The sequence below is a fragment of the Apium graveolens genome, chromosome 2 (genome assembly GCF_009905375.1).
Source record: "Apium graveolens cultivar Ventura chromosome 2, ASM990537v1, whole genome shotgun sequence".
Taxonomy (NCBI): Eukaryota; Viridiplantae; Streptophyta; class Magnoliopsida; order Apiales; family Apiaceae; genus Apium; species Apium graveolens.
In genome coordinates this window covers 5,339,861-5,411,949 of record NC_133648.1, presented here as the reverse complement: position 1 = coordinate 5,411,949, position 72,089 = coordinate 5,339,861, and the positions used below count along the sequence as shown (strand labels likewise).

The 72,089-nt window shown below is 35.2% G+C and overlaps 3 protein-coding genes across 3 annotated transcripts; 2 read left to right on the top strand and 1 right to left on the bottom strand.

Moving 5' to 3' along the window:
• Positions 1-26,533: 26,533 nt before the first annotated feature.
• LOC141706780 (uncharacterized) lies at positions 26,534-31,642 on the top strand. Its single transcript, XM_074509608.1, has 2 exons — positions 26,534-27,831; positions 30,337-31,642. The coding sequence occupies exons 1-2, from the start codon at positions 26,713-26,715 to the stop codon at positions 31,414-31,416; spliced, it is 2,199 nt and encodes a 732-aa protein (XP_074365709.1). The 5' UTR covers positions 26,534-26,712; the 3' UTR covers positions 31,417-31,642.
• A 3,307-nt stretch (positions 31,643-34,949) lies between these two features.
• Positions 34,950-37,599, bottom strand: LOC141706779 (tubby-like F-box protein 5). Its single transcript, XM_074509606.1, has 5 exons — positions 37,130-37,599; positions 36,423-36,790; positions 36,218-36,305; positions 36,004-36,136; positions 34,950-35,902 (listed from the first exon to the last, which is right to left on the bottom strand). Exons 2-5 carry the CDS (start codon positions 36,762-36,764, stop codon positions 35,236-35,238), a joined length of 1,230 nt encoding a protein of 409 aa, XP_074365707.1. The 5' UTR covers positions 36,765-36,790; positions 37,130-37,599; the 3' UTR covers positions 34,950-35,235.
• A 14,293-nt stretch (positions 37,600-51,892) lies between these two features.
• On the top strand, positions 51,893-53,488 carry LOC141706778 (uncharacterized). The gene is made up of 4 exons (XM_074509605.1): positions 51,893-52,051; positions 52,137-52,237; positions 52,342-52,484; positions 53,109-53,488. The coding sequence occupies exons 1-4, from the start codon at positions 52,000-52,002 to the stop codon at positions 53,254-53,256; spliced, it is 444 nt and encodes a 147-aa protein (XP_074365706.1). The 5' UTR covers positions 51,893-51,999; the 3' UTR covers positions 53,257-53,488.
• Positions 53,489-72,089: the final 18,601 nt, after the last annotated feature.

Below are 72,089 nucleotides of genomic sequence, written 5' to 3'. Positions count from 1 at the left end.
TTTTCTTTTGATAAGTGAGGTTTATCAGCACTTAGTACATTCAGCAGTTTTACTAGTATCAGAACTTAACAGATGAGTAGCATTGTTCTAATTTGTGACTTAGTAATAAGATATACAAAGTAAACTTAACTAAGCTCAATTATCAGAATTTGCTTGTGTCATAGGGTTTCCATTGAAATAATTACTTCTTACATGGAATCATTTGTTTATTGAAGACTACTAGGTCAGTATCTAGCACAGTTATCCTCATAGGATTGAATAGGTACTTGAACATACATATCACTTATTAGAGTTTAGAAATATATATCAGACAACAGTCAGTACTTAAAGACATTTATCAATTAAGCACAGAATACACAATGAGATTAATTCTGTAAATACTGAGCATAAAGTCTGATAACACAGAACAAGACTAAGCAGATTTAGAGAAAGAACCTGAAACCATTCCAAGTTCATTTACCAATCTTGTAAAAGTAGCTTCACACAGTGGTTTTGTGAAGATATCTGCTAGTTGTTGATCTGTGGGAACAAAATGCAATTCCACTGTACCTTCATCCACATGTTCCCTGATGAAGTGGTACCTGATGCTGATGTGCTTTGTCATTGAGTGTTGAACTGGATTACCTGTCATAGCAATAGCACTTTGATTATCACAGTAAATAGGGATTTTGAAATATGTTAACCCATAATCCAGTAACTGATTCTTCATCCAAAGAATCTGTGCACAACAGCTTCCTGGAGCAATATACTCTGCTTCTGCAGTTGATGTGGAAATTGACTTTTGTTTCTTGTTGTACCAAGAAACCAATCTGCCTCCAAGAAATTGGCAGCTTCCACTTGTGTTTTTCCTGTCAATTTTGCAACCTGCAAAATCTGCATCTGAGTAACCTATTAGTTTAAAATCTGATTCTCTAGGATACCATAATCCCAGAGCAGCTGTTCCTTTAAGATACTTAAAGATTCTTTTTACAGCTGTTAAGTGAGGTTCTCTTGGATCTGCTTGAAATCTTGCACAAAGACAGGTAGCATACATGATATCAGGTCTACTAGCAGTTAGATAGAGTAGAGAGCCAATCATACCTCTGTAGTCAGTAATATCTACTGATTTATCGGTATCCTTATCCAGTTTTGTCGCAGTGGCCATTGGAGTGGATGCACTTGAACAATCTTGTATTCCAAATTTCTTCAGCAAGTTTCTGGTGTACTTGGTTTGACAAATAAAAGTGCCTTCCTCATTCTGCTTGACTTGAAGGCCCAGAAAATAGCTAAGTTCCCCCATCATACTCATCTGATATCTTGACTGCATTAGCTTGGCAAACTTTTTGCAAAGTTTGTCATTTGTAGATCCAAAAATGATATCATCAACATAAATCTGGACCAGAAGTAAGTCCTTTCCATGGTTGAGGTAGAACAGTGTTTTGTCTATTGTCCCTCTGTTGAATCCACTTTCCAGAAGAAACTGAACTAAAGTCTCATACCATGCTCTAGGAGCTTGCTTAAGTCCATAAAGTGCTTTATCAAGCCTGTAGACATAATCTGGATGTTTGGTATCTACAAAACCTGGAGGTTGTTCAACATATACCTCCTCCTCCAATTCTCCATTAAGAAAATGTTATTCCCAGTGGACTAACAATGAGATTTACAGAAGGGGGGTTGAATGTAAATCTCAAAACTTTTTTAAGTTTTGAGCAGTTTCTAAGGCTAAGTGTTTGAGTGATCAAATGTGTGTGAATTGCTTGAAGCTGATGCAGACAGATATATATTCAAACACAAATATAATGAACACAAAGAACTTAAAAAACTTTTCTGGTGGATTTGTTGTTCCACCAGAGATGTGTTATTTCAGAAAATCTGTGATTTTAAAGAATTAAATCACAACTGCTTCCTAGTACAAACTAGATGATTTTCTCTTTTGATATTTCTAAATAGCTCAAGGAAAATTCATATCTAATTACTAGCTGCTACTTGGTTTATATATCACCAAGTTTACAAGTGAAGACAAACTGTCAAATACAATTGAAAAGATTCTTCACATGTTTCTTCTTCATTTCTCTATCCAATGCAATCTAGGATAATCTGTAAATCTTTGAATACTTCCTTGTTTGCATCAGAATGGAAATGCTGCATTTTCTTGATTCCTCCTAGAGGCTTCCACATTCCAGTATGTCTCTGTCAATCCATGTGCCTCTGTCAGCTTGTGAATTGTCACTATCAACTGCTAATGAACTAAGCATCCGTTGAAGCTTTCATCCGTTGATGCCTTATCTGTTGAGGCTTTATCCGTTAAAGCTTTATCCGTTGATGCATTATCAGTTGAAGTCTTTATCCGTTGAAGCACTTATCCGTTGATGGATATTATCCGTTGAAGCATTTATCCGTTGATGGATATTATCCGTTGAAGCATTTATCCGTTGATGGATATTATCCGTTGAAGCATTAGTGACATCCGTTGAGGCTTTGTTTCTTATCCGTTGAAGGTCTTCAATATCCGTTGACACTTCTTCACTTATACAAAATTATAAGGCATGAAATATTTACAATTAGCCCTCCTATTTGTACATCCACTAGTAGTCAACATGACTGATTATTTCCTAACAACATCTAAGAATTACAGCTTGATACCAGAGAGTGAAATGTGCTATAATACTAAACTTATTGCTAAGTAAAGCTACTCCTTCAACGGATAGCCAAGATGGTCTTATCCGTTGAGGCTACAAACACTAGATTTCTACTTAAGTGTTTTACTTAACTTATCATCAAACTAATACACATATTCCTAACAATCTCCCCCTATTTATGTCTACTAGAACTGTAGGCATAAATTTGGGTTTAGCTTGATGATAACAAAACACTTAACAAATATATGAACTGTAACAAAGTAGAAATTCAAAAGTGCTACAAAAATGTATATGCTGAGATGGAATTGAAGAATTACATTGTTTCCAAGGGTGCTCCTTTAGCCTGAGCAAATTACTTTCTTTTCCTTTGATCCCTGGTTTTCTTTCCTAGCCTCCTGTCATTCTCCTCTATTTGAAGTTGAAGTTGTCTGTAGAATTCAGCTTCATCTTCTTTATTGATATCTAACTTAGATTGCATATCCTTGAGAGTTTCATTACTGGCAATCTTTAGCTGATCTTCAATTCTGAAAAATCTTTTGACTCCTTTGTTGTCTCTGAACTCCATCAACCAATGAGGTGATTTGTGAATTATAATTCCTCTTTCTTGAATGAGTAAAGTTCTAGGCAAGGCATTGGGCTCCCTCCAAGTTTTCCTTATGTTGGCAATCTTGTTGAGAATCTCAGTCTTGGCAGTCCTGGTAAAGCCAGAATCCTTTTGTATGGCTGAGTAGACTCTAATCAAGGTAGAGTAGCCTTCATTCAGAATTCTGTGAAGAGGCCATGTTCTTTCCCCAGCTCCTTTGTATTTGAACACTAGTCTTTCTGGTAGCTGTCTATAGGCAGCTATTCCCCTTACATCCTCCAACTCATCCAGATAGAGTTCAATGTCTGAAAATTCTTTTATGTCACAGATGTGAACATAATCATCTTTAGAGGTTTGAGGTTTAGGCTTAGGATTCTGTGTGAATTTGATTGAGGCTTTAGAGGGTGTTGATTTGACTCTTCTTTTCTGCTTCTTTGATGGTGGAGAAGAGGTTAGGAAGGTGGGCAATTTGACGGTGTCCCAATCAATTGGTTCCTCCTTGGGAATGATTGTTTCACCATGAATATTCATGAAGGGGTCAGGTACAATTGGTTCAGGAATAGAGGGTAGTGGTTTGGATATTGATTGGGTTTCTTCAGTCTTATCTACCTTCTTTCTCTTTGCATTGACCTTCTTTCTTTTCCCTTTCTGCCATTCTTCCTTACTTCTTTCCTCCATCTCAGTACCAACCATGTCCCCCATAGCTTCATCTTCACCTTTGTCTTCAATTTCTTTTTGTTCTTCAGCCTGACTTGACTTTAGCTGTTTTTCAAGCTTTGCTTGTGCTCTTTTGTCAGCCTTTAGCTGTTTGGCTTCTTCCTTCAACCTTTTGGTTTCTTCCCTCTTGGCTATTGAGAATTTGGGATGTCCTTGCATCACACATATGCTCTTTCCCTCTCTGAAGATAATAGCCATGTTTCTCCTTACAGCCTCATCCATGGTCTCTTTGAGATATGCAATACTTCTACCTAAAAGCTTGTCCTCATCAGCTTTTGGAAGAGGAAAATCCACCTCTTTTAGAGGATTCTTTGTAGAGTCCTTATTGGATCTGTTGTTGGGCTTGAGAACCATAGGTTGCAGATCTTTGGAAGAAGTTTCTCCATCCTTATGCCTCCCTACTGGCTTGAGTTCCATAATAATTGATTCCACTTTTGTGCTATGCTTCACAGATTGTGATTGAGAAGTTGTAGAACCAAATATTAGTTGCATCTTTTCATCAATCTTCTTCCTTTGCTCTTTGACTTGCAATTCAGCTGCTGCTATCTGGATTAGATCAATTCCATCTAGCTTTCCTTTGACTTGAATAGTTGGAGAAGTTGTGATGACAGGAACTAGCACTTGAGAAATCTGAACTGTTGTAGATGGCTCTCCTTCCCCTTCCCTTTTATTCTCCCCCTTTTTGTTATCATCAAGGGTAGGGGTCAAGCCTTGTGCTTGTGCCAGCTGCATGAGTAGATTTGTTTGAGTTTGTTGATTCTGAAGAATGGTGACCATAGAGTCTTCAATGATTTGAACCCTATCTTCCAATCTGGCCAGCCTCTTGTCAGCATCAGATGCTTTCCTCAGTCTCCCCAACAAATCTTGCATAGTACCATAGGGCATAAGTGAATCCAATTTCTCAGCATTGTAGGATTTCAGATCAGCAATGTCCCGCTTGAGCTCATCCACACTTAGATTTTGCTGGTAATGCTGCAACTGCAAGAGATGCAGAGATTCCAGATGAGCTTGAAGAATTGCCTTAGTACCAGCATCTTGAGTCTCCTGAAGGGCCTGCTTAATTTTCATGACTTGTCTGACCAAAGTGACACCAAACTCTCCTGGTGTTGATGGTTTTGCCCATGCCCATGCAGGAAGATCAGGAACAGAACTTGGGCCTGCTACTCCCCCTAAGTTCATGCTCTCATTCAAAGAATTAGAGTCATCATCATTAGAATTTACTCCAAATTCTTCAGATGGCTCACCAGCTTGAGAAGGCAGCCTGTTGACAGTAGCTTTGTCTCTGAGAAGAGATTCTGAAGTATGTACAATGTGTAGTGTTTGTTCTGCCTCCACATTGCCCTGTGCAGCCAATAATTGATAGGCTGAAACAGGGTGAGTAAAAGTGTCAGCATCCAAGGAAATGTTATCAATGACGGCTTGTAATGTTGCTGAAATTGTCTTTCCTTATCTGCATCATCCACTTTCATTAACTCACTAGCAATGGCTGGATCCACCCTTATAGCTTCTGTACCTGCCTTTCTCTCAATTTCTCTCTGTTCTTGCATCAGGGGCTCCCCCTGGCTCACACACACCCTCACACCCTCACCTTCACCTGCTAAGGTGGCACTCCTCTCACTCACTTTTGCCATGCTGGAAGAAATAGCATGCATTTGGTGACTCTCAACCTCTCCTTTTGCCTGGGAGCAACCCAGCCTCTCACTCAAAAGATCACTCCCTTCCCTCAAACCTAAAAGTGATTGTACAGTTGCCATGTCCTCTACAGTTGGAATTGTGTCTGTTAAGTGTGTAGAGACCATCAACGGATAGGGAGTATCCGTTGAAGTAGAAACTGATGGTATCAACAGATAACTGTTGTTAAGCGTATCCGTTGAAGAACAACCACTTGTCAACGGATGAGAGATATCCGTTGAGGAAGGAAAAGATGTAGATATAGAAAGTGACATAATTGTCGAATCTGTGTGGATTGATTTTAAGTGAGGTAACACAGATTCTTCAACTACATCTGAAAGAATTGGCTGATGATCCAACAAATCATCTAAAAGATGATGATCATCAGGTTTGGAGTGGGGCTCCTCCCTGAGTTTTAATGAGGGAGAATCAGGAATTGATGTGAATATCATATCCACATCCAGAGAGGGTGTTGGAGAGTTTGATGAATGGTGTGTTTCTATATTGAGAGAATGGGGTTGTGATTCCACATTTGCTGGAATCACATGAAGCTGAATTCGAGAAGGCACAGATACTGGTGGATGTATCTGTGTTGTGTATGTCCCTTGTGTGGAAACTAGGGTTTTGGCCTTCTTCTTCCTTGAAAAGACTTTAAATGGTGAATGTGTGGCTTCAGTATCCCTCCCTTTTTTGTTCTGTGTCCCTGGTTGGGGACTATTTTCAATAGTTACATCCTTTTGGGAGGATGCAACTAGGATGTGCTGGACTCCTTTTGAACCACCACAATCTTTTGAGAGACTGTGGCTTGGCTGGTTTGGGTACCACTTACCTCTCCCACCTTATCCTGGGGGGCTTTTTGATGTTCACCCCTCCCCTCACCACTCACACCCTGTTCACTCCCTTCAGGGTTTATGGTAGTTGTTACAACTGTTGTCTTTTGAGAAACAACAGAGGTAGGTTTCTTTGACTTGACTTTGGAAACTTTAGATTTGGTGGCTTTGGTAGGAGCCTGTTTTGACAAAGACACAGGTTCCATAGCCACACTAGAAGGCAAAGAAACATTGGGGTTGGAAATAGTAGGAGTTATAGAAGTATTTACCTCACTTACTTGTGGTGCATTCATGATTGGCAAGTATACCAATGGCACCTGGCTGTTGAGGTTCATTCTCAAAAGGTCTGCAAGGACCCTTTTTTCTTGTGCCCAGCATTTGAGTTTATTATTCTCATTGGATATAACCAAACCTTCAGCAACATGGTTAGCCAATAACATAAAGAATCTAGCATAGTAGATGTTATGTGGTCTATTAGCTTTGTTACCTAATCTGGAACCTAATTCTAGCATAACACAGTTGCTAAAATTAAAGTACCTATCAGAAACTAGCATATAGAGCATATTAACAAGAGATGAAGTGATAGCATCAAAATTGCTAATCTTCCCAGAGAAAACCTTAATAAAGGCATCTCCAAGAAAACTCCATTCTTTCCTAAGGCCTTTCCTTATAATACTACCCAAACTAGCAGAATCAAAAGCATAGTCTATGGAATCTAGTATAGCAGAGACATCTTTATCAGTGTGTGGTGTCATGGCATTATTCTCAGGCAACTTAAAGCAAGATTGTAAATCATCACAATTAATGCAATAGTCCTTACCTTTGAGAGAGAAGGCAATAGTCATATATGTGGAGTTGAACTCTGCAGTTGTCCAAATCTCCTCAATCACCTCACAGTAGATGGTTGGGGCTTCCAGCATTGCATAGCTTAGTTTGCAGTTTTTGATGAAGTCCATCATCTTGTGATAATCAGAATGGGCTTCATTCTTTTCAACCAAGGCTATGAAATTATTCTTTTCATAAACAAATCCTGTTTGAGACATAATTTTGACTACTGGTGCCATTGTTGTGAGTAGAGGTTGCAGAGAAAAACTTGAGAATTTAGAGAGAAGGAGAATAAGAATTGCAAGAAAGCGTAAAGTGAGAATAAGAGTTCAATTGGGCTTTTATACTTTCTTGAATTAAAGCGTAAATAAAATGATTAAATGATACTTTTAGGTAAGTTACAGCCGTTCAAGAACAAAGAAAACTGTAGAAATTCTGAAAACTACCTTAAATACAATTACATACAACACTGTATATCTGTATCAACGGTTGAGTAAAAGAATCAACGGCTGTGACTCACTTATAGTAACTGACGTGACACTTCAACGGATAAGGGAAATAGTTATCCGTTGATGAACAACGCCATTTTATCCGTTGAAGGATAAAATTACCAGAAATGTATTTGTCTTTCAACGGATAATGAATATCCGTTGATAGAACAAATTTGGCTTTCAACGGATAGAGAATATCCGTTGATAGGATAAGTCTGAATTAAAGCCAACTTTGTTCTTGCAGCAAATTTCATTTCAGGCTTCAAGACAGATTATATAGATGATATAGATTATGAATAATTAAGCATACCTAACTCACTTACTAATCTTGTGAATGTTGATTCATCAAGTGGCTTGGTAAATATGTCTGCAATCTGCTTTTCACTTGGAACAAAATGAAGTTCCACTGTACCTTTCATCACATGTTCCCTAATGAAGTGGTACTTGATATCAATGTGCTTGGTTCTTGAGTGCTGCACTGGATTTTCAGTAATGGCAATGGCACTTGTGTTGTCACAAAATATTGGAATTTTGTCAACAGTCAGACCATAGTCAAATAGTTGATTCCTCATCCATAGTATCTGTGCACAGCAACTACCAGCAGCAATGTACTCAGCTTCAGCTGTTGATGTGGAAACAGAATTCTGCTTCTTGCTGAACCATGATACAAGCTTGTTCCCTAGAAATTGACAAGTGTCTGTTGTGCTATTCCTATCTATTTTGCAACCTGCATAATCTGCATCTGAGTAGCCAATTAGATCAAAACCAGAATCTCTAGGGTACCAAATTCCTAGATTTGGAGTCCCCTTGAGATATCTGAAAATTCTTTTAATAGCCACTAAGTGAGATTCTTTAGGGTCAGCTTGAAATCTAGCACAGAGACAAGTAGAAAACATTATATCAGGTCTACTAGCAGTTAAATATAAAAGTGAGCCAACCATGCCTCTATAACTTGTAATATCCACAGACTTTTCAGCCTTGTTTAATTCAAGCTTAGTGGCAGTGGCCATGGGAGTTTTTGCAGGTGAACAATCCATTAAGTCAAACTTCTTTAAAAGATCATAAATATATTTAGTTTGACTAATGAAAATTCCACCACTAACTTGTTTAACTTGTAAACCAAGAAAGTAAGTTAGCTCTCCCATCATGCTCATTTCATATTTACTTTGCATTAATTTAGCAAACTTTTTACAAAGCTTATCATCTGTAGATCCAAATATAATATCATCTACATAAATTTGTACAAGTATCTTAGAGCCATTAACATTTCTAAAGAAGAGAGTTTTATCAACAGTACCTCTTGTGAAGTGATTATCTAGAAGGAACTTTGACAAAGTCTCATACCAGGCTCTAGGTGCTTGCTTTAGTCCATAGAGTGCTTTCAACAGATAATACACATGGTCTGGAAAATTTTGATCTTCAAAACCTGGAGGTTGGCTTACATAAACTTCTTCCTCCAATTCCCCATTTAGAAATGCACTCTTGACATCCATCTGATAGACTTTGAAATTGGCATTAGCTGCATAGGCTAGAAAGATTCTGATGGCTTCAAGTCTGGCAACTGGAGCAAATGTTTCATCAAAATCTATTCCCTCTTATTGAGAATAGCCTTTAGCAACCAATCTGGCTTTATTCCTTATGACAATGCCATTTTCATCCATCTTGTTTCTGAATACCCATTTTGTGTCAATAGAACTCTTGTTCTTTGGCTTGGGTACCAGCTTCCATACTTTGTTCCTCTCAAATTGGTTTAGCTCCTCTTGCATTGCTAAAATCCAATCTGGATCCAATAGAGCTTCTTCCACTCTCTTAGGTTCCTCATGTGATAGAAAGCTACTATACAGACATTCATCTTGAGTAGCCCTTCTAGTTTGTACTTTTGATGTAGCATCACCAATGATCAGTTCAAAAGGGTGATTCTTGGTCCATTTCCTTTGAGGTGGTAGATTATCCCTAGATGAGGTTGCCTCAGTATTGTCATGATGTGAGATAGAATGTTGATTTGTTGAAACTCCCCCTGAGTTGCTGATCCTTTGAAAGGAATTGGGAGCTCTATCAACTGATGGAGTGAATTGATTATCCGTTGACAGACTGTAATCAATGGATGCTTCATTATGAACTTCAACGGATGATGCACTTTGTCTTTCAACGGATGCTGCATTGCTTCTTTCAACGGAAACTGAATTATGACTTTCAACGGATGCAACATTCTGTGCATTATCCAAAGGCAGATTCCGAGTTCTTCTTGAGATGCCTTTTTCATCATTCTCATTTTCACTATCTTCACAGTATATCTCAATGTTGTCAAATTTGAGTCCTTCATGATGTCCCTCATCTGTTAGTCCATCAATCTTTTTATCATCAAACACAACATGTACAGATTCCATGACAATGTTGGTTCTTAGATTGTAGACCCTATATGATTTTCCAGCAGAATAACCAACAAATATTCCTTCATCAGCCTTTGCATCAAACTTCCCTTTGTGATCAGATTGATTCCTTAAGATGTAGCATTTGCAACCAAAGACATGTAGAAAGTTTAAAGTTGGTTTTCTTCTCTTGAATAATTGATAGGGAGTCATGCATTTTGCCTGATTGATTAGAGAAATATTCTGAGTGTAACATGCACAGTTAACAGCCTCAGCCCAAAAATAAGTTGGGAGTTTTGACTCTTCAAGCATTGTCCTTGCAGCTTCAATTAGTGATCTGTTCTTCCTTTCCACCACACCATTTTGTTGTGGAGTTCTTGGAGCTGAGAACTCATGCATGATCCCACTTTCTTCACAGAATAACTTCATGGTTGAATTCTTGAACTCAGTTCCATTGTCACTCCTAATATTCCTTACTTTGAAATCAGGATGATTGTTGACTTGCTTGATATGATTGATGATGATTTCACTAGCTTCATCCTTTGATCCAAGAAAATAAACCCATGAAAACTTTGAGAAATCATCTACAATCACTAGGCAGTATCTTTTCCTTGAAATTGATAATACATTGACTGGTCCAAAAAGATTCATGTGTAGAAGTTGTAGTGGTTCATCAATTGCAGATTCAAGCTTCTTACTGAATGATACTTTCTTTTGCTTTCCTTTCTGACAAGCATCACACAGCCCATCCCTTGTGAATTCCACTAGAGGCATTCCTCTAACTAAGTCATTTTTGACTAGATCATTCATTGTCTTGAAATTCAAATGGGACAGCTTCTTGTGCCATACCCAACTTTCAACTGGACTTGCTTTGCTGAGAAGACAAGTTATGGATTCTGCATCTGTAGAGTTGAAATCAGCTAAGTACACATTCCCTTTTCTAACTCCAGTTAGAACCACTTTATTGTCCTTTTTACTTGTGACAATACAGGCTTCAGAATTGAAGGAAACAGTATTCCCTCTGTCACATAGTTGACTGATGCTCAATAAATTGTGTTTGAGACCATCAACCAATGCAACTTCATCAATGATGACATTTTCTTTTGAAATCAAGCCATATCCCATAGTGAATCCTTTGCTGTCATCTCCAAAGGTTATGCTAGGGTCAGCTCTCTCCTTAAACTCTGTGAGCAGGGTGAAATCTCTTGTCATGTGTCTTGAATAACCACTGTCCAAGTACCATAGATTCCTTCTTTGTCCCTGCACACAACAAAATCAATCAAGTTTATTTTGGTACCCAAGTTTCCTTGGGTCCAGCCTTGTTAGTCTTTTTCCTAGACTTCATTCCTCCTGCATCTTTTGACTTAGGTAACTTTGGGTCACCCTTGGTCTCAGATGTGGTTGGTTGAAGTGTAGGGTTAGTCACAGAATCATTTAACACATTTGTTTGAATTTGATAAGGCATAGGTTGTGCAAACATGTTATTCCATATAGGCATATTTTATGGCATTTGAGGCATACTAAATGCAGTAAAATAAGGATTGTTAACATATGGCATGTTTGCAAAATGTGCATGGGGATTCTGGTGAGACATAACAGGCATAGCATGCAGAGGTGACATAGACATTTTAGGCATGGAGGGATTTGAAGGCATGGGAACATTTTTAACAGATTTGCAATTATCAGATAGGTGATTAACACTTTTACAATGCACACAGCTTTTTCTAGGAGCATACCTGTCAGGTGTGTAATTGTTATGTTTATTAATCCCTACCTTCCCATTTCTTTTAGATTTTCTTTTAATTTCCTTCTTATCCTCAACTAACTTAAGCCTATCTTTTAGCTGATCTAAAGTCATGTGTCCTATATTCACCTTACTGACATCTCTGGATGTGCTAGCTCCTTCTTTGACAAAGTTCTTGAGAGTTGAATCATTCTTTTTATTGAGACTTTTATTTTTAAAAGAACTCGCCTGTTTTAATTGATGAGCCTTCAACGGATGCTCCTTTTCTTCCTTCAACGGATAACTTTCATCATCCGTTGATTCCACATCCGTTGACAATCCATCAATTAATTATAACTCCTTTTTGTTTTTCTTCCAGGCATCCTCACAGAATGATTCAATTCCCTGAACCTTTGCAATCTGAACACTAACATCCCTAGATGTTTTCCAGGCCTTGATTACCTCTTGCTCACTTTCTAACTGTGTAGAAAGAATTTCAACTTTCTTAACAGCTTCTGCTAGTTCACTCTCAACAGTCAAGCATTTAAGTTTCATCTTTTCAAGCTCAATTACCTGATCCTCTAACACAGCATTCCTATCACTTAAAAACACATTATTCTCCTTGATCCTAGTGTTTTCTTTTGCTAGTGATTTAAGGGAAACACGCAAATGATATAATTCATTGGTCATATCATTTATGGCTTCATTGCATTCATGTTTAGAAAGCTGAGAGAGATCAGTAGTAATTACCTGGTTGCTTGATGAACTAGTTTCATTTTCATCAGAATTAGCCATCAGGGCTAGGTTGACATATTCCACATCATCATCTTCATTTACCCCATCTGTTGCCCAATCATCTTGAGTGAGAAAAGCTCTTTCCTTTTGTTTGAGCAAATCAAAATACTTCTTTTTGTAATCAACTTGCTCAAATTTCTTTTTCTCAGAATTTGGCTTCCTACACTCACTTGCAAAGTGTCCACTAATGCCACAGTTGTAACATTTGAACTTTGATTTGTCCACCATGTTTTTGTTTGGCTTAGTGAACTTTGTGTTTTTCCTGAACTTCATTTTTACAAACCTCCTGGACAGAAAGGCCAAATGTTCTTCAATATCATCAGATTCATCCTGACTGGAATTGTCTTCATCCTCAGCAACTTGCTCTTTACCCTTGCTTGATTCTGATTTGCTTGTGCCAATTTTGAGACTTGGCATTGTCTTCTCCTCAATCCTGGCATCCATCTTCTCACTGTCAGCTACAAGAGCAACTGTTCCTCCTTTTCTCTTTCCCTTTTCCAACAGCTCATCCTGCTCCATTTCAAGTTCATAAGTCTTCAGAATTCCATATAATCTTTCAAGTGTGAAGTTCTTATAATCTTGAGAATTTCTCAAAGAGACAGTCATGGGCTTCCACTCCTTTGGCAGAGACCTAAAAAATTTTAAGTTAGAATCCTTGACTTGGTACACTCTACCATACAGCTTCAATCCATTCAACAGTTTCTGAAACCTGTTGAAGGTATCATTTAGTGATTCACCTTCTTCAAAGTGAAAATATTCATACTGTTGAATAAGAAGCTGCATTTTGTTTTCTCTGACCTGCTCAGTACCTTCACAGATGATTTGTACAATATCCCAAACTTCCTTTGCAGTTTGGCTATTGATGACATTGTCAAACATATCTTGATCTAAGCCATTAAATAAAATGTTCATGTCTCTCTTATCCTTGCGGATTTCTTCCATGTCTTCAATAGTCCATTCTGCTTTTGGCTTGGGAATGGACTGTCCAACAGCAACTGTTGCAGTAGCAGCTGTGGCTACTTTGTGAGGGATGTGAGGACCATTTTCAATACAGTTGATGTAGCTTTCATCTTGAGAAAGAAGATGTAAATGCATCTTCACTTTCCAGTGATGATAATTATCTTTTTCCAGGACTGGGATCTTTACACCAATATCCTTCCTATTCATGATGTTAGCAGGAGGATTCTTCTGTGCACTCATGATGTTAGCAGAATAGATCTTTAAACTCTTTGTATGTTAAGAGCTTGCTCTGATACCAATTTTTATTCCCAGTGGACTAACAATGAGATTTACAGAAGGGGGGTTGAATGTAAATCTCAAAACTTTTTTAAGTTTTGAGCAGTTTCTAAGGCTAAGTGTTTGAGTGATCAAATGTGTGTGAATTGCTTGAAGCTGATGCAGACAGATATATATTCAAACACAAATGTAATGAACACAAAGAACTTAAAAAACTTTTCTGGTGGATTTGTTGTTCCACCAAAGATGTGTTATTTCAGAAAATCTATGATTTTAAAGAATTAAATCACAGCTGTTTCCTAGTACAAACTAGATGATTTTCTCTTTTGATATTTCTAAATAGCTCAAGGAAAATTCATATCTAATTACTAGCTGCTACTTGGTTTATATATCACCAAGTTTACAAGTGAAGACAAACTGTCAAATATAATTGAAAAGATTCTTCACATGTTTCTTCTTCATTTCTCTATCCAATGCAATCTAGGATAATCTGTAAATCTTTGAATACTTCCTTGTTTGCATCAGAATGGAAATGCTGCATTTTCTTGATTCCTCCTAGAGGCTTCCACATTCCAGTATGTCTCTATCAATCCATGTGCCTCTGTCAGCTTGTGAATTGTCACTATCAACTGCTAATGAACTAAGCATTCGTTGAAGCTTTCATCCGTTGATGCCTTATCCGTTGAGGCTTTATCCGTTGAAGCTTTATCCGTTGATGCATTATCAGTTGAAGTCTTTATCCGTTGAAGCACTTATCCGTTGATGGATATTATCCGTTGAAGCATTTATCCATTGATGGATATTATCCGTTGAAGCATTTATCCGTTGATGGATATTATCCGTTGAAGCATTAGTGACATCCGTTGAGGCTTTGTTTCTTATCCGTTGAAGGTCTTCAATATTCGTTGACACTTCTTCACTTATATAAAATTACAAGGCATGAAATATTTACAATTAGCCCTCCTATTTGTACATCCACTAGTAGTCAACATGACTGATTATTTCCTAACAACATCTAAGAATTACAGCTTGATACCAGAGAGTGAAATGTGCTACAATACTAAACTTATTGCTAAGTAAAGCTACTCCTTCAACGGATAGCCAAGATGGTCTTATCCGTTGAGGCTACAAACACTAGATTTCTACTTAAGTGTTTTACTTAACTTATCATCAAACTAATACACATATTCCTAACAGAAAAGCACTTTTCACATCCATTTGAAAGACAGTAAACTTTTTGTGAGCAGCATAAGCCAAGAATATCCTTATGGCTTCTAACCTAGCAACTGGTGTAAATGTTTCATCATAATTAATTCCCTCATGTTGAGAATATCCTTTTGTAACCAGCCTTGCCTTATTCCTTGTAATTATGTCATCACTGTCAGTTTTGTTTCTGAATACCCACTTTGTACCAACAACAGATCTATTTTTTGGTCTTGGCACTAGGGTCCAGACTTTGTTTCTTTCAAATTCATTCAACTCTTCCTGCATTGCTTGCACCCAATCAGCATCTTGAAGAGCTTCTTCCACTTTCTTTGGCTCAGTCTGAGAGAGAAAAGAATTGTAAAGACATTCATTTGAAGTACCTGTTCTAGTTCTGACACCTGCATCAGGATTTCCAATTATCAAATCAGGTGTATGTGATTTTGTCCCCTTCCTTGCAGATGGAAGGTTTTCTCTAGAACTGGATGCTCCCCCATGATCCATGCTATTTTCATTTTCATTTTCTGATGCTCCCCCTGAAACTATGCTCTCTGAGTTGGATTCTTCAGTATTTAGATTTTTAGCACTATCAGAACTTGGCTTATCAGAACTTGACGAATCAGAACTTGAAGAGCCAGATGCATGTTCTGATGTTTCTTGAGATGTGGTAGGATCTTGAGTATTCTCCCCCTGCATAGGTGCATCTTCCTTTGACGTAGTCTCCACAGTTTCAATAACATCAGAGTTTAATCCATCAGAGTTTACAGTATCAGGACTTAGACTATCAGGATTTTCTGTATCAGAATTTGAGTCTTCATTTTCAAATCTCAGCTGATCATGGTCAATGAAATCTTCAAGACCAGTAATCTTTTTGTCATCAAAAGAGACATTGATAGATTCCATGACCACTTTTGTTCTCAAATTATAGACTCTAAAGGCTTTTATGGAAAGTGGATATCCAACAAAGATTCCTTCATTAGCTTTTAGATCAAACTTTGATAGCTGTTCAGGATGAGTCTTGAGAACAAAACACTTGCATCCAAATATATGAAAATATTTCAGATTTGGCTTCTTTTTCTTCACCATCTCATATGGTGTTTTTCCATGCTTGTTAATGAGTGTTGCATTTTGAGTAAAACAAGCAGTCTGCACAGATTCAGCCCAGAAATAGGTTGGAAGCTTTGCTTCTTCAAGCATTGTACGTGCAGCTTCAATGAGAGTTCTATTCTTCCTTTCAACAACTCCATTTTGCTGTGGAGTTCCAGGAGCAGAAAATTCCTGCTTTATTCCATGGCTTTTGCAGAACTCTTCCATTATCAAATTCTTGAACTCAGTGCCATTATCACTCCTTAAAACTTTCACAGAATCTTTGACCATTTTATCCAGATGTTTGATATGATCAATCAAGGTTGATGCAGTTTCACTTTTTGTATGCAAGAAATACACCCATGTGTATCTGGTGAACTCATCCACTATGACCAACGCATACTTCTTCTTTGCAATAGACATGCCATTTACTGGACCAAATAGATCAACATGTAGTAGATGATAAGGCTCAAGAATTGATGATTCAGTCTTGCTCTTGAATGAAGATTTTCTTTGTTTGGCTTTCTGACATGAATCACAAAGACCATCAGGAGCAAATACTGTGTTTGGCAATCCTCTCACAAGATCTTTCTTGACCAGTTCATTTATATTGTTGAAATTTAAATGAGAGAGTTTCTTATGCCAATTCCAGCTTTCTTCAATTGATGCTCTACTCATCAGACAGATTGCAGAACCATCAGTACTTGTTGAAAGCTTAGCTTCATAAATGTTACCACGCCTGTATCCTTTCAGAACAACTTTGCCTTTAGATTTACTCACAATTTCACAGTGTTCTTCAAAGAAATCAACATGATAACCTCTGTCACAGATTTGACTTATACTCAGTAGGTTGTGTTTAAGTCCTGAGACTAGAGCTACTTGTTTAATTATGACACTTCCAAGATTGATATGCCATATCCCAATATTTTTCCAATGTTGCCATCTCCATAAGAAACACTTGGGCCAGCTTTCTCCACAAAGTCTGATAGCAGGGCCTTATTTCCAGTCATATGTCCTGAACATCCACTGTCCAGAACTAGAATATTTTTCCTGTTGCCCTGCAATCACAAAGACCACTAATTAGTAATTTTAAGGACCCAGACTTGCTTGGATCCTTTGGCCTTATTAAGTTTATTAACATTTGCAGCGGATTTAGCATCAGAGTTTATGTTAACAATTTTCTTATCAGAACTTACATTATCAGACTTTGAATCAGAATTTACACTAGAAGGAACAATGGAAACTTTCTTCAAAGAAGGTTTTATTTGAAAATAATCATAGTACAAACTATGATATTCCTTACAAGTATAAATGGAATGCCATAAACTACCACAATGAAAATAAGGATTTTGTGGTTTGTATCTAACAAACTGACTCTTAACTCCTGATTTTGAAGGTAAGGAGTTAATATTCTTATTCTTCCTGCAAAAAGAAGCCAGATGGTTAGAACTTCCACAGTTATGACATGTTTTCCTAGGAGCATCAGGAACAGGTTTATAATCATTGCTTTTATTCACACCTTCCTTTCCATTCCTATTTTTCCTAGGTGATTTTACCTTATTTGCATTCTTAACATCTTTCAGCTTATGCTTAAGCTGCTTCTTTGTCATTAAGCCTATGTTCACTTCAGCTGTCTTTTCCTGTTTTAGTTTGTCAGAAGTTAATTTCTTTGTAACTTCTGATTTTTCATTTTCAAACTTTACAGTTACAAACTTAACAGGTTTTAACTTTGGCTTTTGCTTATCAACAGACTTAATTTCTTCAGTTCCTTTATCTTTCTTATCTTCTCCATAACCTAAGCCCTCTTTCCAGTTTCCACTACTTAGCAAATTTTGAGTTGTTTTGCCAGAGTTAGTCCAAGTCCTGATAATCTCTCTTTCCTTTTCTAACTCAGTTTTTAGAGATTCATTTAATTTTAGCACTTCATTCCTAACATAAAAAGCATCATCTCTATCCTTCTGAGTTTGATGGAACATGACTAACTCTTTTTCTAAGAAATCATTTCTTTTCTTAAATGCAAGATTTTCAGAAGTTAATCTTTCACATGTTAAAGTTTGATCTCTATAACTAACAAACATGGTTTTAAGATATCTTCTCAACTCATTAATATCATCAGTATGAAAAGCATAAGTAGTCTGAGGTACCTTTGTTTCAGCAGCTTCAGAACTGCTCTCAGCACTTTCTTTATCAGCATTTGCCATCAATGCATAGTTTTTCTCACTTTCAGAGTCTGAGGTGTCTGTCCATCTTTTCTGCTTTGTGACAAGAGCCTTGCCTTTGTCACCCTTTACCTTCTTGCAGTCAGGAGATATGTGGCCTTTCTCACCACAGTTATAGCATTTAACATTGGTGTAATCTCCTCTGTCAGACTTTCCTCCTCTGTCTTCAGATCTTCTGAAATTCTTCTTATCAGAACTTATGCCTTTCCTGGAAAACTTTTTTCCCTTCCTGAACTTCCTGTATGCAATCTTTGTGATTCCTTTCACCATAAGAGCACACAGCTTCATCATCTCCTCATCAGCATCAGTCTCAGGCAAGCTTTCAGAATCTGAGTCATCATCACTCTCAGAACTTGATGACTCAGTATCAGACTTTATGAAAAGAGTTTTTATCTTGTCTTTCTTTGAGGAAGCTGCTTTGGGGAATTCTTCTTCAGCCTTAAGAGCAACTGTCCTTGACTTTCCTCCTTTCCTCTTGCTTCTTTGTTCCATCTCCAGCTCATGAGCCTTGAGCATTCCATAGATTTCGTCAAGAGTTGTTTCATCAAGATTGTAGTTGTCTCTTATTGTCGTTACCTTCAAATCCCAGCATTCAGGAAGAGCTAACAGGAACTTAAGGTTTGAATCTTCAAGATAATACTCTTTATCAACCAATGACAAATCATTCAAAAGTTTGACAAATCTATCATATAAATCATTCAATGACTCATTAGTCTTTGAGTCAAAGTGTTCATACTCTTGAGTGAGTATTGTCTTCCTGTTCTTCTTAATTGTGTCAGTTCCCTGACACCTTGTTTCCAGAGCATCTCATATTTCCTTAGCAGTCTTGCAGTTGATTACCCTGTTTGACATTACATTATCAATGGCACTATGCAGTAAGTGTCGTACCTTAGCATCCTTAGCAATTGATGTTATGTCTTCAGCAGTATAATCACTCTTATCTTTTGGTACGGTCTTTGCTGCTTCACCTGCAACTGCAACAGCAAGCTTGGATGGTTTGTGAGGGCCTTCCTTGATTCTATCAAGGTATTTTGGATCTGTTGCTTCCAGGAACATGGTCATCCTTACCTTCCATATGGGATATTTAGATGGTCTCAGTATGGGAACTCTGATGGTCTCATACCGACTCTGAATTTGTGTCTTTGGTGATTCCTCAGTTTTGGTAGGCTTAGTTGGAGTTTCTGTGTCCGACATGATTGTGTTTGGATCTTTAACTGTATGTATGTTAACAGATAGGCTCTGATACCAATTGTTAGGTCACACACACACTGTAGAGGGGGTGAATACAGTGTATAGTACACTCAAATCGAACTTTAAGAACTTAAGTAACAGAAAACAAACTTTATTGAAACAATAAACTCTGTTACAGTATGGAACTGTTACCTCTCAGTGATGAACAAATATCACGAGAGCTGCTAGGGTTACAATGAATAATCTTGTCTAATAATGATAACACTTATAGTGTAAACCCTATGTCTATGTTTATATACTACACAGTTACAAGATAATCGCTAATTGATTTGGAATATAATTCTGCTTCCTAAAATATATCAATCAGATATCTTTTCTTCCAAGTATTCCATTCTTTACGGAATTCCTTCTTCATGCATATCTCTTCTTATGTTTATCTTGATCTTCTTTTCTTTAATCAGCTACTGTCCTTATCTGATTGTCCTTCAGCACCTAAGTTCTGATATCTATCTTCTGATGATTATCTCCTGATAACATAAGTACTGATATCCTTAAGTCCTGACTTCCAGTATAAGTACTGATCAACAGTTAAGTACTGATTTATCCTGTTCAAATAAGATCTGAAAGCTAAACATAAAACATATTAGCCATGACATTATCAAATATATCTAACATTATCCGTTGATGGTCTCTACACAAACAACTGAATTAACTCCAAGTGTAAAAGACATGGTTACTGTACAATCACTTCTAGGACTGAGGGAAGGGAGTGAAAACTTGAGTGAGAGGCTGGGTTGCTCCTAGGAAAAAAAAGAGCTTGAGAATATAAATATGCATGCTATTTCTTCTAGCATGGCAAAAGAAAGTGAGAAGAGTACCACCTTAGTAGGTGAAGGTGAGGGTGTGAGGAGTGTGAGCCGGGGGAGCCCCTGATGCAAGAAAAGAGAGAAATTGAGAGAAAAGCAGGTACAAGAGATATAAGGGTGGATCCAACCATTGCTAGTGAGTCAATGATTGTGGATGATGCTAACAAGGGAAGACAATTTCAGCAACATTACAGAGCTGAAATTGATAACATTTCCTTGAATGCTGACACTTTTACTCATCATGTGTCAGCCTATCAACTGTTGGCTACTCAGGGCAATGAGGAGGCAGCAAAGACTCTAAACCTAGTACATACTTCAGAATCTCTATAAAGGGATAAAGCTGCTGCCAATATGATGCCTTCTACAGCTGGAGAGCCATCTGAAGAATTTGGAGTAAATTCTAATGATGATGAATTTGGTTATTTTGATGGAAGCATGAGCTTAGGGGGAGATGAAGACCCAAGCTCTATTCCAGAGTTACCTGAATGGGCATTGACAAAGGATTCTACCCCAGGGCATTTCAATGTATCTTTAATCAAACAAGTCATGGTTATCCAAAAGGCAATTCAGGAAACTTCCAATGCTAGTACCAAGGCCATTCTCCAAGCACACTTAGATTCTTTACACCTCATGAAGCTACAACAATTAGGACAAAATCTAAGTATGGATGAACTCAAAAGGGATATAGCTGACTTAAAGTCCTATACTACTGAGAAATTGGATGCAGTTATGCCCTTTGGTACTATGCAATAACTGTTACTGAGACTGAGAAGAGAATCAAATGCTGAAAAGAAGATGGCCAAATTGGAGGAAAAGAGTTCAAATTATTGAGAACTCTATGGTGACCATTCTTCAAAATCAACAGTCGCAGACAAGTCTTCTAATGCAACTGGCTAAAGCACAGGGTTGACCCGTCTCCTTGATGATAAAAAAGGGGGAGAATAAAGGGGAAGGGGAGTCATCTATACAAATTCAAATATCCAAAGTGCTAGTTCCTGCCATCACTACTTCTCCAACACTTCAAATCAAAGGAAAGCTTGATGGAATTGATCTAATCCAGCTAGCAGCAGCTGAGATGAAGGTGAAAGAGCAAAGGAGGAAAATTGATGAAAGGATGTAACAAATGTTTGGTTCTACAACTGCAAAATCTCTATCTGTGAAATATAACACAAAAGCTGAGCCAATCATTATGGAGCACAAGCCAGCAAGGAGGAATAAGGTTGAAGAAACCTCTTCAAGGAACCTGAAGCCCATGGTACTCAGGCCAATCACTAGATTCAACAAGGCCTCTACAAAGAACCCTCTAACTCCTGCTCAGCTAAAAGAAGTGGATTTTCCTCTTCCAAAGCCTGATGAAGACAAAGTTTTGGGTGGTAATATCATAAAGCACAAAGAGACCAAGGATGTAGTGGAAAGAATGAATATGGCTATCATCCATAGAGAGGGAAATAGTATATGTGTTATTCAAGGACATCCCAAATTCTCAATAGCCAAGAGGGAAGAGACCATGAGGCTTAAGGAAGAAGCTAAAAAGCTGAAGGCTGACAAAAGAGCACAAGCAAAGCTTGAAAAATAGCTAAAGTCAAGTCAACTTGAAGATAAGAAGAAGATTGAAGACAAGAGTGAAGGAAACAAGACTGAAAACATAAATATGGATATGGGGAATGTGGTTGGTGAAAGTGTGGAAGAAAAAAGTGAGGAAAGAAAGAAATGGCAGAAGGGTAACAGAATGAAGGTTAAGGCAAAAAGGAAGAGTGAAGATGACACTGAAGTAATCCAATCAAAATCCAAACTACTACCTTCCATTCCTGAACCTTTTGTTGTTGATCCCAGTATCAATATCCATGGTGAACCAATCATCCCTAAAGAGGAACCTATTGATTGGAACACCATCAAATTGCCTACCTTCTTAACTACTTCTCCACCACCAAAGGAACTGAAAAGAAAATCCAAATTCACACCTCCCCCAACCTCAAGGAAATTCACTCAGAAACATAAACCTAAGCCTAAGCCACAAGCCTCAAAGGATGATTATGTTCACATTTGTGAAATAAAAGAATATACACATATTGAACTCTACCTGGATGAGCTGGAGGAAGTAAGGGGAATAAATGCCTATGGACAGCTACCAGATAGGCTAGTGTTCAAGTATAAAGGAAGTGTGGAAAGGACCTGGCCTCTTCAAAGAATTCTAAATGAGGGCTATTTTACCTTGATTAGAGTCTACTCAGCTATAAAAAGGGACACTGGTTTTACCAGGACTGCCAAGACTGAGATTCTCAACAAGATTGCCATCATAAGGAAGACTTGGTGGGAGTCAAATTCCTTGCCTAGAACATTACTCATCCCAGAGCATGGAACTACAATACATAAATCACCTCATTGGTTGATGGAGTTCAGAGACAATAAAGGAGTCATAAGATTTTTCAGACTTGAAGACCAGCTTAAGATTGCCAGTAATGAAACTCTCAAGGACATGCAATCTAAGTTGGATATCAGTGATGAAGATGAAGCTGAATTCTACAGACAACTCCAACTCCAAGTAGAGGAAAATGACAGGAGGCTAGGGAAGAAAACAAGGGAACAAAGGAAAAGAAAATGATTTGCTCAGGCTAAAGGAGCACCCTTGGAAACACTGTAAATCTTCAACTCTATCTCAGTACATACACTTTTGCAGCCTTTTGAATTTCTACTTAGTTTCAACTCATATATTTGTTAAGTGTTTTGTTATCATCAAGTTAACCTTGAATTTATGCCTACAATTCTAGTAGACATAAATAGGGGGAGATTGTTAGGAATATATGTGTATTAGTTTGATGATAAGTTAAACAAAACACTTAAGTAGAAAACTAGTGTTTGTAGCCTCAACGGATAAGACCACTTTGGCTATCCGTTAATGGAGTAGTTTTACTTAGAAATAAGTTTAGTATTGTAGCACATTTCAGTCTTTGTAAATGAGTTATAATTCTTAGAAGTTGTAGGAAATTATAAGTCATGTTGACTACTAGTGGATATGCAAATAGGAGGGCTAATTGTAAATATTTCATGCCTTGTAATTTTGTATAAATGAAGTAGTATCAACTGGTAAATTAAAGGCCTTCAACAGATGAGAAACAAAGCCTCAACGGATGTCTCTAAAGCTTCAACGGATAACCTCCATCAACGGATGAGTGCATCAACGGATAAAACTTTAACTGCTAAAGTATCAACGGATAAGAGCATCAACGGATAAAGCCACCAACGGATGAAAGATTCAATGGATGCTCAGTTCCATAGCAGTTGATAGTGACAATTCATAAGCTGACAGAGGCACATGGGTTGACAGAGATAATTGGAATGTGGTAGCCTCTTGGAGGAATAAAAAAAAAGTATCATTTCCATTTTGGTGCAAACAAGAAAGTATTCAAAGATTCACATATTATTTTAGATTGCATTGGATAGAGAAATGAAGAAGAAATATGTGAAGGACTATTTTATAATTGTATTTTATCTTTGTCTTCACTTGTAAAACTTGGTGATATATAAACCAAGTTGCAGCTAGTAATTAGGTGTGAATTTTCAAGAGCTATTTAGAAAAATTAAGATAGAAAATCATCTAGTTTGTACTAGGAAGCAGCTGTGAACAATTCTTTGTATCACGGATTTTCTGAAATACACATCTCTGGTGGAACAACAAATCCACTAGAAAAATTTTAAAAGCTTCTGTGTTCTTTACATTTGTGTTTTGAATATACACCTGTCTGCACTTGCTTAAAGCAATTCACACACATCTGTTCATTATACACCTAGCCTTTGAAACTGCTCAAAACTTTAAAAAGTTTTGAGATTTACATTCAACCCCCCTTCTATAAATCTCATTGTTAGTTCCTTGGGAATAACACTCTTCAAGTTGGGAATGACAGTTTCATAAGAATCTTTGATTCGTTCTTCTGCATCCTCCAACTTGAGGGGGCTATTGGAACATACCCTGCATATTGACATCCTGATTTAGATCCTGATGCTGAGGAATCCTGATTCATATCATGATCCTGATTCATATATTCAGATCCTGATGTTGAGGAATCCTGATTCATATTCTGATCCTGATTCATATATTCATATCCTGATGTTGAGCTCATCACATCACAAATTATTGACAACTGTATTCCGGATGGATAACTGCTTTTGTCGTATTCATTTAGAGATAAGTAGTGGTTCACAACAGAGTTAGTTAGTTAGAAGTTTAATTCTACTCTCTCTCTCTCCCCCCCTCCCTCTCTCCCCATCTCTAGTTTTATTTTTTCATCTACAAGATATGTAAAATATTGTAATGATGATGATTTGAGTAAAAAGATGATGATCAATGAAGTTCTTCACACTTTCTGTTATTACTTCTCTATTACTGCAATGTGCAACTAGTTTTAAGGTTAAATTCTGGTTTGATGTAAATAATACTTTTACCATTGAAAAGGTTTATACCAATATTATTCTTAGTACAATTAATATTAACATGCATAAATATTTGGACAAAAAAGGTGTTAGTTTTATCGAGTTTGAAACAACACAAATATAATTGCAATTTTTTAAAGTGAGTATATAGTAGTGATTTTGGGTCAAATTCAAAATGCAAAATATAATTAACTCGTATACGGCATTATGCGTAAAACTCGCGTTCTATCCAAATTCCAAAATTTGGGGAAAACTTCTGAATATTTCAAAATCAGATAAATTTTAAAAATATTTTTAAAGGATTAAGCCGGATCAAAATATCTATTAAGCACGTTTTTTTTAGATAATATCTATTTTTTTCTTTAAAAAAAGTTAGATCCAAAATTTGTATGAAGTATCTAAAGAGTTTAGGGTTAAATGCACTATATACCCTCTTATTTTGTTTCAAAAACAAATGTGTATCAAGAGTATTGGAAACTCAGTTTGCATCCCTCAACTTCAACCCACCAATTCAGAAAACACCATTTCGACGGTTATTATTTAAAAAGTAAGGGGTAGAATGGGAATTTCAGTAAAATATTAACTAAACTATTTTTTTTATTTTTCAGATTATATTAAAAACTGAATTTATTATTATAGCTATAAAATAATAACTTTAAATTTATTGAATAATATTATACAATTGAGTTTTGAATTTTAGTTATATTATTACTGCCAGAAATTATATAATTTTACCAAAATTAATTTCAAAATAATTATATATATTAATAATATATCTAATTTAATTTAATTATTTCATTTTAAATTATTTGACGTCATTATGATTTTAAAGTGCATTTAATGAAAATATTATGATTAATATTAATATTTAGTATACAAGAAATCATTTTTATAAATATTTTAACTTATTTTTGAAATTTTAACTAAAATTTATTTACATTTTAAAATAAAGTTCATGTTTACCCCTTATTATTTTAATTATAATCTGTAAAAGGGTGCATAATGAATTAGTAAATTAAAATTGAGAGGTACAAATTATATTTCCGAAAGTTCTGGTACAAAATTATTTTTTAAACTTTATCTGAGGGTGCAAAGTACATTTTACTCGAAAGTTTATCATTTAAACTTTTAAAGGCCGATAGAACCTCGATCCAACTCATTTGGTTTGGTCCAGTACTCCAGTTCCCCTAGTTGTCTGTACTCTTACCTATTTTGTAGTTCGCATAATTGGTTATTCTTTTAATCCTTAATTTATTTTTAATATATAGATTGTTCAATTTAAATATAAAATAATTAATTATTTGGCCAGAAAAATAAAATTGCAAACCATCAATCGTCGACTAAAAAGTTCAAATTTAAATTTAAAATTAATATATCGTTTATATAATTGACCAATTAAAAATATTGTTACATATTTTGAAAATTAGAAATATTTGGTTAGGTAGAAAGTACCGATTTATAATTTATCGGATGTCTTTTCGAAAATCAAATAATTTATCGGCGATTTTATCAGATTTCAATCAAATCAGACAAATACTTTTTATCAATTTTTGAGCGATTTTACAGTAATTTCTAAAAAATGAGCCGATTTTTATGAACCTGATTAAAAAAGACCATTTTTTTTTAATTTTATCAATAAATCAGTAAAAATAAATAAATAAAATGTGAAGTGTAAACCCTACTTCTCTTCTCCCAGCTCTCTCCACTTGCCACTCCCCTCTTCTGGGCTGTTAAACAAAAACCCTAATTTATTTTCTTGATTTTCAGGTAAAGATTCGATCTTTATTTTCTGGGTCTTTTAAAGTTTCGATTTTTATATCTTAATCTTGTTCTTTTCTTGTTTTCTTGATTTTATATTGTCATGAATATTTATAGATTGTGTTCTAGGCAAACTGTTAGCAATTTATCAAGATTGAGTAGTAGAATTGTATCTAACAGTGCCCATTTATATATTAATGCTTCCCCTTTAAGTACTTTGTTAGATTATGGTAATGGGGGGTTTTCTGTTTTCGAAAATCGAAAAGGGGTAAAAGGGGAAAAACCCTTTTGGGGTTTTAGTTCTAGGAGGTTTTATCAGTCTGTTCAAGAATTGGGTGTGGAGAGTGATGTTGAGGATGTCGATGATGATGGGAGTATGAATGAGTTTTTGTCGAGATTGGTTTGGATAATGAGGGGGAAGTTATCGGCGGTTTATACTAATTCGGATAAGCAGACGATTGATGCAATGTTGTTGATTATTGTTTCGAAGGTTGTGGCGGAGATTGATAAGAGTGGTCTTGAGAGTATGTTGAGTTCGTTGGTTAATGTGCGGGGGGATGATTTTAGTGAGGATTTGTGGAGGACGGTTTGGGAGGTTAGTACTACGGTTTTGGAAGATATGGAGAGGGCGAGGAAGAAGGAGAAGATGAAGACTTTTTTGCAAGATGATGAGGTTAGGGAGATGTATAAGTTTGCTGGCGAGATTGGTGTTCGAGGGGAAATGTTGAGAGAGTTGAGGTTTAAGTGGGCTCGGGAGAAGCTTGAGGAGAGTGAGTTTTATGAGAGTTTGAAATGTCTTCGAGAGGAGGAAGTGAAAGCCCAAGAAGCGGACGAATCTGGAATTGTGAGGGAAGGCGAGACTATTGAAAGTGGTCCTCTTCCGAGCGGTCCTTTTTCGTTAGGTGAGAATCAAAAGGTTTTTACTCTTCCCAAAAGACATGGGAAGATAAAATACAAGATTTATGGTCTTGATCTCTCTGATCCTAAATGGGCTGAAGTGGCAAACAAAATTCACCAGACTGGAGAAATCCTTTGGCCTCAGGATGCAAAGCCGATATCAGGGAAATGCAAACTTGTTACTGAGAAAATTCTTTCATTACAAGCTGATGATGACGTGTCTCCACTATTAGCTGAATGGGTGGAACTTCTCAGTCCCCGCAGGATTGACTGGATTGCTTTGCTTGATACGTTAAAAGAACAGAATGACCCCATATACTATAAGGTACTACATGAACTATTTCCTTTATTATTACAGTCTCATTTATGCAACTCAATATAATTTATTCTGCAGTGTTTATTTTTGCTCTCAAAGGTCTGGATTGTATTATCTCATCTCGAGAAGTTCATGGCATGGTACCAAATGATAACGTATTGTCATGTGCATAAATTTTCATTTGGTTAATAGTAACTGTTACAAGTTACAACTTTATTCTATTGAAAAGTTAAATCAATTAACTAGTGAATATCAGTTCAGAACTGTCTATACCTAAATGTATTACGGGTTTTTAATATGTGAATCTAGGTCAGCAGTTTTATATGTGTGTTAATATACTGTTCATATAAGTGTAACTTTGCAGGTTTAGAAAGTAGCTTTATGAATGTTTTATATCTTCTCTGTAAATAATTTTTTATGGAAAATATTACATTGTTTAAAGGAGTGGTATTATGCCTGTATGACTTTCAGATGCAATACAGAACAATGACTATTGAACTAAAAATAAGCATAAGATAAGTTTGGGTCATGACTTTGCAGGAAAGAATTAATTAACAATGATTCTTGAAAAATAAGAATAAGAAAAGATTGGGTGGATAAACCGCAAAAAAATCCACTACTCCAACCCCAAGGGATTTCCAACTACGGAAGGGAGAATAGCTATGGATCAAAACCCATGAAAGAGAATCAATTCAATATTTGCTAATATTTCAATAATTAAGTTGAAGACAATGGGTGGATTATGATACTTATCTAGGGAATATAAACTCCACTAACATAACCTAATTGACCAACTAAGGCCCGTAAAGCATTGGGCTTATATGAATAACCTACTACATATTCACCGAACTACTATCCCCACGGATAAACATATAAATACATATGCTAATTAAAATACGTAAAATATGATTAAACTATTTACTAATAAAATTGAAAGACTTTTTATTTGTACTTCCATTCCTCGTCACTTTCTAAACCTTTGCTTATGTCACAACTGATACATTTATAGATAATGTTTGATACTGGTAATGTTCAAACTCCGGTAAATTCGGATGACAATCCTTTGACAAGTTCGATTTTTACATTACAAACATAATAGATTTACTTTTTGGGACTTATGGGAGGTTTAGTGTCTGTTGATTACTTTCTGGAATCTTTCAGAACTTCCATTGTTTTTTTGTGGTGTCAAATGTTTGTGGTTTTGCACTATGAATCTATTCAGCTATATATCTGTTTGAATCTATTCAGCAATGTTCCTTGCATACAATTTTATGAACTTAAGTGTTGATACTATTTTTACTTATTTATTAGTTCTTCAGACATTATTTCCTTTCATCTGTGTTTACATTCTGAATGGGAACAAGTATCTATGACTTGATCTTTGGGCTTGAAAAAAATTGCTGGCATTACTTTGTCTAGTGAAACAAGTAAAACAAAAACAGGGGAAAAATTGCAGCATATTAAAATATAGGGAAATATTTGAGATCATGCATACATATGTAAAAGTCTATATACATGAATCAATGGTTTTTCATAAAATAACACTGAAATTTCAATTATCCTTTTCATCATAATCCTGTATTTTATAAGTTCACGTCCTAAATTTGACTTGACGTGCACTTTGGAATGCCGGGTTGTGGACGAGACTTGAATGTATGTTGATTGTTTACTAGGTGAATTTTAGATGGACTTTACACAACATTGTCTTCAATTTGGCTTATTTTAAGTACATGAGGATTACATTGAAATCATTAAAAAAAATTGATCATCAGGAATGTAATAAAAGTTTGGTAGTGAAATTTTTATTTGAAGACAGACAATAGTACACCCTAATTATGCTCTTTGCTCAGTTTAAAATTTTACATGATAGCTTCGAGGCAGCTAGGAAAGAATTAATGCAGTGAGGCGTGTCATTGTTTTGCAACACCAGGAAAGTTATCCTCCCATGTGTTTGTCTACAAACAAATAGTACACCCTGATTGCTCTTCTCTATATATGCAAAAATTAGGTTTTTAAGTTTGATATGCTCAAACACTTTAATATATGTAAATGTGCTTGCTGTCCTTCATTTTCGTGTTACTTTTATTCGTTTCGTTTTGTCATGATACACGATCTGCTTCGTTAATTCTTAAATATGTACTAAATGTAGATTTTGTTTTGCTTATGTTATTATATGTGTCCAGTGTCCACTAGTGTTGTGTAGTTTGGAAAAAATGATTTTTATAATATTGAAACAGCCTCCTAAAGATTAGGCAATGGCGAGATTGTATAAGGTGCTGTAGAAGTGCTCTAAAAGGCTAAAACTTGCTGGTGGATGTGTGAAGATGCTGTTATAGATGAACTTCTTTGAAGTCCTAAATATTTAGCATTTTTTTGCTTGTCCTTTTCTTATCTTGGGGTCATTTGCAGATAATGACAAGATTGTTAATTACAGCTTTCCGAAACTCTCGGGGCTGCTACTGTCACTTATAATTCCCATATGCTGTAAATTTTATTCGGTTATTTCTTTCCTAGGTGGCGGAGCTTCTACTCGAAGAAGAATCTTTCCAAACTAATATTCGTGATTACTCAAAGCTTATTGATGCTCATGCAAAAGAGAACAGATTAGATGATGCGGAGAGAATTCTGAAAAAAATGAATGAAGCTGGAATCATACCAGATATTTTGACATTAAATGTGCTGGTTCACATGTACAGCAAAGCAGGCAACCTTGATCGAACAAAAGAGGCATTTGATAGCTTAAGGAGCCAAGGTTTTGTCCCCGATGTGAAAGTCTACAATGCCTATATCATGGCCTGTGTAAATGCTGGGAAACCGAAATTGGCTGAGTCAATTGTGACTGAGATGGAGACTAGGGATATCAAACCCACGGAGGAAATATATATGGATTTACTTCGGTCATTTGTTCGGGCTTGTGACATTATCGGAACACAAAGAATTGCTACTACTATGCAGTTTGCAGGGTTCCATCCGACCAAGGAATTCTGTCGGTTGCTTGTTGAGGCATATGGGCAAACCGGAGATCCAGATCAAGCAAGGCACCAATTTGACCACATGCTTAGTATGGGTCACAAGGCGGATGACAGGTCTACTGCTAGCATGATTGCGGCTTACGAGACTAAAAATCTATTGGACAAGGCCTTGGATCTTTTGCTGCAGCTTGAGAAGGATGGCTTTGAGCCTGGTGTTGCTACCTACAGTGTCCTGGTGGACTGGTTTGGCCAATTACAGTTGGTTGAGGAAGCCGAAGATTTGTTGAGTAAGATTACTGAGCTGGGTGAGGCTCCTCCTTTAAAGCTTCATATAAGCCTTTGTGATATGTATTTGAAGGCTGGGATTGAGAAGAAAGCTCTTCAAGTGTTGGGAGTCATAGAGAGTAAGAAGGACCAACTGACTCATGAAGAGTTTGAGAGGGTTATCAGATCACTTATAAATGGCAGATTTGCCCAAGATGCTAAGAGAGTACAAGGATTGATGGAAACCAGAGGTTTTACTGCATCAGATCATCTTAAAGTGCACCTGATGGCAATTGAGACTTTAAAAAACACCAAGAGACCAACTTGGTCTAAACCAATGTCGCAGGTAAAGCGGTAAATGGACTTAGATTGAGCTCTTCAAATTATAATATGTGGAGTAAGTTACAGTGGTTCACGGTTATCTTGATGTTATGTAATGCACGTCTCCTGTTTTGTGAACAGCCAATGAAAAGTAGTTGTGAACTGTAGCTGTAACTAGTAAGTGATCTTTCCAGGATGAAAGTTTACCAGTGCATTGCAAAATAATGTAAAAGATGTTCAACTTATTATGCTTTTTGCAGGAAGCTGTGAGCAGTCTCATACTCTTTTGAAAATTAATGACGCTGATTCGAGATATGAACAAATTTTATATCTCGAGACCTCGAGCATTGTAATCCAGTGGATATCCCTCTTTAGGGTGTGCTTATGACACATAATGCTTGCAGATTGCATGTGTGTGTGTGTTCAAAATACGTATTCTGCATTTACAATGTATCATGTTCGATAAGAATTTAATCTGCTACGAGCCTATGAGCTCTTTTTGCTTGGCCAATCTGTACTTTTCTTAAGAATACTTCAAGTTGTGCTTGTGGTTTACCTCTTTGGTGAAAATTTTCTATCAGGCAGGGTAATGTATGAAGGAGTTAAGCCAAGGCAGAATAAACTGAAACGTGAAAAGGTAATGAAGTGATTCTGGACATCCAGGGTGCTAAACTACAACAGAATTTGTGCTTCTCAAAGACAAGATTTCACTCAAAGAAAATAAACATCAAGTGCAAAAGCTAGGTATCAAAACCAATCATATTTATTAGCCATTCGGTTTAAAATGGTGCACATCAACATCATCATATTCAGTCTAATTTGGTTTTGTATCAACACCATCAAAGTCTTTCTGTTATCACATAAATTAAGCAAATGGCGGAACAAAGGCCAATGTTTCGTTTTCGTCTACCTTGGATGATTTCATCTGCACCAGCACCTCCTCCTCCGGTTGCAGCTCAAAGACCTCAGCAAGCCCCCTTGACTCCGTCTCAACCTCAAACAAAAGTTGAGCCAAGTGTGAACCCCATGACGCCTGCTCGAAGGCCATTTAGGCTTACGAGCATAGCCCCAGCACAACCACCTCCTCCCATTCAACCTACTGTTGAAAGCCAAAGTGAGCCAATTACAATTACTTCTACCCCCAGAATTTTACCTCAGGCGTCGCAGATATGGTCTCCAAAGTTATCCGCGAAACAAGAACCTCGTCCCCAAGCTGAAGTACCACCAGAAACTAAGTCCCAGTCTGAAAATTCTTTTCGGTCAGCATCACCATCACCGTCACCATCCAGAACTCATTCCCCACCTACTCAGCTCCCATCACCATCTCCACCATCACCTCAACTCATGGCCGCTTCTCAGCCCCCATCACCTCAACTCAGTGCCACGTCTAATCCCCCATCTCCATGGAAAATACCTTCTCAAGAACGAGATACTTCTCAGCTCCCATCACCTAAATCTGGCCATCAGCCCTCATCACCAAGGCCTGCATCTTCTAAAGCAAGCGATGCCTCTCAAACCTCCTCACCGTCACACACATCTTCTAAAGTACGAGATGCCTCTCAACCCTCATCCCCAGATCGCACTCACTTTCAAAAATCACCACAAGTTGAAACATTCCAACAGCCTCAATCTCCACCTGAATTTCAGTCTTCTAACAAATCTCCAATCAAATCCTCTCCGTCCCTCACAGCTACAAATGCACAACAAAAAACAACTCAAAGCCCTCCCCGTGCTGAATCCCCTTTAAGTACATTTCAGCCTCAAACAAACATTGAGCCAAATGTCAACCCCACGACGCCTGTTCAAAGACCATTCAGGTTTTCGGGTATAGCCCCAGCGCAAACACCTCCTCCCATTCAACCTACTGTTCAAAACCAACGCCAAAGTGAGTCCATCACCGTTACTTCTGGCCTCACATTTCCACCCCAGGCGCCACCATTGTGGTCTCCAAAGAAATCTGCAGCAATTGATCCTCTTTCCCGACCTGAAGCGTCACTAGGAACCAAGTCCCAATCCCAAAAATCTTCTCAGCCAACATCACCTTCTGAAACTCGTTCCAAAGCGACATCTCAGCTCCCATCACCATCCTCAACCTTAGCTCAGTCTAGTGCCACTTCTCAGCTACCATTTCAACTCAGTGCCGCTCCTCAATCCCCATCACCATGGCGAATACGTTCTCAAGAACGAGACACTACTGAACTCCCATCATCTAAATCCAGCCCTCAGCCTTCATCTTCATGGCATGAATCCTCTAAAGCACGAGATGGCTCTCAGTCCTCATCACCAGATCATAACCAGGTTCAAAAATCATCGCAACTTAAAACAATCCAACAACCCCAATCTCCATCACAGTTAGACTTTCAGCCTCCGAAGAAAGACTCTCCAGTTACCTCCTCACCATCCCTCACAGCCACTAATGCACAACAAACAGAAAGAACAGTAACACGACTCCCTTCTCCATTAATAATGTCAACTCAAACAAAGAGCCCACAGCCTTCTGCTAGTTACGATAAGCCTCTATCACCAGTATCCGTAAAACCAAGTGTAGCTGTCTCTCAATCACAACCACTGGAGGATCAGTCCGAGCCAAAGTTTATACCCCGAGAAGAGCCCAACACCTCTTTTGTGGCACAAGAAGAGCCCAAGCAGAGGACAATGGCTGTGCATTTCACCGAGACATCAGAATTAGCATCACCTAACAAAGAGAAGCTAAAGATTGCATCTCAGGCAGAACATAACCAGCTGAAGAATCAACATCTGGTTTATGGAAACGAGACGAAAGTTCCAAAAGCCTCCAGCCTTGATCAAAAAAAATATGAAACCAAGTCTTCACAACACACAGACAACAAAAGTATTGTCAGTAAATCTCGTAAAAACCTCGTGATACAAAATGAAGATCGAGTCTCCTTCCAAGAAGAGCTCAGAAATAACATTTCTACGTTTGCTAGTAAGCTGGCCATTGCACATACAGAGAATTCCAAGAATGAAGAGCTAGCAAGTGTTATAGCTTTGGCAGGAAAAAACAAAGGAGCTGTCATGAAACTAGCTTCTGAATCAGCAAAAGGAGAAGGATCATTCAAAAAACACGAAGCCAACGAAACTGAACCTGTTGAAGGTCCTAAGGAGAACGAAACAAACGAAAGTGCCAAGCGCAGGAGTTCAAACAACAAAACTGACCAAGGAAACCACATGCAAAAAACATTTGTAAACAACAATGTTCAGGACATCAATAACTCCATTCTGATGAACAGCTCCATTACTGAAAGGAATCCTGGTGTTCACCTAGCTATCTACATATGATCCCCCCATCCGAGGAGATACCGAAGAGGCCCCTTCCTGAAACCAAGCGATTCTGATCCAGATCATCCTAAAAAATTCAGTATCATAGATATGGATGATAGCTACATTGATGGGAATACAAATAACAAGCCCTTTACGAGTAGCAGAGTTCAATGCGTTAACAAAGAGGAAGAATAAGGATGCTGCATCATCCCATAAAAATGCAATTTTATTTTATTTTGGAGTTGCAAATGCTACACATTTGCTAATTGGTAAATATGAATAACAATGTCATGTAATGTAAATTTATTTAAGTTTGATGTTTACAAAAAGTGCATATTACAACTAACAAGAAATCTACACTAATACAACTTTCAAAGATGAGAAATACAACTGGCATCACAACAATTCTGATTCTGTGATCATACACATTCTGGAAGTTAGATATGATCTCCGAAAATAACATCACATAGGCCAAGAGATGCTCTTCAAAGGTTCACAATGTTGAAAGGATAATGTCTGAAGAACTTCTTAGGATAATATCTACAATTAATTCCTAGAAACATAGATAAAATGGTTATTCGCAGGCAGGTTTCGTATCAAAACTGCTTAAGCATATAGCGAAGGCCTGGAAGGCAGACAGAGGGTAGCGATAATCCATAGTAAAAATGTCCTTCCCAATCTTTCCAAATTGTAGTATCACCTTCTCTTGTTCTGCAGGTGGAACATTCTGTGATATATCAACAGCTGCCACGAGCTGGAAGTTCTTGACTGAAGCAACAGTGACACGGCCTTTGAAATTCAGACACCAGCACTGTAATTGCTCATGCCATCTAGGAGACTTATTTTTCAAAATCAATGGAACTCTTGTACTCTGGGCCAATTCTGATTTTTTAGAGGGGTCTGCAGTGCTAGTCTCTTGGTAATTTTCTTGCGTGACTGTACAGGGATGACATTGTTCATCAATGCTATTTCCAAATGTCGATGGAGTAGGAGCAGTCCCGCCTTCCTGAATTGAAGCAAACGGTATGGCATGCATGGTACATTGCATTCTTCTTGGCCCTCTTGTGCGCAGAACATTAAGCTCGTATTTTATGGTGGCTGGTTTATAATTGCCAACAGCTACACTTGGAGAAACCTTCCTTTTGTATTCTTTCTGATATGAACGGAGATCAGGTTCAGCTGGATTTTCACTTGCCGGCTGACTGTTGTACACCCCAAATTTGGTTCCAAGAAAATTGGATCTGTTCCAAAAAATTCAATATAGGTTAATTACTGCTGTTATTTGATTGAACTTATAACTTCTTTCATGAATGAAGAGCTAAGATGAACAGAAGAAGCTAACCTCAACTTCCCAACATAGGCCTCACTGGCTTGAGAAAAATCATTAGCAAGCAAGGATATTACAAAATCGGTTTTTGTGGCCCTTCTGATCTTTTTGGCTGTCAACAACAGTTTACTAGCTTCCCCTGCCAGAGCTGTAGTTCAACACAGAAGTATTAGCATTTACAGAAGCTAAACTATGTAAAATCCGTGTTGCAGACACAACTGCTCGTTACCTGGACTAAGCCCGAGATATAACCGATATGTTGATGTGCCCCTTTCCCTCTTTATATAGCATTGAAGTGGCGAATCTCTTGGTCCAGGCTAATAACGAAAAAGAAAAACAAAATCAACCACCATAGAGAGTATAGATAAGCAAGAACAAAATACTAAAACTTCACATGTGAAGCAGGAATAAAGATGGCAAAAGGATGAAGGTACCTGCTTCAATGACACGGGGAATGTGAGCAAACCACATTGTTCTGGAGTTCTAATAATCTCTTTAGTCATATCCCTCCACGACTTACAAACTGCAGCACAACAGACCACATCTCTACGTGCAGGCCATTTCTCGTGAGCTTCAATTTTGCGTATTATGTCAAGAAGCAGCTCAGGAGGCAAATTTGCCCACCTGCTCTGCTGAACCGTTGTTGATGGAAATGAAAACCTTTCAGGGGCTACATAAGACCTCCCACGACCAGTCCCACACTTCCGGTCAGCTGTCCTATTCGATGTTATATCTAAACCCCTTCGAGATTTTCCCAGAAAGCATCTAAAAGGCATTTTCCAGAAATATTCCTTATCTCAACCTAAAACCAAAACTAGAATGTCTTAACACATAGTCCTCACAATTGCATGACTCTATCAAAGATCAAATTCACACATATGAATTACTAAGATGTAAGAACAAAAAACACAAACAGAATCTTGATTTATTTTTGTATTAATTCTCATAGTATAATCATTAAAAAACACACACAACCAGTTCAGAATTTCTAATTAAGAGGACTTTCTTGTTGAATACAAGACGGGGAGAACCAAGGAGGCTAACCTTCGAATTTCACAGACACAAAGAACGAAATTTTCATAAATCTCGATATCAATACTAAAGATTTCTGGTGTATAGTAATAGAAAAAGAAGCAAAAACCTGGTATTTGCAACTAAGAGAAACTTGATGAGATCCAGAACAGCAGACAAGAAGCAAAGCTTCAACGCATTTCGATGTCCTCGAGAAATCAAAGTTTAAGCTGCAACTACAATATCAGATTGGAAAATGCACCCCAACTCACTTGGACAAGTTCAAAGCATAGTATAAAAACTATGCAAATGTATGTTCATGTAATGAATAAATCTGTTCCACTGTCTTGGATAAAAACAAAACTAAAATGTCAAGTGTCTCTTCCCTCAACACTTAACAGCTTGTTTTCTTTTGACTAATGCTAAACACTAGGTGAACATGTTGTCTGTCTCAACTCTACCACCGTCAAGCACCACCGTGCCTTGGCCTCGACGGGAAATTTTTTTCGAGAAACTTTTCATGTGGAATTAAATTTAAGTATACGGTTTGTGAATTTTTTGGTAGTTTTAATGAGGTGAGTGGAGGGTGCAATGCAGTGTGAGAATGAGAGCTCAAACCTTTATGCATGATCTTGGTGACACGTGGAGGTGTATGAGTGGTTGGTGCAAAGGCCAAATGGCTAGTTAACTGCAGATTGGGGTAACGTTAGATCGACTCAAACCTTTTTTACTCAAGTATGGGTCCCCAGGCATGCAACCGAAAGGTAGACGCTGATCTTCTATGTTAATACCCGTCCCCCTTATTTCTTTACCGTTTTTTTTCACACGACAGCAATATAAAATATATTTTTGTAATTTATTTTTAAAATTTTGTTTTCAATAAAAATTTTAACTTTATATTTTTATTTAGAAAAAAATAAAAAAAATTATGCAACTACATTTAATAATAAAAACATTAAAGTGCGTGCCGAACTCCTGTTATAGATTGGTGAACTTTTATTTTCGATTTGAATACAAAATTTCATATATGAGTTGGGAGTTAAATGAAATAAATAATAATAATATTTTTAATTACAGATAATGACTGAGGGGCTTGGTAAAAAGATTATTTTCACTATTTTCATCATACAATTGGAATAAAATACATGTGTTAGATATTGTTTTAAAGCTCCATGCAATTATTTGATTGCAAACATTTTACGTTTTTTGTCATTAAAACATTGGTTTCATGTGGGCGAAAAGAACCGTTGGTGACTTGGAGGGTAGTAAAATAAAGTGTAAGGATTTTTTTTTTCTTATTTGTATTTTTTTGCATGTAAATTATGCTTCTTAACTATTTATAGCAATTAGTATATTCTATGGGTGTAAACGAGTCAAATTGTTCGTGAGTTATTCGAGCTCGACTCACAAAAAATTTGAATTCGGCGAGCTCGGCTCATAAAAAATTCGAATTTGACTCGGAAATAATTGAGCCAAGCTCGAACTTTTCATTTTTTTGACCGAGCCGAGCTCCAGTTTCAAATTACCCGGCTTATAAGGTTCGCGAGCCTTATCGAGCCTCTATTATTTTTAAATTTTTTATTATAAATATATTTTTATATAAATATTCATATTTTTTTAATATTTTTTATTTATTATCGATCATATTTCAAGTTTTTATTAATATTTAGTGAAATTAATTCGAGTTGTCAAGCCGAACTTAAGCCTACCGAACTTTTTACAAACCGAGTTTCGAACTTGAAATTAAAGGCTTAGTCAAGTTTGAACTCGAATATCAGTCAAAAAAATAAAGTTTGAGCTCGAATACGAACTATTTTAATCAAGTTCGAGTCAAACCTGACAGTTCAACTCGTCTCGGCTCGATTACACCCGACTATATTCCAAATGCGTGAGCTAGAAGCCTGTTTTGTTATATAATGCAAAATAATGAAACAAGATGCATGCTTTTTGGGGTTATAATTACCGTCCTAGAATGCGCTTTCATATTATCCTCCATTCCGAGCATCTTGTCTTTTTTTTATTATTCCTTCCCTGAGTTCCCTCCTCTTTTTAAAATTAAATTTCTAAAACTGTTTTTTTAATCGGAGGCACACCCTAAACTCTTAGTTTGAGTATTTCTTTTTTAGTTATAGACCCCTTTATGTATAAATTTTTTCAGCAATAAAAATAAGACAACTCATCAAAAGTGCATAAAATTTAATGTTATAGTAACCATGAACACATAAAAAAAACTCCTTTTAAAAAGGGTCCGCATCCTGATAAACAATTGTGTAAATTTATATGTTATATAATAATTTTTGCAAATAGATTTCACACTTTATTTTTATTGTAAATTGAGGGAGTCACGATGCCGCTTTCTTAATTCCCCTTTCTAAATTTTTTACTTGTCACTTCTATAGATAATAGCTCAACATGTCTATAAAATTAGTGAGGCATTTTATTCTCGTGAAATGATAGATTCGCCTGTGTATTTATTATATATTTTTAAAAAATGTTGTCAGCGGGAATAGAACCTAAGTCAATACATTAGTTCTCTCCTTCAATACCACTAGGGGTGCAAATGGGTTGACGAAACCGATTAAATCGACCCAAACCGACCCTATTTTCTGCCGATTAAACCGATGACGAAACCGATTAAATCGACCCAAATCGACCCTATTTTCTACCGATTAAACCGAACCGTTACAATCCGATATTAAGTGGGGTTAAATATATATATATATATATATATACTCAATTAGATAATTTATTTTTCATACACCATTGGAGGTCCTTTGTACTTTTTTTGTATATAAAACATATTTTACTACGAATAAGCCTAATAGTGTAACGTAGAGTAATGATATGTATTCCGAAAGATATCTAAACAAATATTCTCGAATGACACAACATGATCTTATTTGCATTCGTATGTCCCAACAAGTAGTCTCATATCATAAATATATTTTCTATCGATTATTTATTTTAAATGACTTTTAACAAACCGTTCAACTCAACCCAAACCGAACCAAACCGATGAATAAAGGGTAGGGTTGGTGTGACGGCCTCAACCCCGGAGTCAGGATTTGACGTCACTAAACACAACAAATCACAATATAAAATACAAGATTATTATTAATATTATGCTAACACGACCCCAAACCAAGATCCGATACAGGTTCAAGTATGATTCAAGTTACCCATTATTACAAACCATTCATTCAAAAGTCTGACACACTAAACTTATTCAGCAACTCATCAGACCACACATGGTCTGATACAAACTACCTCAGAGGAACCAGGTCCTAAAGGGGCTGAGACTCTGTTCTACCAAGGTCGGACAGGTCTTCTAAGCATCTGTGATATATATATAACAGGTCGCAAGAGTGAGCATATAATCGCTCAGCAGCACCAACATATGAATATCAAGACAAAAACAGTAAAGTAAACAGTTATAGGAACATAACTATAAATTAAAAAGAAATCTGTAATCTGTAAGTCATTTCGAACAACAGTAAATACAAAAAAACTAGATATCACTGACTAACATGCTCGTTATAAAACAAACGTAGTTGTGTGCTGTGTAAGTACCAGAGTCCAATTTTAGCATACTATTCACATTTGTTATTCAAATGTATCAATCATTTATTCCCTTACGGGAATCACAAAGCCAAATCATATACGTAACGGATATGTGAAGACAGTTGATCAGGCTATCAACACCAGATGGCTCCAACTGACATCCCATACACCTGTTCCGGAACTCAGAGACTAGCTAGGTCTCTGATCTGCTGGACTAATCTGTTATGTAATGCACGCAACCGAATTAGCCTCTTACGCAACCTCACTAGGCCACTCTGACCCCTGTGTATCCCATATATGATCGTTTTATCCAGTTTTCAAAACACTTATACCTATCTCATTTTAAAACCATTCATTTAACAACACACGTAAAACTGGTTCACAAATCATTTTCATTCGAGATAGGTACCTTTCGAAGTTACTTTTTCCCGAAATAGGTTTGAAAACAATTATTTATAACTACAGGGGATACGTAACTTAAAACGTTTTTGTTCCTTTACGAGAATAAAACAACAGTCTATCCATACGTACTGAACCATAAAAGAATGGTCAGGGGTACTTGTCTTGCAACGCTTTCGGAAACCCTAAGTAGCTTCTAAGCTGACTTCGGTCCTTGCGAGACTCGATTGGGATATACAGAAGCAGAATAACCTAATTAATTATACCGACATGTTTGATATCCTCGACCTAACAACCCAGATAACCCGACTCGTATACCTTATATACACATAATCACGTATTCAACATTCATATAAGGGTAACACGTTTTATATCGTAAAGTACGTTTCTCGCATTTAAAAATAATTTTTTTAGAAAAAAATTTGACAGCGACTCCTCTATTTATAAGCCTACCCGTCGAAACATAATCGACGTCCAAATCTCAACAAAAGACAATTCACAATTCGTATTTCGATACGACTCGTAACACAAACATTTATTTAGTTTCGAAAATAGTTTATACGAATCGTCTTATTTATTTATTTTATATATTTAGGACTCAGATGAAAATAATCACCGCCGACTCGCCGAGGCTCAGCGTCGATGGCGGCAAAATTTATTGGTGCCCGATAATTCTTCGGACTTCCAAATAAACTTCGCCGATTAATATTATTTCCCGCACGAATTATAGTTTAATATCATAAATTTTTAATCAATAAATCCCTGCAGAAAAAGGAAATCAAAGTTAAATCCAACTGCAAAAACTCAGTCCAACAGGAGCCCAAAACAAAGTCCAAAAAGAAGCTCAACACGACCCAACTGAAACACACAACCACCGCACAAACGGTCACGCGCCGCACACACAACACACACACTAACACTCGCGCGCGCGCACACACACACTATACACACAATAGAGAAGAGAGACTAAGAAATTGGTTAGAAATTGTGATTATCCATTCTGCTGTTGACACGTATCGAATTAAATGGATACGTGTCAATTTCTTTTATAAGATTTTGATACGTATCCCCGACACATCCGGGAACCAAAATTGCCTCGAATTTCGAAATTAACGAACTGAGTCACGTTTAAAACAAATTTGAAAAATCACCAAAATATTCCTAAAATGTTATAAATATCCCGAAGTTAATAAAACGTAAATTTAATAATTTTAAAGCCATTTCCGAAACACAATTTATACTTGCATTAAACAATTAAACGAATCAACGCGCGGGTGAAACAAAATCCAAAAATTTTCAAAATAATTTTAAATTTCTCAGAATATCGTAAACTTAATAAAATATGTGTCTCGTATTTTTTGAAGAATTCTGGAAATAAATACTGATTTTATAAATAAATGAAACTAGACAATTATTTAAAGATAAATAATCAATAAAATATTGATTTCTAAATTTTATAAAATCCCAAAAATAATTATTGAAATTATGAAATCATAAAAACAATTTTAAAGACAATCCAATTATTTATGAAAATAAAACTGCAATAAAATCACTTTTAAAAGTGAAACAAACAGTATAACTCAATAATTAATTATACAATTCAACCCTATACACCAATAGATCACACCTATATAATAGAGAACAACACACAGCTGTCAAAACCAGTACACATATTTTTATTTAATTAATTATTCAACAATTACACTATTAAAATAATACAAAATATATGAGTCATAATATCCTTCCCCCCTTAAATAATTCTGTCCCCAGAATCTGACTCAACTAAACAATTGAGGATATTTATCAAGTATGTCTGACTCTAACTCTCATGTAGACTCTTCTACTCGAGGATTTCTCCAAAGTACTTTCACTACGGGGATTGACCGGAACGTTATTTTAATAAGAGAATTTTTAAAAAGTTTGTTTATTAGATCGACGAGGACATTATACCAATGAAATAAGATGTTTGTGTCCTCCTACATTCACATGAATTAATGTGTTGGAGACCTTTATAAGGCAAATCGCAGATTCAATAAATAATGGATATCAAAATTACTAACTTGGTTTATTTTTTGACCCGGTTTTAAAAAGTACTCAATATTTGGTCCAGATTATATCACACGATCGGGTAAAGTTACATGTGTTGTACCCAACAAACCTTTTTTTCCATATTCTATATTGGTAAAACAAAATATATATGGGTATTAAAATTTAAACTACGTGTATATGTATTTTTATAATGGTAAATTTTTAAATAGCAAATTTTAAATTATGACTTATATTTTATATACAATTACTCTATAAATATATATATATATATATGATTACTAAAATTTTGAGTACTGATATCTATGCAATTTTATCGAATTTATAAAAGTTTGGCATGAAAAGTCAGTATATATGATTATTGAATCTGTATATAAAAAAATGTTGAAATAATTAATGAACAAAATGGATAACGATTAAAATTACGCTACATTAGTCTCTATACCATAAAATATATGTGATATGATATCAACCCTACCACACGCAATGACATATTCTAAAGTACATATCTCGTGCATAAAATAGCAGATATGTATATATTTGCAAATTAAACACTGTCGCATATAATCTAATAACATTATACAGACATTTAACACGATAAATTTGAGATTGGAGTCATTGGACGGAGATATCTTCTACTTTATTTGAAACAAGTTTTCATCATCTTACGCTCATATATATTAGAATTACACAAATTATAAACAAAATCATATTTAATTCATATATCTAGTACAATCAAAATATTTATTATCACCAGAATCGTCAAAACCTGAAAAATAGAAGAAATAGAATAAATGTAACACAATATATAAATCATCATTTAAATGTCTAAGTCATTATCGAGCATAAATTACTTTCAGTGCTATTTTCTGTACACTTTAATTAAATTATTAGGAATTGTATATTTTATTTTTTAATCACAAAAAATTTAAATTTTAAAAATTATACATTCATTCTGATATATTGCTGGAAACGGCATGTGACTTGAGATATTATGCTAGTTGCAATAATCGCTTAACTGATGATAACTTTTTATACATAAATAAATCAACGTAAGTTCATGAACATGAAACATATACGAAGGCTGGCCCCCAGACCAGAACCAGAGAGCATAAATCTGGATTGTAATGACTGTAAAATATTTTTTATAATAATAAATTAGTCCAATAATTTGTTCAATTACAAATACGGTATAGTTGTTGGGCCGTTTTTGACATGTGCGAAGGCTGACATTAAGCCGGGCCTGTTTGCTATTCATGTCCCCGGACCATCTCACACTCGCACGTGTGCAACCTCGCTCTCCCCCTTTGATCTCTTTGTTTTGTAGGGAACAATTTCGGCCGGGTCAGTTTACGTGCACCTCGATTAATCTAAAAAAATATTAATATAATATTTCATCATTATAACTCCTACTTAAATTCATACTCCGTTCGTTCTATTTAATTTTTTACATGTTTTTAAATTTTTATATTGAATTTTAGATATTAAATTTTTATCCAAAAGAAAAAATTTCAAAATAATTAATGTTATACTCCCTCCGTCTCAATTTATATGTCTTGTTTGACTTTTGAAGATCAAATTGTCTCAAAATTGACCGTAAATAAAAACTCATTTTTCATTATTTTAAAAAACTGAATAATAGGTATTAAAGTATATTAATCATACATTCTAATGATTTAATTTTTATAAATATTTTCGATAATGTACTAAATAAATTTTTTGATCAAAGTTGGGTCAATTTGACCGTAAAAAATCAAACATGATAGATAAATTGGGATATGGAGAATTACTGAAAAAATGCTATTAATATTATCTTCGAATAAAATTAGTATTATCATGGAGCATAGTTAGTATATATCAAAATCAAGACACTAACCGATGACAGGATATAAATTATAAGTTGCATTCATATTAATAATTTCGAGCACTTTTGATAGTGATAGAAAGTTGTGTGCTCAAGGATTACCATTGAATGTGCTAGACAAGGAGATAATAGATGGGGACTTGCAAATTAGATAAGAAATTGATCAGCATCTTCCTCCTCTACTTCGATATATATAGGAGTTAGAGTATCTCGAACCACGTTAGCTAAAATGATTAACCAAATTATCATTATCTATAATTTTGTTGAACCTTCAAGCAAATGGTATTAGTTATAATGATTAGCTATATTCAAAAATATTATTTTTACCTATTTTTCAGATACTCAAATACATATTTTAAATGATAAAATAAATTTATTTAATACTTAATCTAATAAAAGTGTAAATAAAATATAAATGTAATGAAAAATATTGAATATAATTGCAATTTAATAAATATTAAAACTCAAAATATATAACACATTTAAATATAAAAAAATAATAATGAATAAAATCTATTATATATTATAAAATGTATAGTTCTATCATATTTTATCATATTGGATTTATTACTATTTTTATAAATATGCAATTGTATGTCAAAATAATTAATAAATCTGGTTAATAAGAAAATAATATTTTTATATTTAATATTATATAAGCTAAAAATATTAAATATAAAATACGAATATTTATCCATATATATTAAATGTAATATAAATATAAATATATATGTATGTATAGTTATATGTTTAAATATGTAAAGCCGACGTCGATGTGATCTGAATAATTTAACTAATGACTACAAGATCAATAAATATAGAGAATGTGATATATGATATCTATAATTATTGCTAACAGGTCTCATGGTTGGAGTGATATTATTTTTACCTAATAGGTATATTAGGGTGACACCTAGACATTTTAACTAATAGGTGAACACTTGCTCTTATAGAATGAAAAGATGGTTAGTTTAGTTACGACCAATGTCCATATTTTTATATTGTGAGAACTTGATAGACAAGATTAATATTCCCTCTGTTTTCTTTTATATGTCGTTTAACTTTCTTGCACATAATTCTAAGTACTTTGACCGCATAGATTAAATAATATTTTTTTTCTAAATTAAAGTTTTAGTTATATATTTTTATTCACAAAAAGAAAAAATTAAAAATTATTATTTTAACTATGCGGTCAAAGCACTTAGAAGTGTGTACACAAAAATCAAACTTCATGTAATAGGGGAAATGGATTTTTTCATCACCCAACTTATCGTGTTTTTAGGAAGTTACCATTTAACTATTTTTTTTTCTTTTACACACTAATGTTATGTTCGTATTTGTTTTTAGTCACTAACGTTAGATTCAGATTTGATTATTAGTATTATGTCAATTTTGGTAGCATTATTAAAATATAGTGGTAGTCTGTAATATTTTAATGATTTGTTATATGTCTATAACTTTATATCTAGTACTCCATATGTTCTCAAGACGTTTACCTTGGTGATGAGAGTTTGACAAACATTTTAAGGCTCCTAAAAGATGTAGTTTCATGAATTATTTTTAATTTTTTTTTTAAATAATAATTTAATGTTTAAATTTTTATATACAAAAAAAAAATCTTAAAAATAAGTTATAAAACTATGTTTGTAAGATAAATATCTTGTGAGAGTTGTTTGATTTAATACCAAATTCACATTATTACAAAATTATTATATTTTTGTGTTTATATATATATACTTGTTTCACAATTTTATTAGAATAGATGGGTTTATAGTTTTGATTTTGGTTCGGTAAAAGTTGCATGAAGGAGTTGTGATTGGTGATTTTCATTGGGTTTTTGAAAGTGTCGTTTGGTAAAATATTGATATGTAATTTTTTATTTTTTTATAAGTACTTTATGATCAGTTTGCTAATTTGATTATATTAAATTTTTTATTTTTTTATTTCCCAATAATTTTAGTACGGATTGCGATGGCTCTTCCTAATAATTTTGGTTTTGAGCTTAGTACCCCACCTAAAAAGTAACAGACGTATATGAACCGATTTTATGCGTCTGTTTACAATGTATATACATACGTTGTTACCAGATGTTTAAAATAACAATATGCGTCCTTCATATAACATACGTATATAATTCAGACATTATACGACTCCTCCATCTGTATCTAGCAAACTCAGACACATTTAAGTTTTTTTATAAGATACATATGACACTTTTTGTACTAATTATCACTATATTTTAATAATGCTATAGAAAATTAACAAAATACTAATAATCAAATCTAAACCTAACGTTAGTGACTAAAAAAAATCCGAACCTAACATTAGTGAGTAAAATAAAAAAAATTATAGTTGAGTGGTAAGTTTCTAAACACGCAATAAGTTGGGTGACGAAAAAATTCATTTTCGCCATATAATAAAAAATAGAGGGAGTAAACAACAAGATATTATGACAAATTAATTGTATTAAACAAAAACTCAAAAATTAGAATTTTTTTTCTTTCCGAGTGAGGCCTGGATTTCGGTAAGTGTATTAGAATCATCTCTCATTTCAGCTAACTGAAAGAGAACACCTTTTATTTTCGGAATTTAGTATTCCCTCCGTCCCTAAAAACGTTTTCGATTTGTGTTGGACACGTTTGTCAATGCACATTTTTGATTATTAATACTTTTAATTTCCGGTTTGTATTAACTGTAAAAAAATCAAAATAGCAAACACATTTTAGGACGGAGAGAGTACTTAATTGCAGTTACACTCACAGTCCTAATTTTCATTTGACTTTCTCTAACTATTTTTTTGAAAGTGCTCTCTAATTTATTTTTTAATTTTTTTTGTCATGAATGTCCCGTGACATGACTTGTATTACTTGATCTAATCTAAGAAGGAACAACCCTGCCTGCCGGATTATGATTAGGCTGGCTTATGGCTGCAGCTATCTGTATGCTGTTATTACATTTCATTTTGGGACATTGAAAGGGACCTTTCCCTTATCCTAAATCACATATGTTACGGCCTTAATGACCTTTTAACCCTTAAAATATATAGTATTATATCCATCAGCCTAAAATATTTGAACTCCTATACTGTTACCGGTATAAATCAAAGGAGAGAAAAACCATTTACCCTCCTCTGAATTGTACCGTTATGAGTTAAAAAATATATTTTTTATATCTTGAAGGTTAAAAGGTGCATTAATTACTTTGGCAAAAAAAAAGGTACATTTATTATACCTTTAGGTTTAAAAGATACACTACAATATAGTTGGGCTAATAGATATAATAAATATGTAAGAAATGTACCTTTTCATCCGTATACGAAATATACCTTTTGACCCATAACGGTACAACTCGAAAGGTAAATGTCTTTTTTGCCCATCTGATTTAAACGGGTAACGATAAAAAGGGTTAAATGATATGAAATTTCATATTTTAGGGGTTAAAAGATATGAGTTCAAATATTTGGGGCTGATGAATATAACGCTATATATCTTAAGAGTCAAAATGTTATTCAGCCCTATTGCATTTTTTATAACTGGCATTTCAAGAGGGCCTTTTTAGTACACTCAGCAGTGCTATGTTCTTAATTTCTCATTACAAATAAGATACTTCCACCTTCAAAAAAACAAACAAACACAATCTATACATAGTTAAGGCAACAAAAAATCTGATTAAAGTGGAGTTGGAACAGTTGAAAATGTTTTACTTTAATAATACCCGAGCTGCCTTATTTTGAAAACTATTATCAAGAATAATGATGTCCAAAGAAACAAAGTGGAAGAAATCAAAGTAATGAAGACAAGGTGGATAAATTTGGTGGAGATATTGGTTCTTCTATTTGTCATTTATCAAATACTATTTTATTGGCTCCTTTTGCCTTTAAAAAAATGCCAGGGCTCTAATTTGAGCAGAGCAAGCCGAGTTTCGAGCCGGACATAATTTGAGCTGAGCCGGCTCGTTTACTTAAACGAGACTAAACTTCTATCCGAACTCGACTCATTTAATTTCACGAGTCGAGTCGAACCGGCTCGTTTAGCTAAGTGAGCCGATTTTAACGAGGTGGATGAGCCGACTCGTTTAATTTTACACTTAATCGAATCTAAACCTCTACCCGAACTCGGCTCATTTAATTTCACGAGTCGAATCGAGCTGGCTCGAGTAATTAAACGAGCCGAAATCTCTGCGCGAACTCGGCTCGTTTAACTAAATGAACCGAGTCGAGCCTATTTAAACGAGTTCGAGCCGGGTAAGCTCGAGAGCCGCCGGACTCGGAATTACAGCCCTAGAAATGACACATACAGATGTGCTTGTACAAGTACTGGTCCTAACATGAAAAGAAGAAACAATCATCTAACAAATACAAGAGTTTGTATGGACCATATGTCCACCATATATGTATACATATATAGTTCATTTTTGTTCATTTGTTTTTCTCTAAAATGAACTTTAGTTATTGCGAAGGTTTACATGAACTAGAAATTGTTGAAGGTGTTACTTCTGGACTGATGTTTTGTGTGTACGACATGTTACATATTCGATTTTATTATTATTTTTATAATTTTTACATTCTTTATAGATCACTTAAATAAAAAAAATACGGAAGATTTGTGAATTCATTACTTTGTGTATATATGAATTCTTTATAAGTTAATACAAGTTAGAAAAGTATATACATTTAATCTAAACTTTAATACACATAAAATGATAGTAAGTTTTAATATTATTATAAAATAAAAAATTCAAACATTAAGATTGAGTTATTGATTATGGTGATGAAATAGTCTCACCTCAAAATTTATCAAAAAATAAACTAATACAAGTTTAATTAAAATTGAGTAACTGATTCCCAATAGGATATTTAAATGTTTTTTTGATTAAAATACTCTAACAAACGTTATTGTTATTTGTTAAACAATATGATTCTATCGTGACATTACTCTAACACTTTAAGATTTAGATAAACTAATTACTCAATATCGTATAAGAGATTTAAATGAGCTGGTTACTCAATGTGCTATCAGAGTTTAGGAGGGTGATAGACTAAAGTTCAACTTTTTGTCATCCCATTATCCTCCGAATTTATAGGATAGGGAGGGTGATGACTCAAGTTCGACTTTTTGTCATCCCATTATCCTCCCAATTTATAGAATAGATTTTTTATCGTTCGATTATCTGCCATCCTAATATCCTCCCAATTTATAGAATCGGTTTTTGTGAGAGAAAGAAGGTTCAAAGTGTCTTTGGGCTTGAATAGTTGAATAAAAGAAGATAATATGCACAGTCCAAACCCAATAAAAATCTATTTTTTTTGGGTTGAAATCTAAATGGACCAGGCCACTATTCTTCCCCCAGATGATTTTTGAAAACCATACAGCTTCACCCATTTTGTATACCAATACAACTTGTTTTGATATCCATAGTGTTTACATATTTGTATATCAGGATAAACATCCACAGTCAACTTGGCTACGATACACCAGCCGTAATATTATATTGTGGGCTGACACAATGTTTCACTGCGGTGGGTGAATGCACCTGCAATGAAACAATACGGCTGGTGTATATCCGCTGGGGATCAGTTCCTATCATGATAATTCATATATCTTTCTTCTGACTCGGTGGCTGACTCTGACCAAACCCAATCAAACACATCAATTATATCCTCATGTAGATCCTGTGGGCTGTCAATAGAATATAAATATCCTGCCCACAGAAAATTTTACAAAACGAGTTGCACAACATTAAACAAATTACTACCGGTCTGGTGGACTCCATAATACAGAGATAACAAATGTCATAACAAAATTTGTTCGCAAATAACGTGAAATTTATAATTTGAAAATAATTTTATTGATAAAATTTATGTTAATGAAAAAATATATTATTATTATTATTAATTATAATATAGCCAATGCATTCATGATATGAAATATTTGTGACCCGTTTTGTATATCAATTTAGATCTAACATTTTTCATAATAAATATCTGACAAAATAATAATAGGCGAAAAACTAAAATACCCATAATTTGGAGGACAAAATCCAAAATATCTACCGGCGGGATATTCCGTCCAAACGCCCTCTGAATACGCATTTGGAAGGTATGTGTTCAATTTTTTAAAAAACAAAGAATATGTTTTCAGAAAATGCGTATTTAATTTTGTTCTTTAATGAAAACGCATTTATTTTTGAAATACGTATTTCAATAAAAAGTAAAAAGGATTACGGATCTTGTAGATGCGTATTATTTATTATTATTTTAAAAAATACATGCGCATGTTATAAATACGTATTTAGTGGTTATTTCAGGCACTGTTCCGCATCTTTTGCTATTTTGGGCAGTTAAATTTCAAAAATGGGGTATTTCGGCCATTTTGTCAATAATTATTCTATCAAATAAATATTCTTTGTTTTATATGACATGAATAATAGTTTCAGAGGATCATAATCGTAATACTGTTTTTTTATTTTAATAATAATTAATAATTTTAATAATTATAAAGTCATCCAATCTAACAAGTCCGACGTAACGCTAAAATTAGATTCATTTTATAATTTATAATTCAGAATCAAATAATCTAAAATAAACTATTGGCGGATGCATGCAATAGTAGTCCCGGATCTTATTTTCATTCTATTATTAATGATTGTGTTGAGTTGTTTAAATATTTTGAAATTGTGCTAATACATTTTATACCTAGGTCTGTAAATAAAATTGTATCTCGTTCTATGTCAGGCTTACATGAGTGGGACAGTGTTACTCATTCTTATCATATATACTCTCACATGATTTGATTTAATGCAAGTACTATTATTTCAAAAAAAAAAAAAATCAAATAATTTTACATTTCTGTTTGCTCCCGAGATTTAGCTCTGCATTTATAAGTTTGACATCACCAATTCCAATCTTATCTTCCACAACAACTATCTACAACTATCTACACAAAAGTATACAAATATTTTCTACAGGATCAAACATCAGATAAGATCAACTTATTAGACCCCACCTGAACAAATTTTACTCTATAAAATATGAAATAAATTTATTTGTCAATCTCATAATACATTTTCACAGCAACACACACTTGTGACCTCAACAATCAAGATCAAAAACATTCACATCACTTAAGCTTATGGGTTCTCTTATGGCTGGTTGGGACTCTCATGTTCCAGATCCTAAGACAGGTACTTATTTTTTCTTCTTTATTTTTTTACTTATAATTTGCAGATATTAAGTTGAATGAATATAAATTTTCGAAACAAATTTCAGTGAAGCATCAAAGGAACCGTTCACTAACAAGAGAGGAAATTGATACTTACTGGAAGTCCAAGAAGCAAACAGAAGAGGAACTTACTCATGTTTTTTCTAAGGTGCATGTTTTTTTTGTGTTTACAAAGGTGACGAGATATCCTAGTGGTAAAAGTTTATCCTCTATCGTTCAGGGGTGAATATTTTTTTTTTCGATTTCTTATAGGGAGTTGAAACTGTAAAGAGTTCAGAGAGAATTTTTAAGAGATCAAGCTCTGTTCCACCCTACAACAAAGAAAGATTCTTGGACATGGAAGCTGATGAAGAAGATGAAGTTGACTTGCACAGCTTGATACTTAAAAATGGCTGGTAAGCATACATGGGCATATTCTGGGTCCTTTTGTCTGACACTTATAGATTACTTATAAATCAGAAATATATACATTTTTTAACTTGTACATGTTACACCCTAGTTACAAATTTCAATGTTGGAACTTAATTTATAGGAGCAATTTATAAGTATAGCCATTTAAGCTTAAGATAATCCTTAAACTTGTTAAAGAGTATAAGATCCCGATGAAACCCTCCTCTACCACCTTAAGGTTTTAGACGAACTAGTTATTTAACATGGTATATTTAACAGGGTGTAAGAGCTCGGTTTAGAAAGGGACTCGGGTTAATGAGGGGGAGTGTTAAAGAGACGGACTGATTACTTAACAAAACCCAGTTGACAATAATTTATGTTAATCAAAGAGTGATCTAGCAACATCACAATTCACACCATGTTTTTCGGCAGCCGGTGGCACCGGCTGCACGGTTAAAGCCTTAAAAGTCTTGCTCTGTTTAAGAAAGAAAAAGTAGCCTGGCTATGGGGCCATACTATGTTTATTCTAATACTAGGGTGTATAGAAATGTGATTATGTGAGTGATTAAGGTACCTGTTGGTTTTACGCGAAATTTGATCAAGGCTCCTGTGTGTTTTGGTGTTTGTAGGTGGACGAGTACCAGTTCGGCATTTCTGAATGAGCCACCGGTGATTTCAGAAGAAGGAAAAAATCAGCATAAGTACGCAGCGCAATTCCACGTGCCGGACATGGATGCCTCCAAGCCACATCATCCTCGTACTGGCATTAGCACCTGATCTTAATATCATTACAATGTAGCTGCACTCATTCATACTCCCTGTACAAAAATAAGTTGTGTATGTTTGAGTGCACTTATAGTAGACAAATATGACCAACTGCAGAGCTGTTATAATGACATGTATAACATGTTAGTTTGGGTTTGATGCAAAAATATATCAACAGCATAGTATTGTAAATCTTAAACCATCTTTATGCATTAAAATTTTGGCTATTCAGATTTCAAAATAATGAGAAGATATCATGTCCTGTCATTTTAAAGCACACATGTTCTGATACAAGCAATGTGCTTAAAAACAAGCAATGTGGTTACCTGGTTAGTAATCAGAAAGTTATTTGCGAACAAAAACCACCTTATGTAGTAATGACGGTGAGTGTGTGTCTCCTGCAATACTGGCTTTGATCTTGAGATTACTCTGAACCATCTCCTGCATTACTGGCTTTGATCTTGAGATTACTCTGAACCAGAGGGCGTGTCTCCTTCATTACTGGCTTTGATCTTGAGATTAATCAGAACCGTCTCCTGCATTACTGGCTTTGATCTTGAGATTACTCTGAACCAGAGCGTGTGTCTCCTGCATTACTGGCTTTGATCTTGAGAATACTCTGAACCAACTACACGGAGTCTAAATTGAAAAAAACATAATTATAGGGATGATTAACAAAAAACTTCCAAACAGAAGCAGCACAGCTGCAATCAGTGAAGAGCACAAACCTGGGATTCTTCGTGACTTTGCAATCCCCGCTCCATGTTTAAATTTCCGAGAGTCAGCAAGGATTCTATCTTAACCAAAATCCAAAAGAAAAGATCATTTCTGTATTATTGATCTTTACGTTTCCAAATTGTCCATTTACTGGATCTCCATTAAACTGCGATAGGCTCAAAAAGAAAATTTCCCACAGGAACCATGGCGAAATTTCCACAGGAACCATGATGCCAGGAGAACTTATCAGAAGTTCCATTAATAATTAAGCTAGCAAACTTCACAAGATTAACACGAGAAGAATACTGGTTACACGAGACCCATAACTATCATTTTCAAGATAAAGGTAGCAATTATTGATTAGGGCATTAATCAGAAAGTTATTTGTGATCATCAAACCCATACCTTAACCTATCAATGTATTAGCATATAACCTATCAATGAAGGAGATAGCTAATCTTATGGATCCTCAGACTATACAGAAAAATTATCAGTACACCAAAAGGCCTGGTGAAATATCACAATGAGCCACATGTTCATCAGGAATATTTAACAACGACGGCGGTTGAGAAAGTAGTGTCTCAATCAAACCTTAAAAAGTAAATACTAACTTCGCCCAATTTTTCCAACTAAAACAAACTTAGTTGAAGAGTTGAAGGTACTGATGCCAAATATTCACAACGACATAAAAATATAAAAAATTTAAATAATAGAGGCGATAGTTTAATTAAAGGAAATAGCAGAAATGAGCAGTAAACTCTTAATTTTTTTAAGTGAAATAAGATGTGCAACGAAATTAGCAGTAGCTAAGTGAGAATAACCGGATCCAGCAAGGTGGCCTCTACGAGAGAAGAGCAGCAGAGACTTGTTGAGCGAGCAAGTTGACAGGCACAACCTGCAAAAAATGGATTAAGTAATTAGTAGTATACAGGACGTATGAAATTGAAGATAAGGAATTGAAGAGATCAAATTAGTACATATCGGGGTGGGGAGAGGGTAAACAGACTCAACATTCACACACACAACATCTGTTACTTTATCCCGAAGACCCCGAGTTACAATAGCTTGAAAGTTAATGCCATGATCTTGATCACGCAAGCATGCTTTAAAACGGATCCAGAAACGAACACCAGCAAGAACACGGTTGTAGGCCTTTACCAAACCAACATATTCATATTTCGTACCCTGCCAACAAACAATACACTAGAATATATTGATCAAATCAATAATAACGTAGCGAAAATGACAAGAAGAACTAGAACATATATACCTCGATATGATTATATCGATCCAGGGCAAATTTGGCAAAATGTGAGAGCGGAGAGGTATATTCATAAAGAACATGTCGAATGGGATAACACCTCTTCCTTGTGAAGTAAGTTTTGATGGCAACTTGAGGTCTAGTAACGGTGGAGCCAACTTCCTGATAGACGTATTTAATCCCACGATCAACTTCAACACGATCAGTGATGAGGTCCTCATCCGACTCAACCTCCTCCTTTTCATTATCATCAGATTCATCCGTATTATCATCATCACACTACAACAAAATGGGCCAATTACAACGGCCAACTTGCGACGAAAAAACGAATTTACTACTCGACCAAAAACGACGATTTTTTCCCAGTTGTAGATGGCTCAATTACGACGATTTCAGTTCAAAAAAACCGTCGTAAATGGCCAGATTTGTTGTAGGGTCATCTGAATATTCGGATGCTGATTTATGTGACAGATGAGTACTCTTCCTCCACCTCCATCAACATTAAAACTCGCTTTTCATCTCTCTCCCTCAAAATCATATTTACTTAATTGCTAGGGTTTCTCTTTCATATATACTGCCGAAATAATTCACTTGTCTCACGACCATTATTAATTATGTTTATATTTGCAAGGCGAACAAAACTGGGATGTGTAGATTTTGAACATTAAAATTACTAGCCTTACGACCGTGCATGTCTTCATATATCTTCATTCATATTTTTATATTACTAGTTTAAATTCTTTGCAATGCACGGGTTCCCGTTTTTATTTAAAAAATTTATTTATCTTTTTACATTATAATTTTAAAATATTCATATAAATATACATAATAATTATAAAATTATAATAAAAATAATACGATAACATGTGGTCATAGTTTAGTAGTATAAGTAAACTATGTCCAGTAGTTTAAGAATTTAGTTGTTTAGCAGATATATAGCACTATTTATTTATTTTTTAATAATATGATAAGTTGTGGTCTAGTTTAGTAGTATAAGTACTCTAAGTCTAGTTGTTTAACAATTTAGTAGTTTAGAGGATATATAACACTAAGTAAAATTAGGGAATAACCGTTGAGTAGTAGTTTAGTAGTATTAGTAGCTAGTCTAAGTTTTGTACTTTAATAATTTAGTAGTTTAGCGGATATATAACACTACTTATTTACTTTTTTAATAAACAAAATTAGGGAATAACCGTTGAACCAAATTATACCCCATTCCGGTTATTATAATATATTATAGATTAAAAATTATAATAATTCTTTTGATCATTACCTTATTAGTATATTCATAAATAATTATAAAAATATTTTTTATTGGCGGGATTCAAACCTGAATATTGGGTAGTGTATAAATAATAATATAAATATTTGCTGTTGGTGGGGTTCGAACCTGGAAGTTTTAGTAGTGTATAAATAATAATATAAATATTTGTTGTTGCGGGGTTCGAACCTGGAGTGTATATTCTTTTATTATTTGAATCTAACGGTCCTAACCACTTGATTGAAAAGATCCGTCGGTGGGATAACCAAACCAACAAAAAAAGACATACCAAATTATATCTCATTGCGGTTATTATAATATAGTATAGATGTCGAACGTCGCTGGACTCGGATTCCTCGTTTAGCTTTGAATCGGCTTCGATAAACTTCAGATAAAGTTTATATATGTTCAAGTAATAAATTATTACTAATTATTTAAAATATTTTTAGTACATTTTATTGTCATTTATAATTTGACTAATTTTAATTTTTTTGTTCATATTTCAAAATTAAGCACTTAGCTTTCTTGTTAGAAAATTATTAAACAAGATTATCACGATTTATTTGTCTCCAATTTTTGGCATTTTCATAAATACCTAACTAATTTTAATTTTTTGTTCATATTTCAAAATAGAGCACTTAATTTTTTTGTTAGAAAATTATAAACAATATTATCACGATCTATTTGTCTTCAATTCTTTGCATTTTCATAAATATCATTAAATAACTTGTAATTTACAAAATCAAATTTAAATAAATTTTGATATTAACAATTAAAAAGTAATGTACGATTCTAAATATATGAATGTATCCATAATTTAAAAATAAAATTGGATATGTTTAAAACTCGACTTGAAAAATAAATTAATATCATTTAAGAACGAATGTAGAGTGTGAGTGTGTATATCATTATAAGATATAGTATTTGATTTTGATGTAACTTGTATAACTAATATTTAGTAAGTCTGGTAAGCAAATGGAAACAATTTTTGATTGACGCCAGCAAGAGGCCGCAAAGACGATCATGATCAAGTACATGAATAGTATGATGTATAAATGGAATATTCGATAGACGTGCCTGAATTTGTTGGTGATTGCGGTAAAAACACCGATGTTAGGTAATGAATCGCACCGGGGGGTGAATGTGTTTTTTCTGATTTTAGGCTTTTCTTGAAAGATAATGGTTGAACAAAGTAAATTAAATCTTGTATAGAAAAATGTTCATGCAGAAATTAAACTTGCACAAAATAAAGAACACAGATCTTCAAAACTCACTTAATTTTTGTATTAAAAATTTTGATGTTTTGATACAAAATTTCTAAGCTCTTCGAAGTTAAAGAGCTCAGCTTATTCTCGAGAGTGTTACAAGAATTTTGATCTAAATTATTACAACTAACTAGAGGACCAGTGTTAACTTTATAGCTCAGTTAACTGCTGGTTTACACAGTGGATAATAAACATACTATTAACTTTTCTAAACCGTCACTTGTCAAATTCTATTTATAGAAAAGTAAATCTTCCATTTCTGGCTTAGCATATCTTTAGCATCCCGTGTTTACTTTAATCTTCATCTGTCAGTTAATCTTTGCCATTGATCTTACACACACTTCAAACTGCTTTTTGTAGACTTGTCAATCCAGCTGTTGAATTGTTTGTTGATTGTTTATCTTGGATATTGAACTGATCTGCAATTCTGTACTTTGAGACTGTACCTCGAGATCTCCAGTTTGAATTATTAGAACACTTGATATCTCGATAAGTACATAGGCTTATCGAGATCTCTAGTACTCCGTAATGAGTTTAGCTTGTAGAGTTCTTCAGCTCATCGAGATCTCTAGTCTTCATAACTTCACTTGACTTGTAGATATCTCTGAGTTCTCGAATGGATATAGACTTGTCGATAACTCTGAGTTTTCTGGTGAAAGAATGACTTGTCGATATCTTCTTGAGTTCTCGAGTAGCTTTCCTGACTTCTCTACTCCCGATGAATATTGTTTATCCGTTGAGTAGATGTATAGCTCATCCATCGAGTAGATATATAGCTCATCCGTCGAGTAGATATTGCTCATCCGTCGAGTAGATGCTGTTCATCCATCGAGTAGATATATAGGTCATCCGTCGAGTAGATATAGCTCATCCGTCGAGTAGATGTTGTTCATCCATCGAGTAGATATATAGCACATCCGTCGAGTAGATATTGCTTATCCGTCGGTACTCTCTAGAGTTTGAATGACTTCTCGATAAGTCATTCTGGAGTTCTCGAATGACTTCTCTATAATATTAAATTTGCGACTTGTAGAGATCTTGACTTAGAACATTTTTCTCCAAAACAGATTTATTCAACTCCAAGCTTCTTCAAAATTCTTCTGAGGCATGATCTTCTTGATCTTCTTCCAGATAGAATCCTTAGGCTTGATACTGTTTTAGGAAAAAGACTCCAGTCTGCTCCTTTGCAATTTTACAGACTTTAAGTGTTACAAGTACAAAATATAAATTCAGATAACAATACAACTAACTTAGGGTTGGCCCCAAGCTTAACTGATTACTGAAAATAACTATTCATTAATCTTTTACTCAGATCATAGATGCTAATAACATTTTTTTGTCCAGTAATCTTTGACATCATCTATTATATATTACAATCTCCCCCAACTTGTTCATTATGAAATTATGCACAAGTTCTGATTGATGATGTCAAAACTTTATCTAAATGCATAAACCAATCTTCCCATCTGATCTTCTTTTATGAGTTGTATTTAATTTTACTCTTCATTCCCCCCCTATCAAGAAAAGAATATTATTATCTGACAACATCCAATAGCTGTTTTTCCATTTAGATATATTCTCCCCCTTTTTGACATTATCTTCAGGAAGAAAGATCCAGCTAGATGCACATTGTTCAAGCTTTTGTCAATGTCCATTTAGAACACTATCTGCAGCTTCAAGCTTTAGTGAAGTCTGTAGTGATGAGTTCATCAATTGTAGAATAGAATAGGAAATTCTTAAGCTCTTTGTTCTTTTGAATAAGTAGTCTCACTACTTCTCACTGCACTAGTCTCATGACTTTTAAGAGTCAGAGTAACCTCACAAGGATTGCTAAATCCAGGTACTCATCTACTTCTCCTATTGCCAGGAAGGATCCTGCCTCTCTTATTTTCTGTTATTCTCTCAATCTTTTCTCACATTCTCACATGAAAGGCTCAATTGTTGTTTGTTCTACAAAAATAAGAGGTGGCTGAGAAGAGTTTATCTGTAATCATATGAGTAGGGGAAATCCATATAGGTCTAATGATACTCATTTCACCAGAAGAGTGAGTTCATAAATATCTGTGACTAGGGTCACAGTTTGACTCACAGATTGCTCTGTGGTTTTGGCAGTGTGTTGTCCTCCACTTATAGTAGGAACCTCCAATTGAATTGGAGGGGATTTGACTGGGTTACTGCCATGTGCACTAGCTTCAAACCCTTGTATGTCTTGCAACATACTGGCACTTGAATGTGCTATGCTTGCCTTTCTAATGACATTGTCATAGGCAATTGTACTTGTAGCTTTGGCTGCTGAGGCAGCTTCTGCTAGAGTTGTGAGGGGAGTTGTTCCTCCATGAGGAACCTCCAATTGAATCGGAAAGGATTTAGATAGCTCCCCCTCAGGAGTACTACCCTCAAACCTATCAGTCCGTTAAGACTGTTTTGCACATGAAAGTGCATTAGTGATATTCATGAAAAACTGATAAGTTTCCATGTTTGTGATACCCTGTTTCTTTTCTCAAATCACAAAACAACTGAAGAACATTTTGGGGGTTCTGTCCTTTTGTAAAACAGGTTCCTTTTGAGAGTTACCTGAGTGCGATTGTGTTTGAGTTTGTGTTTATGTTGTTGTGCTTGGGTGAACTGCAGTTTGGTTTTGAAATGTTTTAGCTGCAGTTTTAGCATTAATACGGTAATACCTGTGGATAGATTATCTGAATTCCCTGTTGTTGTCTGAGTAGATTGTGCTGGACATGTAATGCATTGAACAAAAGTATATTTTTGGAGTTTCGTTAGACAAATACATTGTAAGATATTTTAGTTTCAAGCATTATTGCAGAGAAGATAATATTCAATACAGATATAAGCACATAGGAATCATTACACAAACAAGAGAATGCTTAGAGAAGAATTTGGATTTTCATTAATAATGGAAACATAGTACATTAAGACATAGATTCAACAAGTAAATCCTAATCCTAACTACTCTAGTTTGGGCTTCTACTTCTCTGCCTCCAACCTCCTTGCCCTGCGCTGGTAAACTCTGGACATGGAGTGTGCAAGAGAAATGATTCTCTCCTGCAACTCCAAAGCAGGAAGGCGTTGCTGCTCAGCTACTCTTGCACGTCTCTCCTGCTCGAGAGAGACTTCCATCTCAAAGAAAAGGATGCTAAGTTGATCATCCCATGAGAGTTCATCAAAGATCTCTCTTGGAATATCAAAGGGGCTATAAATAACCCCTCTGAGACGGACACGGAGTCCGAAGGGATCAAAGTTCATCTAAATGATGAACAGGCTGATAAGCTCCATTTGAGTGAGAGAGAGAAAGATGAACATGAGGTGAGTTTGAAATCAGATGTTTGTTGAGAATAGGAGAGTGATGAATGATAAAGAGTGAAGCATTTTAATTTATAGAGGGAGTAAAGATAGAAACCAATAGACCCTTGAGTTGCCCGGATAATAAGAGTAATAATCACATAAGCATACTTGACAGTTAGAAATGACTAGTTACTATTCCCCATGCAAGTACTCAAGAATATTAGTTCACTATTTAGAATAACTGTTCCCCATGCAAGTAAACAAGTACTCCCTACATAAAAGTAACTACTCCTATCAGCATATAGTCAAATAATTTAACCACTATCAGCATACTCCAAACATCACAAATAATGTACTAGTCTACTAACATTAGACTAACCTATTTCCACATAAACAAGCAATCACATAAGCATGTAAATGTGTTAATAAGTCAGAAATTAGAGACAAAGTATGTCAAAAGTATTTTTCTGAACAAAATTTATGAATTAAATTTGTTCAGTTTTTCATACTTTTTACTTCTTTTGATCTGTTATTTATTAACTTCATATACTGAGGATATGAATTAATAAATACTCAGTTTACTTAGAATTTTGAGAAATTCCAAGTTAAAATAATCGAGAAATCTGGGTATTTATAGTGAAAGTAGATGACTTGTCGAGAACTCAAAAATAGACATTTGGAGTTGTCTATCAAGAAGTCATTTTGAAAAATGAAGTACATGTCGAGAAGTCATTTTAAATCACTCTTATAGAGAACTCAAACTTGATTTATCGAAATGTCAAATAAATACCCAGTTTGTCGCCAAAAATGAATTGAACTAATTCTAACTTTTACTTGAATAAATTCAAAATAAAATTAGAATGCATTTTCCAAAAGTATTTTATCAAAATAATTTATCAATTTAAATTATCTCAGTTCTGAGTTATTGATAATTTAAAGTTTGTACTTATAGAGAACTCCGTGAATGAATACTACTAGAGAACTCTACAAGGACTTCTCGATATGTCATTTTGAACCTATCGAGAAGTCACTCGAGAAGTCAGTAAGTTGACTTATCGAAGACTCACTCGAGAAGTCCTAAAATGACTTGTCGAGAAGTCAATTTATACTTATCGAGAACTCAGTTCTCTAGATACTTTTGGTTATTGTAATTCTGCCTTGAGTTATTTTTACATATTAAGGATGTAAATTAACAACTAAGTAGTTTACTCAGAATTTAAAAAATTCCAAGTTAATTGAATTTGAAAAACAAATATGCAGAGATTTCTGAAATATTTATAATTCACATTTCAGCTAATTTCCAATTTAATCAAATTAAGTTTGATTTACTGGATATTAATCTGCTGTAAAATATTAGCTGAGTTCTTGCCTTAGGATAAAGAATTGAGCATTCCAATTTCACTTACAAGTCTAGTGAAGGTTGCTTCATCCAAAGGTTTGGTAAAAATGTCAGCTAGTTATTTTTCTGTTGGTACAAAAATGAGCTCAATGGTACCATTAGTAGCATGTTCTCTAATAAAATGGTACCTCACATCAATGTGCTTTGTCCTAGAATGATTAACTGGATTAGCTACTATAGATATAACACTAGTATTGTCACACATGATAGGAATTTTGTGTAACAATAGGCCATAATCCATTAGCTGATTTCTAATCCAAAGCACTTGAACACAACAACTTCCTACAACTATGTATTCAGCTTCAGCTGTAGAAGTTGATACATATTGTTGTTTCTTGTTGTACCAAGATACAAGTCTTTGTCCAAGAAATTGACAGCTTCCACTGGTACTCTTTCTGTCAACCCTGCATCCAACAAAATCTGCATCTGTGTATCCAACAGCTTCAAAACCAGTTCCCTTAGGATATCATAATCCCAAGTTTGGAGTTCCCTTCAAATATCTGAAAATCCTCTTTAAAGCCATCAAATGTGATTCTTTTGGATTGGATTGAAATCTTGCACATAAACATGTTGCAAACATGATGTCTGGTCTGCTTGCTATTAAGTAAATCAATGATCCAATCATCCCTCTATAGCTTGAGATATCTACACTCTTGCCCTTTTTATCTTCATCCAACTTTGATGTAGTAGACACAGGTGTAGATGCAGGTGACTAATCAATCATTCCAGATCTTTTCAAAAGATCCTTGACATATTTAATTTGGCTGATAAAGATACCATCACTTCTTTGGTTGACTTGAAGTCCAAGAAAGTAACTTAGTTCCCCCATCATACTCATTTCATATTCACTTTGCATAAGCTTGGAGAATCTTTGGCACAACTTTTCATTAGTAGAACCAAAGATGATATCATCTACATAGATCTGAACTAGGATCATATCTTCACCGTGTTTCTTGTAGAAGAGAGTCTTGTCTATGGTTCCTCTAGTAAAACCATGCTTCAATAGGAAATCTGATAGTGTGTCATACCAAGCTTTAGGTGCCTGTTTTAGTCCATATAGAGCCTTGAGTAACTTATACACAAAGTTAGGAAATTTTGGATCCTCAAAGCCAGGAGGCTGTTGCACATAAACTTCTTCTTCTAGCTCACCATTCAGAAAGGCACTTTTGACATCCATTTGATACACTTTAAAATTTGAATGTGCAACAAATGCTAGAAAAATTCTTATAGCTTCAAGTCTTGCAACAGGAGCAAAAGTTTCATCATAATCAATCCCTTCTTCTTGTGAGTAACCTTTTGCAACCAACCTTGCTTTGTTTCTGATAACTATACCATTTTCATCCATTTTGTTCCTGAACACCCATTTTGTTCCAATAATGCTTCTGTTCTTTGGTGCAGGAACTAACTTCCAGACTTTGCTTCTTTCAAACTGATTCAGCTCTTCCTGCATGGCAGATATCAAGTCAGGATCCAGCAGAGCTTCATCAATTTTCTTAGGCTCTAGTTGAGACAGAAAACATGCATGTAGGCACTCATTAGCAGTTGCACTTCTAGTCCTCACACCAGCAGTAGGATCACCAATAATTGCTTCTCTGGTGTGACTTCTATCCCACTTCCTAGTGTGGGTTTATTGACTTATGCCTTCATCATTTTCTCCATTATTGGTATGACTGGTAGATCCTTCTTCTCTTTCTCCCCCTGAGTTTGTGCTATCAAGTTCAGGTGTTTGAGATGGGCTTCCATTACCATGATTTAATTTCCTGTTCAGTAGACTCTTCATTCATCATTTGTTGTGCATTAACTTCATCTTCTCCATCAGAATCACTATCAATATTGAGGTTTTCAAATGCAAGGGCTTCAGCTTCATTATCATCAAGGCATTCCAAGCCTGGACACTTATCATCATCAAAGGTCACATATGTGCTTTCCATAATCTTCTTTTGATCAATCACATAGACTTTGTAGGCTGTTCTTTCCAGTGAATATCCCATAAAAATTGCTTCAAAGACCTTTGAGTCAAATTTTCCCACATATTCAGAATTGTCTTTCAAAATATAACACTTGCTTCCAAACACATGAAGATGCTTTACAATAGGCTTTCTCTTGGACATGATTGAGTAGGGTGACTTGCCATGTGCCTTGTTAATGAGATATCTATTCTGAGTATAACATGCAGTGTTGACAGCCTCTTCCCAGAAACTTGTTGGCAACTTGACATCTTGCAGCATTGTTCTAGCAGCTTCAACCAATGTTCAGTTCTTTCTTTCAATTACTCCATTTTGTTGAGGTGTCCTGGCAGCTGAGAATTCTTGAACGATGTCTTTGCCTTTGCAGAATTCACTTAATGTAGTATTTATGAATTCTGTTCTATTGTCACTTCTCAGTCTTTTCACACAATTGTAATCTTCAGCCTGCTTTTCTATCTTCTTGATGTGCTCAATTATGATATGTGAAGTTTCATATTTAGAGTACATGAACTCTACCCAAGTGTATCTTGAGAAATCATCCACCATCACAAGTGCATATCTGTTCCTTGAAATTGATAAGACATTTACTGGCCCAAACAAGTCCATGTGAATAAGTTGCAAGGGTGCACTAATATAATTTACAGTTTTTGACTTGTGACTAGATCTTTTCATCTTTCCTTTATGACAAGCTTCACAGACTTCAACTTGAGCAAACTCCAGTTTGGGCAAGTCTCTCACTAACTCCTTTTTGACTAAGTTGTTAATTGCCTTGAAATTCAAGTAAGACATCTTCTTATGCCATAGCTTTCTTTGTTCTTCTGATGCCTTGGTGTAGAAGCAGCAAATACCATCCTTATTTATTGAGTCCAAGTCTGCAACAAACAAGCTTCCTTTCCTTGCTCCTTTCAGAGCAATTTCATCAGTTTTCTTGCTGATAAAGGTGCATTCTTCTTTGTTGAATAAAAATTCAAAGCCTTTGTCTGTAAATTGGTTAACACTGAGAAGATTCACCTCAAGACCAGCTACTAGTGCGACATCATCAATGACAACATTTTCAGAAACAATCTTGCCATATCCCATTGTGAATCCTTTGCTGTTGTCTCCAAAGGTCACCAATGTGCCAGCTTGCTCCTCAAACTGTGATAATAGGGCCTTATCACCTGTCATATGTCTGGAATATCCACTGTCAATGATCCATATGACTTTCTTCACTTTGCCTGCACACAATGAGATTCAGGTGTGTTTAGTAACCCAAGCAGTGTTGGGTACTTTCTTCTTGTTAACTGATTTAGCAGAAGTAGAGTGATTTATTTCAGATAAAATAGAGTTCAATGATTGTTGTGCATTTTCCCTTTCTAATGTAGACTCAATTTATGTTTCTTTTAGGTCTACTCTCAGTTTGTGACAACTCTTCATCACTTTCAAGTTACAAGGGATGCAATCAAACTTATCACAGAATGAGTAGGGATCATCTAAATCTGCTTCATTGTATTTGTAAGTTCCTTCAGTTGGCTTACTAACACCCTTTTTACAAAGATGAGTTAGATGATTTGTAGAATTACATATTCCACACTTCTTGTGACGCCCTCAATCTCGGGGTTAGGAAATGAGGACTCACACACCTCTATTCTAATAATAAAATATGCATAAACCCCGATTAACTACTAACAGGATCAACAGGATAACGTATGAGACAAGATTACAACTACCAATCATAAAATATAACTTACAAACCCAAAATATTACAAAATAATCAATATCGATTCCGGCTGGGAACTGATAGATAACCCATTATATCTTTATACACCTCTTTCTAGGCACGAGCTCACTCATAACCTGTACTACCTGCTCTGGCAACTGGAAGCCCTCAACACGGTAGGGACCACCAGGTACGCTCTTACGAGCAGTGCGCCTAAGCCTGGCCATCTTCTTGCTTAACTGTCATGGTTAGATTAAGACAAAACAAGTGAGTAGAAAACTCAGCAAGTAACTATATAGCAGTTCTACAATATCAATTCTCAATATACTTTGAACAAACTAGGGCATTCTATTTTGGCTAATCTAGGTGGCAGATTTCCATATATTTTTTTTTGTTTTCTTTGGGATAAGGAAAAGGTATCCGAAGAATAGTTGGGCTTTCAAGAAACAAAGCTCGAAACAGGACGAAAGCTGACATTTATCACAATTCATTATAGGATCAAAATAGATCTTTCGGTAGAGGAAAGCAACAGTATTTCAAGATTTAGAATCATTCATATGATCAACAATTTCAGGAATCAGGGTTCTGAGCTTTAAGCTCCACATTAACATAATCAACTCTTTTCAAAGCAGTATAAACCATTTTCATTTCCAAAAAATCAATTTACTGAATAAAAGTTTCAGTTCCCTTTTTAAATAATCATTTAGAACCCTTGATTGGATCACTTATCTTTCCATTTCATTATATACGGGTGATCAGCCCGTATCGACCTCCATTCCGGTCTTTAAGGTACCATTCGGCATAATTTCAGCCTTAAATTGGACTAGTCCCACTAGCCTCTTACCATGACTGGACTAGTCCCACTAGCCTCTTACGTCTCAATCCAATCCATCAGGAATTCATTCGGAAAACCTTGAGTTGGAAAAACAAATAGGTTTTCTAAAATCCATTTTATCATTACCAAGCATTTGAAATCATTCGGACTCTTTCAAATCGAAACTCATTCTTAATTCAGATTTTAATGAAACAAAGTTCAGGGAGTGAATCAAAGATACGCAAGGAACAATTCTCAAGAATTCTGTATCACGGATAATAAGGTACTAAATTTGAAGGATCAGTAATAACTTAGGGATCATTAGGGCGATCAAGAGAAACAGGGTATCATTAACAGAGTTATCCAAGATAATTAAAGGTTCAATATGATTCATGGCATTATAGGAAACTGGAACAGAAAGGCAGATTATTAAAGGGTGAAATTAATAGGATTATCAATAACAGGTTATCAAGAACAAGGGTACTTCAAATCAATATCAGGGTTTCATAAAGCAAGGGTTTTATACTTTAACAGTTCAATACTCTACATGGTATGAACAACATTTCCTTTATCATCATTTACACAAGTAATCAGAGTTACTTGCCTGAAATTGCTTTCCTGAGGGTTGAACTACTGCCACCTAGTATACTTTTCCCTTTCCTAGCCCGAATGCCCTCACGCTCCGAATCTACAATAAAAACCAAAAATCTTAATTAGATTCCCAACTCTCGTTCCCGGAACGATCTCTCTATATGATAACTCGATTATATCTTTGACTCGAGCATACGAATATAGCTTATACAAATAAGCACACAGCACATAGCACATAGCACAATCCTTTCTCGTAGTTTTTATATCCTTATATTCCTAGCAATCAAAGCGTACACGGTTGACCTAGGCTATTTCTCAAATCACACTAACACGACTCTTTTACGAGTACTAGACCCATTTACAACCAAACATTTACGTGCATACTATCACTTATATCAATCGACTTAATTCCCTTTTCTTTTATTCCTTAATTCGAACCAAAACAACAATCCAATCAAGCAAAATCAAAGATTTTCACATATAACACTCAATCATTCTTTCAATTACCAAAATCAAGTTTTGACCTTTATTTCTTATGGCCTATTCGGCCTTAACACTTATCACAATCAAGAATCAAACATGCAAAAATAGATTTTGACATGCAAGGTTATATACCACATTTCTTTCTTGTTTTAATCCCCTATTAAATCATTCCATTCATTAAGTCACCAAACCATGCACTACTTAGTGATTTCAACTTAATCAATCCATCAAATCAACATGCATACACTTAATCACCAAGTTATCCCCTTTTTATCTTGTTTTCATTCGGCAAGAACGTAATTTTCAACTCAAAGACTAATTACTAGCATGCACTCATTGATCTCCTTTAAAACTATCATGCAATTGCTTTTAAATCATACACACTTAGTGTTTACCAAGATTATCTCACCAAATTCAATTTCCTTTCTTATTAAATCAAAAATTCGAACCTAAACTTAACATGCAACAATAATTCATTCCTTATTAATCTAATCACCATCCATCATTACTTTAATCAAGTCTACTCACAACAAACCACTTTAAAGATTCAACCCATTCGGGTTTATCAAGAAAACATACATACAAAGATCAATCTTGACATGCAAAGTCCTATATCACATTTTTAACTTATTTTAAGCCTTAACTTAGTCATTTAACTCATTTTCATCAAGATTTCCGAAGCACAAAGCCAAACATCACCTAATGACTCAACCTTAATCAAATTATTCAATGCATGCATTCACTTAATCACAAATCAATCTCTTTTAAACCCATTTTCCATTCGACAAACATTCAAAATTCACAATCCAAGAACCAAACATTGACATGCATCACTAACTCCTCTTTTAAATCAACATGCAACTCTATTTCCTACTAATTAAGCTTAGTTCATACCAAGATCAAGTCACAAAATTCAATTTCCCTTTTTATTAGCATAAAGCCGAAGCAAAAACTCACATGCAAATCATAAATTTTGATTTTCTAAGCAACAATCATATGCACACATTCATTTTACAATCAAGGAAATCATTTTACCAATCACATACTCAATTTTCAACAAAAGAAACAAAACCCTTTTTCAAGCTTTCAAGAAACCATAACATGCAACATTAAAATCCAACAATCACATCATGGAAAACCCACCGGCTCTCCTTTAGATCATGGCCGGTGGTGGTCGAACTTGAGAGAGTCCATGACGGATCTCTTCTCAAGTTTATGACCTCCAAAACCTCTTAAAATCACTCTTATAGTTATGCTTCAAGAAATTATTTTTCTTAAACACAACCATAGTGATCACTTCAACAAAACCTTTATAATCACTTACATGCAAGTAGGAATTGAAGTATATACCAAGAATAACAACTAATGGAAGCAATATCTCGGTGTTTGAGTGTGTTTTAATGGTTGCATGCGAGTGAGAGAGGTGAGAGATGAGAGAGCCGAGGGGGAGTGAGAGAGAGAGAGTGTGTTCGGGAGAAAGAAAGAAAAAAAAGAGAAGAGAAAATGAGTGCTCGGGAAAGAAAGAAGAAAATGGGGAGGAAGGGGTTGATTTATACTCCACCAAAGCAAGGGCAAGATGGTAATTTAATAATTCCTTTTTGACTCACACATACTTTCTCTTTTTTACTTAAATGCAACAAAATTCAAATATAAAATATATCTCTCTCGGGAAGTCGAGAATTATTGAAAATGACAATTTTAACACGTAGGTCTCGAAATTAGCTTTTTATCCATTACTCATAATAAGAATTTGAGCGAACGGTTGATTTTATATGAATTTCGTAAACTGGCTTTAATAAACACATTTTCCACATAAAATCAATTTTAAAATGCAAAGATCAACAATCAAATTCACTTATCATTTTTAAAAAGTCTCTAGGACCTCTATGAAGATAACAGAACAAATCCCATGTTTTTATCCATCTCAGATGATTTTATTAAAATGCACGAAGGTTAATTAAACCTTTACTTAAATCACATAATTCCTTTAAAATTCACAAAATTGACAAAGAACATATAGTCATGCACACAGTCAAACAATCACACACATATAGTCACATAACGACTCAGGTCTGATCATAGAATCTATCCCTCTTTAATCTTTATCATCTTTTACGCGTACCGGGTCACGTTCAGCCTGACGGCCCGACGCTCAGCGTTTCGATTACGCTTCTCATTATATTTGCCAATCAACGCGTCTCTTAAGACGAAATACTTTATTCATTCACTTCACATATAATTCACATTTTATATTATTTAATTCCATATTAGGACGGGTTCCGTTCTACCTGACGGCCCGACACCACAGCTCGACTTCTAAGCTGACTCTTTAAATTGGAACGTTTTTATCCACGCTCCTTAACTCTAGTATACAGATAAGACAAATAATCACCACTTAATCACATAATCTCATCACATAACACATACTTTACTTTCTTAATTACGACGCAAAATTCTCGGTCGTTATAATCTAGCCTCCTTAAAAAGGATTCTGTCCCCAGAATTTAATCTAAGCAAATAGATGGGGATACTTTTCTTTCATTTCGCTCTCTAATTCCCAAGTCGATTCCTCGACTAGTGGATTTCTCCACAACACTCTAACTAGAGGTACAACTTTATTTCTAAGTGTCCTTTCTTTTCGATCCAAAATTCGCACTGGTTGTTCCACATAGGATAAATCTGGTTGGATTTCTACTGGTTCCAACTCGATCACATGGCTCGCGTCGGCATTATACTTTTTCAGGAGAGATACATGAAATACATTGTGCAGATGTTGCATTTGCGGCGGCAGCGCCAATTCATACGCCACTTTCCCAACTTGTCACAATACTTCAAATGGTCCAATGTACCTTGGACTTAGCTTTCCTTTCTTTCCAAATCGAGTTAAACCTTTCCAAGGAGATATCTTCAACAAGACCTTGTCTCCAGTTTTGAATTGCACATCTTTTCGCTCTTGATTCGCGTACTTTGCCTGTCGGTCTTGAGCTGCAATTAATCTCTTTCGTATCATTTCAACTTTTTCCTTCGTTTGCTGCACTAGCTCGGGGCCAATTAACTTGCGCTCACCAACTTCGTCCCAATAAGTAGGGGATCTACACTTTCTTCCATACAACGCTTTATAAGGCGGCATGCCAATACTTGCATGATAACTGTTGTTGTAGGAAAACTCAACAAAGGGCAAATGATCGTCCCAATTTCCTTTGAAATCTATTGCGCAGGTTCGCAACATATCCTCAATTGTCTGAATTGTCCTTTCACTTTGTCCGTCTGTCTGCGGATGATATGCTGTACTCATTTTCAATTTCGTTCCCAAATGATCGTGGAATTGTCGCCAAAATCTCGAATTAAACCTTGGATCTCTATCAGACACGATAGATACATGAACTCCGTGACGCATCATGATTTCATCCAGATATAATTTGACCAGCTTCTCTAATGAAAACCTTTCGTTTGTCGGCAAGAAATGTGCTGACTTTGTCAATCGATCAATTACCACCCAAATCGCATCATGATTAGACTTGGTTTTAGGTAATCCTACCACGAAATCCATCGCGATATGTTCCCATTTCCATTCAGGTATGTCCAGTGGCTGAAGCAATCCGCTTGGCCTTTGATGTTCCGCTTTAACTCTTTGGCACGTGTAACATTTACTTATCCATTTTGTAATTTCCTTTTTCATGTTTGGCCACCAAAAATTTTCTTTCAAATCCTGGTACATCTTCATACTCCCAGGGTGAATTGAAAATCTCGAGTTATGCGCTTCTTGCAAAATCTCGTGCTTTAGTTCCACAACATCAGGTATCCAAATACGTGAGTTAACACGGTATATCCCTTTTCCATCCTTTTGAGCTTTAATTTCTTCTCCTGTTAACTTATCCTTTTCGCGATTCATCACTTGCTCTTGACAGCATCTAATCTTTTCCAAAATTTCAGGTTGAAACCGTATTGCATAAATGGCTTCACCTCCACATTCTGGAGTCTGCACCACTATTTCCATCTTTTCAAAGTCCTTGATTAATTCTTCTGATGACGTTAACATATTCAATGTTAGATCACACACACACTGTAGAGGGGATGAATACAGTGTA

Excerpts from the sequence above, each read along its gene's own strand:
- LOC141706780 (XM_074509608.1), top strand. The coding sequence starts at position 26,713 with ATGAATATTTATAGATTGTGTTCTAGGCAAACTGTTAGCAATTTATCA. Across the intron at positions 27,832-30,336 it reads ATGACCCCATATACTATAAG|GTGGCGGAGCTTCTACTCGA; the intron begins GTACTACATGAA and ends TTTCTTTCCTAG.
- LOC141706779 (XM_074509606.1), bottom strand. The coding sequence starts at position 36,764 with ATGCCTTTTAGATGCTTTCTGGGAAAATCTCGAAGGGGTTTAGATATA. Across the intron at positions 36,306-36,422 it reads TCCCCGTGTCATTGAAGCAG|CCTGGACCAAGAGATTCGCC; the intron begins GTACCTTCATCC and ends TTTCGTTATTAG. Across the intron at positions 36,137-36,217 it reads ATATCTCGGGCTTAGTCCAG|CTCTGGCAGGGGAAGCTAGT; the intron begins GTAACGAGCAGT and ends GTTGAACTACAG.
- LOC141706778 (XM_074509605.1), top strand. The coding sequence starts at position 52,000 with ATGGGTTCTCTTATGGCTGGTTGGGACTCTCATGTTCCAGATCCTAAG. Across the intron at positions 52,052-52,136 it reads TGTTCCAGATCCTAAGACAG|TGAAGCATCAAAGGAACCGT; the intron begins GTACTTATTTTT and ends AACAAATTTCAG. Across the intron at positions 52,485-53,108 it reads TTGATACTTAAAAATGGCTG|GTGGACGAGTACCAGTTCGG; the intron begins GTAAGCATACAT and ends TGGTGTTTGTAG.